Source organism: Monodon monoceros, unplaced genomic scaffold (genome assembly GCF_005190385.1).
Source record: "Monodon monoceros isolate NGI ecotype Baffin Bay Population unplaced genomic scaffold, NGI_Narwhal_1 Super_Scaffold_20, whole genome shotgun sequence".
Lineage (NCBI taxonomy): Eukaryota > Metazoa > Chordata > Mammalia > Artiodactyla > Monodontidae > Monodon > Monodon monoceros.
The window spans coordinates 113,039,640-113,111,728 of NW_021703777.1; the positions used below are offsets into that span (position 1 = coordinate 113,039,640).

The window sequence follows — 72,089 nt, forward strand, 5'->3', positions numbered from 1 at the left end:
AAATCTATATTTCAATTTATTGGAATTATAAGAATACATTTTATGAAAATTATGTTATATCTATAATACAAAGCAGAGAGATATTTGACATAATTGACCTCGTGTAGTAACTTTGGTTAGAAATGACATTGTGTCTCTTACTAGTGTAAGACAGTCAGTGAAAGTTCTTTTTTTATTTTTTCTCCAAAAGCTCAGTTTTATTCTTTATTCTGAAGGCATTTCTCCTTGAAGTTCTCTCCCATGGGGTTTGCTGGGTCAACAAAGTTCTGGTCACGATAGCTGCAAATAATATTTTCAAATTTCAAAGTACTGAACCAAACCCTATGGCAGCCTTTTTTTTTAAATTTTTTATTGAAGTATAGTTGATTTACAGTGTTGTGTTAGTTTCAGGTGTACAGCAAAGTGATTCAGTTATACATATATATATATATATATTCATTCCTTTTTAGATTCTTTTCTCATATAGGTTATCACAGAATATTGAATAGAGTTCCGTGTGCTATACAGTAGGTCCTTGTTGGTTATCTATCTTATATATAGTAGTGTGTACATGTTCATCCCAAGCTCCTGATTTATTCCTCCCCCACCTTTGTCCTTTGGTAACCATAAGTTTGTTTTCTTAGTCTGTGAGTCTGTTTCTGTTTTGTAAATAAGTTCATTTGTATATTTTTTTAAAATTAGATTCCACATATGAGTGGTATCACATATTTGTCTTTCTCTTTCTGACTTACTTCACTTAGTATGATAATCTCTAGGTCCATCCATGCTGCTGCAAATGGCATTATTTTATTCTTTTTTGATGGCTGAGTAATATTCAGTTTATATATGTACCACATCTTCTTTATCCATTCCTCTGTTGATGGACGTTTAGGTTGCTTCCGTGTCTTGGCTATCGTAAATAGTGCTGTAATGAGCACTGGGGTGCATGTATCCTTTCAGATTATGGTTTTCTCGGGATATATGCCCGGGAGTGGGATTGCTGAGTCATACGGAACTTCCATACTGTTCTCCATAGTGGTTGTACCAATTTACATTCCCACCAACAGGGTAGGAGGATTCCCCTTTCTTCCACACCATCTCCAGCATTTATTGTTTGTAGACTTTTTGATGATGGCCATTCTGACTGGTGTGAGGTGGTACCTCATTATAGTTTTGATTTGCATTTCTCTAATAATTAGTGATGTTGAGCATCTTTTCATGTGCTCTTTGGCTATCTGTATGTCTTCTTTAGACAAATATCTATCTATCTAGATCTTCTGCCCATTTTTTGATTGGGTTGTATTTTTTGACCTAGAGCTACATGAGATGTTTGTATATTTTGGAGATTAATCCTTTATAGGTCACTTTGCAAATATTTTCTCCCATTCTGTGTGTTGTTTTTTTGTTTTTGTTTTGTTGATGTTTTCCTTTGCTGTGCAGAGGCTTTTAAGTTTAATTATGTCCCATTTGTTTATTCTCGTTTTTGTTTTCATTATTTTAGGAGGTGGGTCAGAAAAGATATTACTGTGATATATGTCAAAGAGAGCAAACACAATTTAATATTTGACTTTAAATATTTAAGATTGGTTTGTTGATAGGCATGTACCAACAAAAATACACACATAGCTATAGCATGTTTGCAATGTTATAAATAAAGAGGTGTCATATTGTGTACAACCCCTATCCTAAAAGCCTTTAGCCTCTATAACACTTACCAAAAAATGCAGCCCAAGATGACTGTAGAGGCACTACAACTACACTGTTGTTCACTTCCATTAAAACATTTCTTACTGGGGCTTCCCTGGTGGCGAGTGGTTGAAAGTCCGCCTGCCGATGCAGGGGACACGGGTTCTTGCCACGGTCCGGGAAGATCCCACATGCCACGGAGCGGCTGGGCCTGTGAGCCATGGCCGCTGAACCTGTGCGTCCGGAGCCTGTGCTCCGCAACGGGAGAGACCACAACAGTGAGAGGCCCGCATACCACAAAAAAAAACAAAACAAAAAAACATTTCTCACTGAAGTGAAAATGACCAATTACATATAGAGTAAAGTGAAAGAAAATAGGCACTTATGTTTAGCCCTGAAAAGTGAAATTAATGTGGCTGAACCAGGTAAACTAACTCTGCTGAAGGAAAAAGTTAAGAAAGAGTGAAGAAAATATGAGATTTTTAAATTATACAATATTTAGCACACTGTATTTTTAAAATATCAGGTAGATTTCATTATTCTCTCTTAGAAGCTGTCCTAAAATATTGTAATAAATTATTCAGTTTTAGACAAAGAAAATGATATTTATTATAGTTTAAGTCATGTTTTATCTTATTTCCTGAGTGGAAGCCATTAACATTTAACTTTGTTCTATTTAGAATTAATTATTTCCTAAGCCAACATTCTACTGATTATACCCTAAACTTATAGCAAGCACCACATATGGCAAAAGACAAATATTCTTTTTATTTGTCCTAATTTTTAAACATAATTTGCCACCTATGCTGAAATAAGCACATTTGAGAAACTATAAACTACATCTGGAAAGATACTATTAAATAATGCCACTTATAACAAATGCTACTCTTCAGTTGAGACTTCTCAGCACCCCAAAGGAATCAGTCCCTAGTGGCAACACAGCCTCTTGAGGTTGCTTCCCTGCTCTTTTGTTACTGATTGTGTTGATTGCCGGTAGTTCCTACTTTGAGACAATTTATCTTCCTCTTGAATATTTATTCAATCATACCTTGTTGTAGTATGGACCTTACACCATGAGGAAGCAGTGAATAATGACAAACTCCCCTGGGTCCTGACAGATGGTATTTGGCTTTGCTACCAGCACTGAACCTCAGCATGTGCAAAACAAAGCAACAAAGTGCAGAGGAAATGTCACCTGCATTAAGAGGCTATGCGACCATTTGCAGACAAGAAGTGCACTAAATCCTGGATTTTAACAGGTATATATTTTCAGCTAAAAACTAAGTTTTCAACAGTAAACGTGAAAAGAAAAGCTAAATATGTGTATTTCTGATTTCAGCTGCTAGACTGACACATATTAAGGTAGAAGACACATAATTGCAGGCATGATTTTTAATATATAAAATATTACAAATAAGCCATAAATTTATTTTAATATATAATAAATAACCTATTAATATGTTTTTGAAGTATGCATCACAGGCACTATTTTTATCTTATCACACATTCAAAACTCAACAAAACAATGTACTGTTGACATACAGTCAATTGACAGTAAATTGTAAATACTTGAAATTAAATTCTAAAATATGACTTACAATAGAGCATACATTTATAAGCAACAGGTGGATAAATGTCTTTATATTGATGTGGTCATTTCAGTTACAAACTTGAATTAACTTTCAAACAAATAACATTGGATATTTTTCCTTTAATATTCTATTCTCACTTCAATTACTTCTCAATCATTTTATCCTATGGGAATTATTGCAATAGTATTTTCACTTAATTCCCAGGTCACTGTTTTTCTTTCTCCAGTTCATTCTTCATATTTTCATCAGAATTTTCCTCTCTAACACAGATCTGATTTTGTCATTTACCTTCTTAATTATCCCCTATGGTTCTCAACTCCTTAGAAAATAGACCTCAAATTCCTTAGCAAATAATTTGAGACCTTTCATAATTTGAATCTAATTAATTTTTTCTAGTATCACAGCCAATTCTTGCCTCAAATATTGTATTTAAACTGCCCTTAGTCCCCTGAAGATACTGTGCTTTTTCACGTCTCTACTATTGCTCATCCCATTATTTAATCCTTCCCACCTTGCTCAGCCTAAAGATGTCTTATTCCTGATTCAACTTTGCATTGAAATGTGACATCCAACACAAAGATTTCCCTGGCATTTAGAATCAAACTCCTGTCTGCTGTACTTTGATTGAAATGCCCTGCATTTTAGCCTCTGCTTTGGTTTGGTTTTTTAATTGTCCCCTCATCCATAGACATGTAGGTTTACACATAGGAACCCACAAACAAATAATAACACTAGATTATGATATTCTTTAGCAAAGAAACTTAGTTTTACTTTTCTTATTCTGTCCCCAGAACCAAGCATAGTTCTCAGCCATGTCTCTTGAGGTGCATATATTTGAATCACTTGAATAGAGAACAGAGGATGGAGGGACACAACAGTCATAGAAAAGCAGAAGCAACTTTGTGCTAATTTTTTACCATTCACTTCTATTGTTCTTTTAATAAAAATAATATGAAATTTAAAAAATAGAACTAATTATAAGTTAAGAATTTTGATTCAACTATGTAAATATTTTTGATCTTTGATTTAATAAAACTACATAGCCTCAGATATAAAATGAATGTTTTCTAAATTCAGAAATATAAACTTTACTTTCTGATATGGAAAAAAGTTATTTATTTCTGCATCTTTATTTGTCTATGACATCTTTGAAAAAATATCTCCATAATACTTTGGAAAATAGTATCTATACTATGTAGCCAACCAAATAGCATCATTTTATTTGAATAATAGACCCATGAAAAATCATATACATCTCATTCCAGAGAGGAGAGGTTACATTATAATCTTATTAAAGATTTTCATTAAGCCAGATATTTTAAAATTAAAAGAAGAGCTGGAAGCAAGGCATGGCCTTTTATATTTAAATGCCATCACAGACATATTACACTTTTAGTCTTGAAGTGCTTCATTGGGCTACTATATCTTTTCTTCTTTTTTCAATTGGTATTCAAAATATTTCATCTTTGCAATAAAATCATGTATATTGCATCATAAATGCTTTTAGCCGTATATCATGTTTGAATAGTCTTAAGGAAGCATCTGTTGCATTTATCAATTAGCATACCTTCTTATTAAAAAACTGAAAAAAATTAACTGCCTGATATAGAAGCATAATATTTACAATGGGCTCAGTCCTATGCTTAGTATTCAGAGCTTTTATTTCAAGTCTGGATTCCAACTACCATTATTATCTTTGTTTCTTCTCAGGCTTTCTTTATGCTTCAGAATATAACAAACAGATTTCAGAATCTGTGGTCATATTTTAGCAGAATAAATATTTTAGACTCTTTCTAAAACCCTTATTTTAAACTCTCTCTTAAGGAATTTAGGTTCACATTTATACTATAATTTTTTTCAGTGTAAATAGAGAAATCGAACAAACCTAATAGTATCTAACAGTCTCTGTAAAATTTCCCATTTCTAGCCAATAACTAAAATTCATCTTGTTATAAAAAAACAGATAGATAAATCATAAATATGCTTAAATTGTACAGAATCATTAGGAAAAACCATCTCCTTTTATAAATGAAAAAACTGAGTTACAGGCAACATAAATGACTCTCCCAGAATCCTGTATCTATAATCAAACTTTTAACCTTTTGCCTGTAACTCCCATAGTTGGACTCATATGGCAAACACCAACCCAGGATACTCCAAGAATCTATCTTTTTTTATTGTCCATAGGGACACTTATAAATTTCTGTAGATAATCTTACAAGTGTGACAACTGAATACACTCTAAAGCCATGACTGCACAACTCCAAGGGATACATTATAATTTTCCTGCAACAGTTCTTTAGTAGCTCCCTTCCCCATACATTATAAGGATAACACAGTCTCCTCTTCTGAACAATGGTCCTACCCCTTCCTCATCTTATTATCTTGTCTTTATATCTGACTGATGTAAGAGAAATAATTTAAGCATTCACACCATGAAATGGGGTATTGGACTTGGTTGAGCAATCATTTAAGTTCCTTGTGAATCAGGTGAATATTTGAGGCTTGTTTTCAATCCTTGTTAGTATAGGGCTCATTGAACTTTCACTAAAGGCTAGATTAACCCTACTACCAAGGTGGTGCCCCTGCTTGAGTCTCTACTGAATATCACAATCCTTCAGTGAGAACTCTCCATTTGTGCTAGATGGAATTTTAGAGCCTGCTAGGTATATATCAGCTGTTTCATATCCCTTGTCATTCTCTTCTTGCCCTCTGTAATTTCACCCTAGGCCTGTGTGACAATAGTCAATATTTTACTCTAGAGGTTTCCTGAGCTCCTTCTCTGCCTAGCTTCTTCCTCTCCAGTGCCCTTCCCCCCAGATTTCAGCTGACTCAGCATCCTGGAACTATCTCTTGTTCCTTAGCTCTACAAAATCACTTGGCTCTGTTTAGTTTCATCTGTGCAGCATGTTTTGGAAAGTCACAGTGATTGTAGGGTTAACCTTATTGTTTTCTGTTAATGTAGGAATCACTGTCCTGCTCTGCCTTTTGTCCTTTTTCTGAAAAGAGACATTTTGTATATTTTGTCTAGCTTTCCATGTGTTTACTCTGGGGTTTTAGTCCCTTACTCATGCCTGGAAGTAGAAGCCCTCACTTGAATTGTAGTTATTGTCAATTCCACAGACATACAGCTGACTGCAGAGTGGGAATATATTAAATAATGTGTTAAAACTTTCTAAACGAAAGTTCAGAAATCACACCAGTATTTTTAATACTTTGTGTATTCCAAACAATGACACTAACACAGTATCATTCTGTCTAGATGGTGCGATAAGTGATGGGTTCTCCATTTAAGATAGGCATTTACTTCCTTGAATAAACTCTAACAGCTCCAACAGGCACTGCTCCTCTAACTGGGGCTTTATACTTGGTTTCCCCTTGACTACTCTCAATAAGTTTGACTTTTCTCCTAGGTCTTGCTGCCCTAATTTTGTACCTCTATTTAAAATTCATCACTGATTTAATTAACCTCAAATACCGCTCATAATCCAGCTGTCAGAGCCGAGAACTGAGTAGCACCTGGGAATACAAAGCAAAGCAAAGCAGACAGTGCAGCAGAGCATTAAAAGGAGTGGAATGACGAATGGGGAATACCTCTGGGAATAGAGAATTACTGTAAGAGAACAATGGTTTGGTGTTTTACCTACTCAAAAGCACTTTGCATGATCAAATTCCACATGTACTTGTTCGGATACTCTGGGAAATGCAGGCAGCTCTGTCTGCTGTTCGTATCAAGTTGCTCAGTGTCTTAAAGGTAATTAGGCAAGTTGGAGTGCATTGTTTTTCAGCACATATTGTGCAGAAACACAGTGATAATGAGGCAATTTTATGTAAGCTCTAGCCTTTACACTGTGTTCAACTTTTTTTTCTGAAAGAATACCCTAAACTTCAAACCATGACTCTATCAGTAATTATTATGGTTTCATGAGACATAGAAGAATGAAAAAAATTGCCCCAGGTTCAAAGAGAAATTTGAAAATAGACATTGAATTTTAATTAACAAGGCCATTAGCATTTTTTAAAAACTGTATGTAATATTTGGAGTTTATAAAGTGCTAATATAAAACCATATTAATGCAGCATAAGTGCGTGGTTCTTATCTGCCAGAATGAAAAAATGCTGTTTGGCACCGCACAACAAAACTGCTTACCAGCCATCAGCCAATTATGGAAAATAAAAATATTGACTATACAATAGTATTTTAGTGAGGAATTAGTGTTCTAATAGGAGAAATTATTTTCTAAAATGCTGTGCTGCTCTTCACATAAAGCATATCCAGACATAATTGACTTCCAGTAGCAACCATATAGCACAATAGTTAAGGGCACTTACTCTGTCATTTACTTGGTGTGTGACTTTCAGCACATTATTTACATGTGTGACTCAGTTTCCTGTTCTGTAAAAAAAAAAAAAAAGTAAATTATTTATAATGCTATCTAATGCATAAGGTTGTCCAGAGAAGTTAAATTAGTTAATCTGTATAAAATGCTTAGAAAAACACTAGGTAAAGAGTAAGTACTGTTGAGTATTTACTATAATTATTATAGTTATTATTATTATCACTGCCATTGTTTTGTTACTATTATTGTCATTCCAATGAAGAATAAACCAATTTTCATTCTGTACATGTTAATTATTAATGGTCAGATTTTATTAATAATTTATTAATTATAAATGGTTAATAGAAGCAAGGATATTTTCACAGATGTTACTTTATTAACATCTTCCAGATTCCCTGTGAAGTAGTTACAGACTTGAATACAAATAGAAATGTACTAAATATTTACATACTTTAGAAATGTTTGCTTACTCTAATTCTCCTAATAACCCATGATGTGTGAAATATATTAATTTTTATTATCAAATGAGGACTCTGAGTTTAATAAAATTAAGGAAGCTGATAGAAAGCATAAATAATCATGACTGAACATCTGACTATTGCCTTTACTTAGAGGACAGTAAATTCTCAGGAATACGCAGAGATCCTGGTCTTCAAAAGGTAATGACACTATGACACCAGGTTGCCCTTTCTCTGCAATGGAAAAGGAGAAAGTGCTGAGAAACAAAACAGTGAAGAATGGAAATATAAAAAAAAATCTATAATTCAATGTATTTTTCTTAGTGCCAGATGTATTTCAGAAGCTTTTTTTTGGATTTCAAAAAGGTAAAATTTACATAAAATATGTACACTCTCAGAAGGGAATGGGAAGAAAAAGTGTAAAATAATGATTATATATAGGTTCACTAGAATTCAATTCAGATTGTATAGCCAAAGTTTGTCACTTCCAAAAAAACTGTTTACTTTCAGAGCTTTTTAGATTCTAAAATAATAGACAATAATAATTTACTTGATTTTACTCACCATATCCATTGAGTTGATTTTCTAATTAGGAGTGTTTGTTCTTTGCCTTAGTCATTCACTTTCAGAAAAATTCTTATAACTATATACTTCACCTATGATATAGAATGCATTTCATGGCCTTTATATATTCAGTCTCATTAAAAATATAAAAACCAACTTTTTTGTCCTCATTATCCCTAGATCTCTCTAACTGATTTACAAAGCCAGATTAGGATGTTAAAATACCATAAAGAGGGCTTCCCTGGTGGCAAAGTGATTGAGAGTCCGCCTGCCGATGCAGAGGACGTGGGTTCGTGCCCCGATCCGGGAGGATCCCACATGCCGCGGAGCGGCTGGGCCTGTGAGCCATGGCTGCTGAGCCTGAGCGTCCGGAGCCTGTGCTCCACAACGGGAGAGGCCACAACGGTGAGAGGCCCACGTACCGCAAAAAAAATAATAAATACCATAAAGAATGAAAATGACAGGCACTGACATCTATTAATCACCTATCATATTCTTATCTACGTATTTATTTATGTTTTTTCTTTGAATTATGACATTCCATATAGAAGTTCTAAAACTTAATTTCCCTTTGTTCTCCATTTGGATATAGGCACCCTGGGGAATTTGCAAACATCCTGAAAGAGCATGACAAACATGTGAAGTTTTACAAAGCAAGGTTTTCTTAGCTCAAATCAGATCCTCAAAATGACCCATAAACCAAATTATAAATTTAAAATTTCTAAAAGAAATTTCACAAATTAAATTTTCTGATAAGGATTTTTATTCCAGAAGTACATTATTAGTGCACTCTGCAGAGTATTTATAAGATTAAAATTATGGGAAGCGGGATATACTCTGTGCATCTGATCCCCATTCCCTTCTGGTGGCTTGTCCTGGATGCTTGCAATCTGTATCAGTACACTTGGAGAGGAACAGGGAACAATGTATAATCCATGCATGCCGCACAATGAACTCCTACTCATTTTACCTGAAGTTGAAGTTAGGTCCAGTTGTGGTCATTGTTCATTTGGTAAAAATTACTTGGTCCTACATTTTACAAAAATCACGCTAGGACTAAAGAAGTCTTTTTCTGCCAATTTGCTCTTTTTTTATGGTAGAGAAAGTAAATAGGGTTTCCCAGGTTAACATTCCTTATATGTTCCCAGATGTCATGTATATGAAAATAGAATATAAACATTCCTCCTCTGAGGGTTTTATTTTGGCAGCTTTCTTTCAAGTATTCTTATTGAATACTTGCCCTTACACAGGGTTCTTATTTAAATATGATCTAAGTAAATACTAGCGTCTTAACTTTGTCAATTCTCAGTGCATTCAACATTCTCCTGAGAGCAGCCAGGCACAAAGTGAGTTTTGAAGACAGGAGCTTTGGTCTCTGGTCAAGATCATTGAAAATGCAACATAAAATAAGAATGAGCTCCCAAGATTCTGTGTAAAGTAGTGATTTTCATTCACAGGAGAAAATACTGAATTTATATGCATTAAGTAAAACAGAACAATTAAGTAAAATGCTGGTTAGGAAGCACCAAATAAGGACTGGCATATATGATACATTGAAGATCAGTAATGGAAGCATTTAATATCATTCAGTATAAATTTCAAATTCCTCCCATACTCAAAAGATTTTTCAGTGTTCAGGGACCATGCCCTCCTCTATGCTCATATAGAGAGAAATTCATCCCTGGATACTCAGTAAATAACAATGAAAAATGTCTCTGTTGGGAGGATATGAAAACTATTTCTTTCTTATTTTTATGCCTATAATTCTAGCTTTAAGCTAGAATTTTAAAGCAACAGCATACTATTACTAAAAACACTGTGATAAGAAGCTCACACAAAATTATTTCTTAAATCTTTTTCAAAAATATACTCTAGGGTTTCCCTGGTGGCGCAGTGGTTGAGAGTCTGCCTGCCGATGCAGGGGACACAGGTTCGTGCCCTGGTCCGGGAAGATCCCACATGCCGCAGAGTGGCTGGGCCCGTGAGCCATGGCCGCTGAGCCTGCGCGTCCGGAGCCTGTGCTCCGCAACGGGAGAGGCCACAACAGGGAGAGGCCCGCATACCGCAAAAAAAAAAAAAATTAAAAAAAAATACTCTAAATACTTCAAGAAAACCGTGTTGTCTTAATGATTCCTTCTTTTCTGTTTGTAGTCTGGAGGCACTATGAAGAATGAATGCCTGAAAATAAATATGTTAAAATATAAAAAAGAGCTGTTTCTAGCTACCATTTGAATAATCATGGTCATTAAGTGTAGGTATAAAATATGAAGTAATAAAATCTTATTTTAATAGTGTCTATACAAGTTTTTAAAATATCTGAATAGCTGGCTCTAATTAAGCCATATATAGAAATATTTGCAAGAATTAAAGAGACAGAACCTAACATATACATGAAGCTTCCTAAAGTTTGCCCAGATCTGTGGATAAGAGCTTAGAAGCATGAGAAAAGCACAGAAGTGCTTTGTGATTTTCATCACATGAAAATCATGCACTATAAGCATGACTTATTGTTGATGTTGATCTTGATCATCTGACAAAGTAGTGCTTTACAGGTTTCTCCTGTAAATACTCTTTTCAAGGAGCTCTTTCTGCACAGACCGAACTTAAAGAGTGAGGAGTCTTGTTTCACTACCTTAAGAGTGGACTATCTACTTTCTATTTGGAATTATTCTGTATGAGAAATTTGTATCATTTCTCCTATTTATTTATATTTCATGTATTTATTTATATTAGTATGGACTCATAAATATTTATTTTATACTTTGGATTATAATGCAATACTACATACCGTGGGGTTTTTTTGTGATTTTTTGTTTGTTTGTTTTTTGATCAAATTGTTCCAGGTTTGGCCATTGGGAGCTGTTTCAATTGGCTCCCATATCCCTTTGACAGACATTCCATTGCGGGGTGGGCTATTTGTTTGTTGTTGTTGTTTTCCTAACAACAATTTATTAGAATACACCAGATTGTTAGTTTGCTGTTGGAAAAAAATTGAACCATACGGCACTGTTTGTTTTGCAGGGTTTTAAAATATAGTGATGTCATATATATCACTTGCTGGGTAAAAGGAAGTCATCTCTTATCCTTATAGAATGCCTCTCTGGGAACTGTATCGTTTAGAAAGAACTTCAGAAACTCATTAACCTTTGAGTTCAAAGTTAGGAAATGACCTGAGCTTCAAGCAATATCTTATGTGGACAATGGAAAATTGGGAACTTATTTGGGCTACCATTTTCAGTGGTGTTCTCTACACTTTCTCCTTTGTCTTTTTTTTTTTTTTTACATCTTTATTGGAGTATAATTGCTTTACAGTGGTGTTAGTTTCTGCTTTATAACAAAGTGAATCAGTTATACATATACATTTGTCCCCATATCTCTTCCCTCTTGAGCCTCCCTCCCTCCCACCCTCCCTATCCCACCCCTCTAGGTGGTCACAAAGCACCGAGTTGATCTCCCTGTGCAATGCGGCTGCTTCCCACTAGCTATCTATTTTACGTTTGGTAGTGTATATATGTTGTTTGTTGTTTTTACTTTTGAACACTTCCTTGTTTTCTGGTACCACAAGACGCTCCAAGTTCATTTTGAGTATTTTCTGCCCTTGTAATTGTGTATATATTAATCCCTTCAAAATAGTTTATGCCTTTCCATAAAACTAACTTAAAACCTATACTGCAGTATAAAATCTATATATACAAAACTGAGTAATTGCTGTTTGGCTTCTTGTGTCATTAAAACAACTACATCAAATGAAAGATTTTTATTTGTGATATCCCACTTGTTTTGTTTGTTTTTTTTTTTTGCGGGTACGCGGGCCTCTCACTGTTGGGGCCTCTCCCGTTGCGGAGCACAGGCTCCGGACGCGCAGGCTCAGCGGCCATGGCTCACGGGCCCAGCCGCTCCGCGGCATGTGGGATCCTCCCAGACCGGGGCACGAACCCGTGTCCCCTGCATTGGCAGGCGGACTGTCAACCACTGCGCCACCAGGGAAGCCCTATCCGACTTGTTTTTAACAGAGTACCACGGTGTTACCAAATCTGTAATATTTTTTTAAAGAAAAGTCATAAAAATATTTATGAAAATGCCAATAAGCTGAGTTTTAGCAGATAATGTATACAGTCATATCATCATCTGATATTTGAAACTAATTTTAAGATAATGCGCAATTACCTTTTATTGCTGCATTGTGCAGTTTGGCCTTATATATTTCCTCTTTCCTTACCTTAAAACAAAGTCAGATGATACAGCAAATTTCAAAGGCACTAAGTGTTCATTAGATACTCAGCCATCTTTAGATATCAGTTTTTTAAAAAAAACTTAAGTACTACTGTTCCATCTAAGTATCACTACTGTAAGCATTAAGCAAATCTAATGGCATCCACACACATATATGCATATATATACATGCGTATATAATATAATGCATTGACAAAATTAAAACTTTCAAAGGCCACTCGTCATGTCAATGATGGGTATGTTTGATAAACTTGTGTGAGTGGGGAAAGGAGTCTGAAAGAAGGCATAAGGAAACTTTGGTGCACTCTGGCTCTCTGACATGACAGGGAGACCTCATTAACAATGAACGACCATCATAGGGAACAGCGGCTCTAGGAATAATGTCACATCTATTAGCTAAACCTGGTCTCACCCATTTACCCTGGTGGAAACCGTTATAACCTGGCAATAATAAAGTCCTTTGTAAAGTTAAAGAACTGTTCTACTAACCTCTTTGGGCCTAAACACTTTGGCTCTAATATTTCTACAAGGGAGCATCCAGTGAAGGCTGAGGAGTATATTGCCCACCTTCAGAAGAAAAGTGAGTCTCAGCAGACAAAATTAATTAAGTGCAATTACTAAAATGTTTATTGGTTGCTTAATATATTCCAGACCTGGTAGCAAGCAGTGAGGATATAATGATATTGATAAAAAATATCCCCAGTGGTGGTTTATAGTTAATTGGTATCTACAGCTTGAGAATCAGCCCCAGTGCAATATCCAAAAACTGCCTAGAAGAGCAGAGAGTTAAATGATATTGGAAATACAAATACAGTGTGCATTGGTCTCTGTAAGAGGTACAGTGGCAATGCAGACGTGAGTGGCTCTTGAGCAAGTAACATACATCCTGATTCCAGCAGTCTTGACTAGTTCTTCAGAAGAACAAAGTGTATGTGCTCACCAATGTCACCTGGTGAGTCCCCAGCAGCACTATGGATTGGAGGCCCAGTGCTGAGGGCAGTGGGATAGCCAGAGTTCCCAGTCCTCCAGGGGAATCAGTGGTCTGGGTAGAGGTGGAAATGACACAAACCCTTGCTCAAGGGCAATATCACGTGGATTGGTAGCAAAGTGGGAATGGCAATGGAAAGAACTGCTCCGACTTCTTTGTGAGTACATGTAATACAAGCTACTAGAGAAAGGAGGGAAACAAAAAAGTTGGCTACTCCTCAAGTCACACTGGTGCGGAGTTAAACCATTTGTGAAATTTCTGTGAAAATTGTATATCCTTAAGCTGATAGCCCTGGGGAGAAAAATAAAGACAATTAACACACAAAGTTGTATCACATGGAAAATTTACACAGAAAATGTATAAAATCTACCAAAATTTAAGTAGACATGGTTTAATGTACAATTGCTTTGAAATAATTGTCAGTATGAAAATACTATTGTAAAGTGGAAATGGAATCACAGACATCCGTACACATTTTATATGAAATATCAAGAAAGCTGTCTGAATTAATCCTGGGTTCCCTTGATGGAAACATCTTTTTATTATATTATTTTATTAACTTGCTGCAGGATGATACTTACATAACTAAACCTTTCAATAGTTCCCTCATCTGAGTCACTCTTTGGAATTTAATATTATTAATGCCATGCAGTTGATCCCAGTATTTAGTCTTTAGAGAGAAGAAACTGTCCCTGAGTCAAGGAAAGGTGTTAAATAGTAATTCGTTTTGGCAGGGAAATCTGTATCTACATGCCCTCGCCTTTTCCACTGGGGCCCTGCTATCACGATGACCTCTATCTCCTTCAGCAGCATTTCAAATGTGCAGCACTGCTGGCTGGCAACATGTATCTTGTGAAGTTCCCATAAATTGCTTTTGCTTCCTGGGGAAAGACTACTTGTTCACATCAGTTTTCAAGGTTGTTAAGAAGGAAAATACTTTCTTTTCCAGGGCCTATATGAGGTACTCTGCATTGTGCCTTTCTTTAGCAGATGACATTACTCATTCTTTTTTTTTTTAAATAATTGACATGAACTGCCAAGTAATACTTTGTTCTTAATTATGCCCCAAAGAGGGATAATTGGCACAAATTTAAAATTGTTTTACATAAAATGGTAACCTCAATATTGACTGAAAACTAACTTAAACTAATTGCTCTAAGTTCAAAGCACTAAAGCAGCAGGGAAGAAACCTTGCCTTTTAAGTTGACGCCATGTATTTGTGCTTATAAAATTGACTTTAAAATATTGGAAAATTTTAAGATCTGTCTTACTATAATCACATTAATTTCATAACTAAAGGTTTTCTTTTACTACTAATTTTGTTTGTAAGCTAAAGATTTAACCATATCTGCGTAATTATTAGAAAATCTTAAAATCACTAAAATTATTACATTTTCCCCATTTCATATTTTTAAAATTAATTTTTATTGGAGTATAGTTGATTTACAATGTTCTATTAGTTTCTGCTGTACAGCAAAGTGACTCAGTTATACATATACATATATCTACTCTTTTTTAGATTCTTCTCCTATATAGGTCATCACAGAGTATTGAGTAGAGTTCCCTATGATATACAGTAGGTTCTTATTAGTTATCTATTTTATATACAGTAGTATGTATATGTCAATCCCAATATCCTAATTTATCCCTGCCCTACCCCTTTACCCCTTGGTAACCGTAAGTTTGTTTTCTACATCTGAGACTCTATTTCTGTTTTGTAGATAATTTCATTTGTACCATTTTTTTTTTTAGATTCCACATATAAGCGATATCATATAATATTTGTCTTTCTCTATCTGACTTACTTCACTCAGTATGACAATCTCTGGGTCCATCCATGTCACTGCAAATGGCATTATTTCGTTCTTTTTTATGGCTGAGTGATATTCCATTGTATATATGTACCCCATCTTCTTTATCCATTCATCTGTCGATTGATATTTAGGTTCCTTCCACCTTCTGGCTATTTGTAATTAGTGCAGCAGTGAACATTGGGGTGCAGGGATCTTTTCGAATTACGGTTTTCTCTGGATATATGCCCAAGAGTGGGATTGCTGGATCCTATGGTAGCTCTATTTTCAGTTTTTTAAGAAACCTCCATACTGTCCACCATAGTGACTGCACCAATTTACATTTCCACCCACCTGGTGGGAGGGACTGGTGCCTGCCCTCTGGTGGGTGGAGCTGAGTCTTATCCCTCTGATGGGCAGGGCCATGTCAAGGGCTGTGTTTTGTGGTGGCTGTGAGCTCAGTAATACTTTAGGCAGCCTGTCTTCTAATGGGTGGGGCTGTGTTCCTATCTTGTTGTTGTCTGGCCTGAGGCTTTCCAGCACTGGAGTCTGCAGGTTGTTAGTGGGGCCAGGTCTTGGTGCTGACATGTGGACGTCCGGGAGAGCTCATGCCGATCAGTATTCCCTGGGGCCTCTGCTACCAGTGGCCTTGCCCCCAGAGTGAGCTATAGTCTACCTCCACCTCCCCAGGAGACCCTCCAAGACCCCTAGATAAGTCTAGCCCAGGTTCCTATGGAGGTACTGCTGGGTCCCAGTGCACGTGAGACCTTGTATGCACCATCCAAGAGTGGAGTCTCTGTTTCCCTCAGCCCTGTGGAGCTCCTGCACTCAAGCCTCACTGGCCTTCAAGGCTAAATACTCTGGGGCTTGTTCTTCCCGATGCCAGACCCTCAGGATATCTTGGACAGCTATTTTTATGTGAGGACGTCCCTGTGTAGCCTGCTTGGGTTTACTATTTTTGGGTGCGTGGACTGTTTTAGTTTCGATGTCTACCATCTCTTTCCTCAGTGTATGCTGTCCATTATCCCCTTAATAGGAGGTGTGATTGATGTGGTGACCAGAGCCGGCACTGGATATTGAACAGGGCCTCCCCTTTGTTCTGTGGTTGTCACTGCCCTGTCAGAAGTAGTTTTGCTCCCTAGTTGTTGGGGCAGAGGCCCCCAGGTCTGTTTCTGAGCTGTGTTTCTGATCTGCAGTACAAGGTAGGCAGGATTGGAGCCCTCCCACTGGGAGAGAAGCCACTGAGTATTCCTCCTCTGGAGCTGTTCACCTGTGGGTGTGCTCTGTTGTGTCACCTTTCACCCACTGTGTGAGCTCTCAGATTACACTGTTGTTGGCGCTGCTCTCAACCGCACTTTAACCATGGGTAAGCGGGCAATTGGCCCTGGTGTCTCTCAGGCATTGTTTTCACCAGGTCACCAGCGTAGATCCACTGAAGTCAGGTCCTGGGATGGCAGTACTCATGGATCTGGACCCACTGTAGGCACTATGGGGGCAGCTCAGACTCTGGCCTGGCCCAACCCCCAAGTGTATGTGCCCACAAAGTCTACAGCTGCTACAGCTAGACTCACCTTGGCTGCAGGAGCACGCATCGTCCGTTCAGATGTCCTCTAGGTGATGGGTTTACAAAGCCAGTCGCGGTGGTGTCAGTTTGTGGTTTGCGCAGTTGCAAGGAGAGATTGCGGCTTTTCTTCCTTAGTTGCGTGGCCCCTGGGGCTCAGCTGTGGTTTCAGCCCCACCTCTGCGTGTAGGCCACCCACAGAGGTCTGCTCCCAAGGCTGTCCCAGAGCACATGAGTCCGCCTGGCCAGGAGGGGGCATGGAGGTGGCTGTGGCCAGGGTCGCCGAGATTGCCCGTGGAGGCTGGGACAGGGTGCAGGGGAGAGGTCAGCGGCCGCTGGGGTCGAGGGAGCCCCTTTGGGGATGGGTCGCATGGGGGAACCCTTCCTAATGTCCAGAGAGGCAAGGGCCAGCATGTGGGGAGATTCAGACACTAGTAAGAACAGGATTTGGTCTTTCTATGTATGTAAAGTTGGAGAAAAAGTATATACATATTCTTCCTTAGAGATTTCTTACTCTGTCTTCAGTTAGTTAGTTAGTTAGTATCTTCTAACTGTGTCTTCAGTTACCATCTCTCTGTACCTTGATGACTCCCCACAGAAATCTCCATCTGAGATCTTCCTTCCCATCTCAAGACCTGTATTTACCAGGTCTCAGTTACCTGTATTTTCATAGCTCAGAGACATCTCAAATTTAATATATTCAAGACTCAATTTATTTTACCCGACAAGCTTCTCCTTTGTTCCTGCCCCTTGCGCATCACTCAGCAATGATGCTTCGCTTCTGTGGTGGTCCAAGTTTCCTCCACGAGCATTCCTGGTTGTGGATTTCCTCACTCCCATCCCCTCAGGCTGTCTCCTCTCAGCCAACATCAGTCCTCTCCGCAGGTTTGCTCTCCAAAACCCACCTTCCAACACCCAACACCTGTCCACACCGGAGGACACATGTCTCAGGCTGGGGCCCACGGGGCTGTGGCATGGACCATCTGTATAGGTCTCACTCGGTCCTGCTGGCCACAGACTGGTTGCTGCGCCCTCCTCCAATAGCCCTTGAAGCTCCCCTTCTGTCCCAACTGATTTCCCCACCAGTGAGGGGGCTTCCCTTGATATGGGAATCTCTCCTCTCCTTCAGTTCCCCCCTTCAGGGGCAGAGGGCCCATCCTGTTTCCTCTCATCTTCCTTATACAAGGTCCTCTGTTAGTGTTCAGCAGGTGCTCTGTGAGAATTGTTCCATTTGTAAATGTATTCTTTTTTTTTTTTTTTTTTTTTTGCGGTACGTGGGCCTCTCACTGTTGTGGCCTCTCCACCTGCGGAGCACAGGCTCCGGACGTGCAGGCTCAGCGGCCATGGCTCACGGGCCCATCCGCTCCGCGGCATGTGGGATCTTCCCGGACCGGGGCACGAACCTGCGTCCCCTGCATCGGCAGGCAGACTCTCAACCACTGCGCCACCAGGGAAGCCCTGTAAATGTATTCTTGATGCATTCATGGGGAGAGGTGAACTCCACACCATCCCACTCCTCTGCCATCTAGGCTCCTAGCCCCATTCGATATTTAATTTCTGGTTAACATTCACTTAGCTTAAAAAAGATTGAGAAAGAAAAGAAAAAATATAAAATTCAAATGCCATATAAGGCATTGCTGAAGGAATAATCTACACCATAAATATTTATGAGATAAAAATATCCACAAAAAATTAAAAATAGTAATTCCTCTATTTTCACTGCAACTTTTGATATATGTATGTTTTACCAAGTCATAGAGATATAGTGTTATGACTTGGAAATTTTTATGCTTGAAAATATCAGAAAATATGCATTAAAAATATGGATTAAAATATGCATTATGCCATCAGTGATATTATTAAAATGATGAAATCTGGACATTTCATTCAGTTTAATCATTATAATACCACCCATTTCCCCTAATATATCAGAGATGCATGGAGATTCAAGCTAGTCCTGATTCTGACTTTTACCCTCTGCATATGGCTATCAGTAAAATCTCCATATTGTTTTAAATTATATATTAGCCTGTCTTTTTCTCTCATTACCTTGTAAACTATTCAAGCCTAGTGGCTATTTGTCTCCAACATTTAGCACAGTACAGAGCACATGAGAGAAATTCAACATGCATTATATAACCGAACGTAAATGAATGTCTTTATTCATAAAATGCTTTCTTGTTTTTCAAATTGGATGCCTGATTGTCATTTATCATGGAAATGACACTCTTGACAACCCAGAAAGGAGGCTTAATTGAGGTTTAGAGAGAAGCATTATAGAATTATTAGTTTGTGTTCCTATGACCTCATACAAAAATCATTCCCAATATACGTATTTGACAATAGGTGAACAGCTTATCTTTCATTATTTCCCATGAGTTTATACCTTGTGTGGCCAACATTAAACCATAAACAACGTGAGGGTGGCAACTTAACACTGCACTATATAGCCAACATTTCTATAGTACCTAGTGTGTTGCCTGATTCAAAATAGGACTCAAGTCATATATTTTTGTTAACTATGTCTGCTATAAAAGAGTAATTCACCTCAGCAAATATTAAGTATTTATTGAATCCAACACTATGCTCAGCCTTGCATATAAACGTTAAAAGGACAGTTCCTTCCCTTAGTGTTTATAACCTACTAGAGAATGAATAGTTATCAAGGAGTTAAAATGCATGGTGATAGGCAGTGTGTTTGGGAAAACTAAACCAGGCTTCTTTGGTTTAAGAAAGTCTTCAAAGAACTCATGTCTATGCTATGAATTAAAGAATAGTAAGAAACTAGATACTTTGAAGAGTTGCTGAGAGTTTTCTAGAAAAGAAGGCAGTGCATGACCAACTCTTTTAGCAAGAGAATTACATGATAACATCTGTATTTAAAAAAATATCATTGGGCTTCCCTGGTGGTGCAGTCATTGAGAGTCCGCCTGCTGATGCAGGGGACACGGGTTCATGCCCCAGTCCGGGAGGATCCCACATGCCCACATGCCGCGGAGCGGCTGGGCCCGTGAGCCATGGCCGCTGAGCCTGCGCATCCGGAGCCTGTGCTCCACAATGGGAGAGGCCACAACGGTGAGAGGCCTGCGCAAAAAAATAAATAAATAAAAATAAAATAAAATAAAAAAATATCATTGGCTGTATTTTGGAAAACAGTTTGGTGAGAGTCAGGTTAAAGTTGGTCAAATACCAGGTTGTTTCATTGAGCTCCACAAAAGAGTTATGGTCGTCTGTAATAATGTAATATCACTGAGAATGGAGAGAATAAGACAGATTCAGACACTAGTAAAAAATAGTCTTAACAGGACTTGACCTTTCTATGTATGTAAAGTCAGAGAAAAAGTATATACATATTCTTCCTTAGAGATTTCTTACCACTGTGTCTTTAATTATCATCTATCTGTATCTTGATGAGTCCCCACAAAAATCTCCCATCTGAGAACCTCCTTCCCATCTCTAAACCTATATTTACCTGCTCTCAGTTACCTATATTTTTATAGCTCAGGGGCATCTCAAATGTGATATATTCAAGACTAAATTTATTTTACCCAACAAACTTCTCCTGTGTTTTCTATCTCAGAGGATGGCACTAATATCTCCAAAGCTGCTGAAGCAGAAAGCTGAATGATGATAAACCCTCGACATACCTTCTCTCAAACTATACATATGTGGAAACACGAAGTCCTACTAAGACTATCTTGTTACTAATGCCTGAATCTGTCCTCTTCTCTCCATTCTTGGTTATACTTTAGTACAACCATAACTTTTGTGGAATTCTGTGAAACAGCCTGATATTTGATCAACTTTAATCTCGCCGTCATCAAACCACTCTAGGTAGAAGTTTCAGAAAAGCAGTAAAGCCAACCAGTCCTTGTCAAAGAAACTTTCTTCCCTGTGATAATAAGAAATACCATTTCAAGGTAGAATGGAAAACTTTAATTTAGCTAGTAGGTACCTTTCACCAACATTTCTATAAAACTTTATAAATCATGTGTTCAAAATACCTAAATCAAAACTGTGTGGTCAATACATTTTGGACTTATAGAATACTTCCCCCAGGAAAGTACTTGCAAATAATTTACAAGAAATTTAAGAATTAGCATCAACTTTATTAAAGAAGATTAAAAAAATAGAGAACAAGCTTATATATAGCCTTACAAGCTCATGGTACTGATTCTATACAGCTTCTGTAATAGACTGCATTGGATACACAAATTACCAAATTAAACTGAATTTCAAAATATATTGTAAATGTGTATCCAGAGTAAAGCAATAATCTTTTTAAAATATCTCCAAGATTTATATTTACTTGTGTTAAATACTCATGTATTTATGTATTTATATAAAGTATAATTGATTTACAATATTATATTAGTTTCAGGTGTACAACGAGTGATTCAGTATTTTTAGGATTATAATCTATTAAAAGTTATTTCAAGATAATGGCTATAATTCCCAGTACTGTATAATATATCCTTGTTGTTTATCTATTTTACATAGTAGTTTGTATCTCTTAATCACATACCCCAATCTTGCCCCTCCCCCTTCCCTCTCCTCACTGGTAGCCAATAGCTTGTTTTCTATATCTCTGAGTCTGTTTATGTTTTGCTATATACATTCATTGTTTTTACTTTTTATATTCCACATATAAGTGATATCATACAGTATTTGTCTTTCTCTGTCTGACTTATTTCACTAAGCATAATATTCTCTAGGTCCATCCATGTTGCTGCAAATGGCAGAATTTCATTTTTTTGTATGGCTGAGTAACATTCCATTCTCTCTCTATATATATGTGTGTGTGTGTGTGTGTGTGTGTGTGTGTGTATACACACACATACATACATACCACATCTTCTTTATCTGTTTGTCTATTGATGAATACTTGGGTGCTTCCACACCTTGGCTTTTGTAAATAGGAATGCTGTGAACGTTGAGGTGTATGTATCTTTTTGAATTATTATTATTTTGTTTGTTTGTTTTTTCTGGGTATATACTCAGGAGTGGAATTATTAGATCATATGTTATTTCTATTTTTAGTATTTTGAGGAACCTCCATACTGTTTTTCATATTGGCTGCAGCAATTTACATTCCTGTCATCAGTGTACAAGGGTTCCCTTTTCTCCATATCCTCATCAATAATTGTAATTTGTAGACATTTTGATGGTAGCTATTCTGACAGGTGTGAGGTGATATCTAATTGTTATTTTGATTTGCATTTCCCTAATAATTAATGATGTTGAACACCTTTTAACGTGAGTATTACCCACCTATATAACTTCTTTTGAAAAATATCTATTCAGGCCTTTGCCCACTTTTTGATTGGGTTATTTGGGTTTTTTTGAGATTGACTTATATGAGCTGTTTGTGTATTTTGGATATTAACTCTTTGTCAGTCTCATTGTTTGTAAATATTTTCTCCCATTCCCTAGGTTGACTTTTTGTTTTGTCAATGGTTTCCTTTGCTGTACAAAAGCTTTCAATTTTAATTAGGTTCCATTTCTTTATTTTTGCTTTTGTTCCTTTTACCTTAGGAGACAAATCCAAAAATATATACTGCTACGATTTATGCCAAAGGGTGTTCTGCCTATGTTCTCTTCTAGGAGTTTTATGGTTTCTGGTCTTACATTTAGGTTTTTAATCTATTTTGAGTTTATTTTTATATATGGTGTGAGGAAAAGTTCTAATCTCATTCTTTAACATGTGGCTATCCAGTTTTCCAAGCACCACTTATTGACAAGACTGTCTTTACCCCGTTGTATATCTTGTCTCCTTTGTCATATTAATTGACCTTATTTATGTGGGTTTATTTCTGGGCTCTGTATTCTGTTCCATTGATCTATATGTTTGTCTTGTGCCAGTACATGCTGTTTTGATTACTGTAGCTTTGTAGTATAGTCTGAAGTCTGGGGAGGTTGTATCTCCATATTTGTTCTTTTTTCCCAAGATTGCTTTTGCAATTCAGTGTCTTTTCTGTTTCCATATAAATTTTAGGATTATTTGTTCTAGTTCTGTGAAAAATGTCATGGGTATTTTGATAGGGATTGCATTAAATCATACATTGCTTTGGGTAGTATGGACATGTTAACAGTGTTACATCTTCCAATTCAAGAGCACAGGGTAAATTTCCATTTCTTTTTATCAACTTCAGTTTCTTTCATTAGTGTTTTATAGTGCTCAGATTATGGGTCTTTTACCTCTTTTGTTAAGTTTATTCCTAGGTATTTTATTTTTTGATGCAATTTTAAACGCATTTTTTACTTTCTTTTTCTAATATTTCATTATTAGAATATAGAGAAGCAAGAGATTCTGCATATTAATCTTGTATCCTGCAATTTTACTGAATTCATTAATTAATTTCTAATACATTTTTCAGTGGAGACTTTACGGTTTTCTATATAAAGTGTCATCTGCAAATAGTGACAGTTTTACTTCTTCCTTTCCCATTTGGATGTCTTTTATTTCTTTATCGTGTCTGATTGCTGTGGCTAAGATTCCAATATTATGTTAAATAGACATGTCAAAAGTAATCAATCCTGTCTTGTTCCTGAATTTAGAGGAAAGGCTTTCAGCTTTTCACCGTTGAGTATTATATTGGTTGTAGGTTTGTTTTAAATGCCCTGTGTTATGTTGAGGTATGTTCCCTCTATACCCACTTTGGTGAGAGGTTTTTTTTTTTTTTTATCATGAATGGATGTTGAATTTTGTCAAATGATTTTTCTTCATCTACTGAGATGATCATGTGTTTTTTCTCTGTCCTTTTGTTAATGTGGTGTATCACATTGATTAATTTGCAAATATTGAACTATCCTTGCATCCCTGGAATAAATCTAACTTGATCATGGTGTATGATCCTTTTAATTTATCATTGGATTCTGTTTGCTAATATTTTTGAGGATTTTTTGCATGTATATTCATCAAAAATATTGGCCTGGGATGAATTGGGAGTTGGGATTGACATATATACACTAATATGTATAAAATAGATAACTAATAAGAACCTGCTGTATAAAAAATAAATAAAATTCAAAAAAAAATTTTTAAATATTGGCCTATAATTTTCTCTCTTTGTACTTTTTGTCTGGTTTTGGTGAAGGGTAATGGTGGCCTTGCAGAATGAATTTGGGAATGTTACGTCCTTTTCAATTTTTTGGCATAGTTTGATAAGGATAGGTATTAACTTTTCTTTATGTGTTTGGTAGAATTCCCCTGTGAAGCCATACAGTCCTGGATTTTGTTGACTGGAAGTTTTTTTAATTACAAATTCAATTTCACTACTAGTGTATGATCTGTTCAAATTGTCTTTTTCTTCTTGATTCATTCTTGGCAGGTTGTATGTTTCTAGAAATTTGTCCATTTCTTTTGGGTGTTCACTTTGTTGGTGTATAACTGTTCATAGTATTCTCTTTTGACTTTTTGTATCTCTGTGGTAATGGTTGTTATTCCTCTTCTTTTGTTTCTTATATTTTTTTTATTTTGGTACTCTCTTTCCATCTTGGTTAGCCTGCTAATGGTTTATTAATTTTGTTTATCTTTTCAAAAAATCAGCTCTTGTGTTCATTTACCTTTTCTATTATTTTTTGATCTCTATTTTATTTATTTTCTCTCTGTTCTATATTATTTCCTTCCTTCTGCTTACTATGGGCTTTGTTTGTTCTTCTTTTCCTAATTCTTTTAAGTGGTAGGCTAGGTTGCTTATTTGAGTTTTTACTTGTTTCTTGAGGGAGACCTATATTATTATGAACTCCCTTCCTAGAATTGCTTTTGCCACATCCCATACATGTTGGAAAGTTGTGTTTCCATTTTCATTTTTCTCAAGGTATTTTCTGATTTCCTCTTTGATATCATCATTAACCCATTGTTTTTTTTTTTTTTTAGTAACATGTTGTTTAGTATCCATGTATCTGTTTTTTCCTGTTTTTCTTCCTAGAAATGATTTCTAGTTACATACCATTTTGGCTGGGAAAAGTCCTTGATAAAATTTCTATCCTCTTAAATGTGTTGAGACTTGTCCTGTGGCCTAACGTGTGTTCTGTCTTGGAGAACATTTCATGTGCACTTGAAAAGAATGTGTATTTTTCTCTTTTTGGATGTAATGTTCTGTAGATAACTATTGAGTTCAACTGGGCTATTGTGTCATTTAAGACCACTGTTTTCTTGTTTAATTTCTGTCTGGATGGTCTCTCCATTGATGTAAGTGTGGTGTTAAAGTCTCCTACTATTATTGTATTGTCGTGTTGTCAGTTTCTCTCTTTATGTCTGTTTGTATTTGCTTTATATATTTTGGTGCTCCTAATATTTGGTGCATATATGTTAACAATTTTTGTCTCCTCCTCTTGTATTGATTATCTCTTGTATCCTTTATCATTATATAACACCCTTCATTGTCTCTTGTTACAGCCTTTTTTTTAAAGGCTATCTTGTCTGATATGAGTATTGTTACCCCCTCTTTCTTATCATTTCCATTTACATGAAATATCTTTTTTCATTCCCTTAGTTTTAGTCTGTGTGTCTTTAGCTCCAAAGTGATTCCCTTGAAGTAGCATGTAGAAAGTATTGGGTATTTAAAATCCAATCATCCACTCTCTGTCTTTTGATTGGATCATTTAGTTAATTGACATTTAAAGTAATTATTGATAGGTATGTTTTTATTGCCATTTTATTTCTTGTTTTCTGGTTATTTTTGTAGCTTTTCTCTGTTTATTTTTTCTTCTTTTTGTTTCCTCCCTTGTGGTTTGATGATTTTCTTTAGTAGTATGCTTGTGTTCCTTTCTTTTTAGTTTTTGTTTATCTAGTATAGGTTTTTGGTTTTTGGTTATTGTGGTGTTCATATATGATGTTATCTCTCCTTTGATTCTAAATAATAATCTTACTAGGTAGAGTATCCTAGATTGTAGGTTTTTCCCTTTCAGCACTTTGAATATGTCATTCCACTCCCTTCCAGCCTAAAATGCTTCTTCAGATAAATCAGTTGACAGCCTAATGGAGATTTCTTTTGTATATGACTCTTTATTGTTCTCTTACTGCCTTTAGAATTTTCTTTTTAACTTTTGAAATTTTATGATATTTCTTGGTGTGGTTTTTAGAGGTTTATCTTATTTGGGATGCTCTGTGCTTTCTGTACCTTGCTATATGTTTCCTTTTTCAGGTTTGTGACGTTTTCAGCCATACTTTCCTCAAATATATTTTCAATCCCTTCTCTCTCTCTTCTCCTTCTGGGACCCCTATATTGCAAATGTTTGCATGCTTAATGTTATCACAGAAATCTCTTAAACTGTTTTCATTTTTTAATTTATTTTTCTTTTTGCTGTTATTATTTGGTGATTTAAATGTATATTATATGACAAGAAAAATAGATGTTATGGAAAGAAATAACTATATTTGAAAAATGTGCAAAATAAGTGTAATATGAATGGCTGGAAAAAATGTAAAAAATAATGTATTTTGTGTCTATTTAAGCAATCAGCTTTTGTGAGAAATCCCAGTTAACTGACACACCTAAAATATTCATCACGTTTCATTTTTAAAAACCCATATTTATATATAATAGCATTAAGGAACTTGTGTCTTAAGTATTCTTATTTTTAAAAGAATGAAAATGCTCATTATTCTTTACGTCCATGATATCGACAATTTACTATTCTTGGAAAGAGAGAAAAGATGCACATACTTCCTCTGCATATGACTGATCAATTTTCCTAATACCCGTGAAAACATGAGGCACCTGCCCACATTAGGAATGTTGCCTTGGGAGTGCCTCTGCCTGGAATTCTCCCTCCAAATACATGGACATTTATCCCTTACCTCTTTATGTTGATTTTCTAATGTTACGTTCTCTTTCCCTGATTACCTCAAACTTAAAATTTCAACTCCACTGCCATCCTTTAGTACCATCTACACTGCTTACTTTATTTGGCTTCATAGTAGCAACCATCCAATATATGATATATATTGTATTCTTTATTTGTTCACAGTCTCTGTGCCCATTCTAGTATGCAGTCCCTTTAGATTACAGATTTTATTGATTGTTTTGGTCACTGCTATATCCCTAGAGTTCAGAACAATTACATGTTGAATGGTAAATGCCCAGTGCATTCATATTTGTGGAAAAATGATATTGTTTTTATTTCTAATATTCAAAATTATTGATTACAAAAGGGAGGTAAAGGATTCCTGTTAGCTATAGGTTTAAACATGGTGTCTTGAGATAAGACATGTTAACTAGCTTAATCATATTTCATAAATAGTGTGCTATCTTTAGTCTAATAAGTATATTATTAGAACATATAGACTAGAAAAATAAAGACTTAGGGAGTTTAATATAAATCAGTCTTTGTTTCTTTAGGGATGCTTTGGAAACCAGTTTTGTTCTCCCAAATCATTAATCTATTTTTCAAAACAAATATCTTACAAAAACACTTTCTATTCAAAATCCCCTGTGAGATAAAAAGCCATTCAGAGTAGTGGTTAAAGGCACAGACTTTGAAGAAGCAAGCCTCAGGTTAAAACCCAGCTCTTCCACTTATTAGCTATAAAGCCTTGGAAGAGACCCTTAATCTCTCTGCCTCAGTTCCCACACCTACAAAATAAGAATAATACAAATCACTGCTGTATTACTACTTCATATGGTTGCTATGGGGATTTAATGAATCAATGCATGTAAAAACCTATAGAACAAAGTCCGGCGAATAGTATGCAAATACACACACATACACACACGCACACGCACACACACACACATTTTAGTGCACAGAATACTGGGGTTTTTTTTAGGGATATTCTTTAAAATGTCACCTCCCTGTATCTCCCCTCCCTTCAAATTTAAGCATTTGCTTCCCAGACAAAATGTGCTAATTGGAATCATATATCAAAGGGCATATGAAGATAGAAGTGTGAAAAAGTAAATGCATGATTCAAAAGAGACTGCATGAAGCCGGACAATTAATATAATCTCAATCTATGCATGAAAATGATATAATACTTTTAAAAAAGGATGCATCGTAAAATCACAAGCTATGAATTTGAACTCTTGTTTTTCTTCTTGTGTCTCCTTGGGAAATTGATTTACCGGTACTCAAAAATAAAATGGAGACAATTATGCATGCATTAAATAATTTAAGTAATGTTGCTGCAAGGATCACATATATTGCTACTAGTGAAAAGCAGTTTATGATGATGGCAGCTGACATGATTTTCTCTCCAGGGCTTGCTATTGGATTTCAAATATAAAGAGGTTCATGATCTACAGCATTGCCCACTTCACCAGGAATGAATGTGGATCTATTGTAAGGTTGGAACCTGCATCATTAACTAACTCTATGTGGTTTACAAGAGACACATCTAAAACGGAAGGACGCAGGCATGAAGAATGTTAAGAATGGAAAAAGTTATACGATGCAAATTCTAAATTAAACAAAAGTAAAAAGTGGTTGTAGCTGTGTTACTATCAAACAAAATAGACTTTAAGGATAAAACAGTGAAACTGACTAAAATTATAGTCATTTTATAAAGACCATAATTATTTCAGGAGGAAAATATAGCAACTTAATTTAGCTTGCACCTGAGAATGCAGTTACAAATTTTTTAAGTGCAGGCTTTGTCATTTCAAGCATGAGAAATAAGCTCTAACTCAAATAAAAAGAAAATGTTGGAAAGCTACTGATTAGCTCATAAGGCTGACAGGAAGGTTAGAAAATTAGGTAAACAGAAAGAAAGACAGTGATACTAAGCTTTCACTACTGCACCAAGATTATAATGCAAGGAGCAGTCAGGCTACAGTGTCGCCGTGGACACAGCTGGAGCAACTAGATGCTGCCACTACTGCTGGATGCAGCTGCTGACCACCCGACGTCCTCAACAATCCTGGAGGATATGCTTTGGTGAATGAATCTTAGACCTTTCTCATCACCTGAAAATCGAGTCCAAGAATCCTAATCATCAAATCCTTTCTGGCTAGAAATAGATAGATGCTAGATACATACAAACATACATAAAATTTTATCTAAATGGATAGTCAATGAGAAAATTCCAAAACAAGAAATACATGAGAATAAAAATTTGCTTTTGCAAATAACAGAACAAACACTTCCAGTACAACTATAGCGCAAGGCTAAAATATACAGCTTTGTATGGAAATGACTACCCTGATGGATTTCAATTTCTCTTTTCAAGCCTAACCCTGAATGGATTTCTGATTTATTGATTCATCAGTAAGGAAAGTGGCAAAAATATCCTTAAATAATTCAAAGTGTAAAATCCAATCACCAAAAAAATTAATAGATTGTCTCACATTTTCTTCCACTTTTATGGAGCCACTTTTGATATGGAGTTCTGTGACCCTTTGGCCTAAAATAGTCACTACACAGAAGCTGGCAAATGGACAGGACAAGAGACAAGCAGACAGCCACTCCTCAAACAAGCATAGACTGCACTTCCAGTGCTAAGCTGAATTTGACATTTAAGTTAAAAGGTATTTTAACATAGATTCACACACATACACACACACACACATACACACACGAACACACACACTGCTATTACAAAATCAGTGTTATCTTACCTGAACCAAAAAAATCTCCTGATATCCAAAAGGCAGAATTTTTGTGAGAAATATATTATGGCTCTATATCCATGAATCTTGACAGGTTTAAAAATAATGTATTGTGACTGGTTTACTATTGCTTTGTCTCATCACTACAGAAAATAATAACTAGTTAAAATCAAGAAGGAAATTGCTGTAAATACAGAATTCCTATTGGTATAATTATTTACCAACGTAGATGAAAGTATGTGTGAGTGTGTGCATGTGCACGACTGTTGTAACACATTAGTGAACAGGAATCATAAATATATCACCAAAGCATTGTATTAGTTTTCTTCTTAAGAAGGAAAACCTTATTTTGCTCATGAAGATTTTTTAGAGAAATAGAAGTAGCACTATATTTGATTTTACAGAACAACAAGCACATAAATAAATTCTTAATTAAACATATTTAATAAGTAAAAGTAAATATAGTGTCACTATGTTATCTACTCAATCAAATAAGGCATAATCTAGAAGTGTCAAATTGAATAAAATAGCAATTTTCAATATACAGTGGATGCTCTGGCCCTCCAAATCAGCCATTTGGCAACCAGAGATTCAGCCAACTGCAGATCTTGTCACAGTTGGTTGAATCACGAACACAGAACTGACTAAGAAAGGCACACATTCCGGGGTTTGGTATGGAGGCCTTGGGGGGAAATTTGAGGGGGGAGTGTAACCAGTCCCCCATGGATGCCAAGGAATTACTGTTCTGTTTTTCAGTATATACTGTTTTTCAATATTACATTTTGTTAGGAAATTAAAAAGAAAAATTCCATTAATTCCAAATTAGTTATGTTTTCAGAAAATGTGCTAAAATTAGAGTTGTAGAAGGAGAAAAACAACCAAAGCCATTAACTGTAATTTTTATTATATCTTTGCAATGTGAGAACAGCTATAAAAGGCTCCTCTGTGAGAGCAGGAAGGTTAAAAATTTATAGGATAGATTGGAGAAGGACACTAGAGTTTGGTATGGCTTAGTTCTGAAAAGTGTTCACTGTTGAAATTCTTGGACGGTATGTAGAAACTGAGGTTGTGTTAATCACAAGACTGGATGCAGCATAATTAAGACTGGGGCTGTAAAAGCCATGATGAATAATTGAATATTTGTTGAATAAGTGAGTGAATAGCCATTGGTTGGCCAATTTGGGTTTAGCAAGGGGTCAGGGAGGAAAAGTTGAGAGCTGAGACCTTGGTAGTGTCACTGGAAATTTTTCCATCTATCAGCATCTTTTACCAAATGCAGTTCTATTATTTTCTTTCCTTCCGTAATATTAATTTCAGTGAAGTTTCAGGATACAAAAGCAACATTCAAGTATCAGTTGCATTTCTATACACTAACAATAAACTATCCAGAAAAAAATTAAGAAAACAATCATTTTTACAGTAACATCAAAAAGAATAAAATGCTTAGGAATTAATTTAACCAAGGAGGTAAAAGACTTGTACACTGATAACTACAAGGCATTAAGGAAAGAAATTGAAGAAGACACAAGTGAATGGAAAAATAGTGTGTGTTCATGGATTGGAGGAATTAATATTGTTAAAATGCCCATAGTATCCAAAGTGCTATACAGATTTAATAAAATCCCTGTCAAAATTCCAATAGCATTTTTCACAAAGGTAGGAAAAATAATCCTAAAAATCATATGGAACCACAATGACTCAAAACAGCCAAAGCAATCTTGTGAAAGAAGAAAAAAGCTGGAGGCATCACATTTTCTGATTTCTATTTGTATTACAAACCTATAGTAATCAAAGCAGTATAGTACTGGCATATAAACAAACACATAGACCAATGGAACAGAATGAATAACCCCCAAATAAACCCACACACGTACAGTCAACTGATCTTTAACAAAGGCGCCAAGGATACAAAATGCAGAAAAGATAGCTTCTTCAGTAAATACTGGATATCCATATTCAAAAGAATGAAATTGGACCCTTATCTTATACCATATACAAAAATCAACTTAAAATAAATTAAAGACCTAAATATAAGGCCTTAAATTGTAAAACTCCTAGAAGAAAAAATAAGGAAAAATACCTTTTACATTGGTCTTGGCAATGAATTTTTTTATAGGACACCAAAAGCACAGGCAACAGAAACAAAAATAAACTAAGGAAATAACACATTTCCTAAGGAATGGGAGAAAATATTTGCAAATCATATGTCCAATAATGAGTTAATATCCAAAATATTTAAGAAACTCCTATAACTCAATAAGAAAAAAATAACCACATTAAAAAATGAGCAATTGAATAGACATTTCTTTAAAGAAGAGATACAAATGGCCATAGGTTTATGAAAATGTGGTCACTATTACTAATCATCAGAGAAATGCAAACCAAAACAACAGTGAGATATCACCTCAGACCTCTTAGAATTGCTATTATTAAAAATTTAAAAAGATAAATGTTGGTGAGGATGTGGACCGTAGGGAACTCTGGTGCACTGTTGGAGGGGATACAAATTGGCACAGCCATTTTGGAACACAGTATGGAGGGTCCTCAAAAAATTAAAAATAGCACTGCTGTGTGATTCAGCAATCCCATTTCTGGGCCTATATCCAAGGGAATTATCATCAGGATCTCAAAGAGATACCTGCACTCTTATGTTCATTGCACCATTAGTTACTCACAATAGCCAAGATACGGAAACAAGCTAAATATCTATCAATGGATGAATGAATAAAGAAAATCTGGTATATATATACAATGGAATATCATTCAAACTTAAAAAAAAAAGAAGGAAATCAGCAATTTGCAACAATGTGAATGAACTCGGCGGATGATATACTAGGTGGAAAATAAACCAGACACAGAAAGACAAATACTGCATCATCTCACTTGTATGTGGAATCTAAAATAGTAATACTCATAGAAGCAGAGAGTAGAATGTTTGTTGTTAGGGGGCTTGGAGAGAGAGAAATGACATGATGGTCAAAGGGTGCAAAGTTTCAGTTAGGCAAGATAAATAAGTTCTCGAGATCTGCTCTACAGCATAGTGCCTGTAGCTAACAATACTGTATTGTATACTTAAAACTTGCTAGGAGGCAATCTTTTGTTAAGTGTCTTACCACACACAAAAATATAATGATAATAATAAAAGAAGGGCAGGAGGAAACTTTGTGAGGTGCTGGATATATTTATGGCCTTGATTGTAGCGAAGGGTAGCAGAATGTACCACCCCAAAATATGACTGTAGGAGTTTAGGACATGCCAACCCAAAATATGCTGCTTTAGGAGATTGATTATTTTGAGCTGTAGGTACTTGAAAGACATCAAATGCAGGGAGAGCTTTCACTGAACCCTCCTTATCAGCCTAAAGACAGATCCTCTAAAAGAACTCAGTTGTCATAAATCTCCTCCCTGGGAGTTTCGTCAACCAGGGAAGATTTACTCTTATCACAGGAGAGGAGACTAGAAGTGGACACCACAGCCAGACAAACTTTGTCACAAACAATCATACCTCCCATTTATTCTTCTGAGGGTCCATTCATCTTTCCTAAAAACTCTTTTACTCTCCTCTAAGATGCCTCATCTTCTCTCCCCTTTCCCTGTGAAAATGTTATTTAATCCTGATTCTAAGCTGCCTCTTTGAATTACTCATTTTCCCCTGGATATCTCCCACACATATATGCACATACATGAGGCATACATGTTAATAAACTGCTTTTTGTTTTTCTCTTGTTAATCTCTTTTATTACAGAGGTCTCAGCTAAGAACTCAGAGGGTAGAGGGAAAATTATTTTTCATCCCCTGTGATGGTGATGGTTTCATTCCTCAAACTCAGCAATTTGTATACATTAAATTTGTATAGCTTTTTCATGTCAGTCATACTTCAATAATTTTTTTTAAAAAAGTTCATACCGGTGTAATGGGTTTTAAGAGATTTCACCTGTATGTGACCTTAAATACACTCCCCAAACAAGAAAAAATTATTACCTTTCAACTGAGATATAACTTTTAAAATGTGTATTTAAGAGTAAAAGAAAAAAAATAGGAAGCTATACACATTCATGCTCCATATCTGAAAACAGAGGATGATCTGTATCATATTCAGTATTTCCTTATTCTCTGAGGAAACTAGTTTGAGGGCCAAGATCAAACCTTAATCATCAATATAATCCCCTTTGGCGTGCTCACCCATAATCTACAGCATAGTATTTTCACACAAATAATCGCTCTGTAAATATTTGCAAGTAAAGTAATTATTAAAATTTAAAGTCAAGAAGAGGAAGAGAATCAGACCTTGGATAGAATGTCAAAATAGGTATATAGCAAAACTTAAATAAAAGATAGCCACTCACAGATTTGCTTCGATAATCCATAGTAGTGAGAACAGATGGACCCAATTTTTTTTTTCAGTGAAAATGAGGCCAAGAACAAACGTCTTATTATGGTAACACATAAACTCACATATACACATCTGTATGTTAAAAATGTATATTTACTGTTTCTCACGTGACAAAATCATTCTACATGTATTATTTTGATGCTTCCAATAACCCTTTAGAGGAGAGATAGTCACTCCTTATATAGTCACATCCTAGTAACATCATTTCTTTGAAGAAGTCTTTGTTTTACATTCCAAATCAAATTGCTCCCTCCCTCCATGTGACATTACAATATATTACGGAGACTTTTATTACAGCAATTTTAACATTTTGTTTAAATTAGTTTTTAACTACATATTTTTTAACTATTTATTCCTTGGATACAAAAGATGAGCTTTGAAAGTATTTATTTCGACATAATGTTTCATTACATGTCGAATGAATGATGAAGTGTTTGTTGAATAAATGAATGGAGGAATTATTTTTCTCTTGTGAGATTAAAGGCAATAATTTTAGCCTATAGTTAGCAGAATAGGTGTGGGCATCAAAAATTAAGAAGGCTTAGATGGAGTGTTCTACATTCATAAACTAAATTAAGAGGAAAGTAGAGAGTGATTAATGTAGACAAGTATAACAGAGCATATGCTATCACTCCTAGTGTGGATTAGACAGCATGCTCCCTCTATTAATACTTGTTTACAGACCCATATAATCTTTGCCTTCAGTAAAATTCAAGAAATTGTCTGCTTTATACCCGGTAATAGAAAAAAGATTTTGGTTGAAGAAAGCATTTGGGGAAAAAGGAGAAAAAAGATGGTTGATGTGTCTGTTTCCTTTGTCTCACCATGGATTAAATTTGAGCATCTTAGATTGAGAAATGAGGGCCCCAAACTCTAAGTTTTATGGGAAGACTGTATGAGTCTCTAGACAGGGTGTTCAGGTAACTCCATATGGCAACAGATTGGCAAGAAGCCCTTCTCCTCCACTGAAAACTCAGCATCATTCTGACCCTCCAAGGAGGAGAAGTCCTCAGAAAATTGGGAGATAGCTCCCCTGGTGGCATTTCAGGATGACAAGTAGTTGTATGGTGAAACTTTATAAACCAGGGAAGCAGGTGTGGGCAGGTGGAAGCTGAAATAAGAGAGTAATACCAGAGTAACACAACTTGAGGACTACAGTTGTTTCTTTTCTTTTGGGTTTTTTTTTTTTTTTGGCCACATCCCGTGGCATGTGGGATCTTAGTTCTCTGATCAGGGATTGAACCCGCACCTTCTGCATTGGAAGGCAGAGTCTTAACCACTGGACCACCAGGGAAGTCCCAGGACTGCAGTTTATAAATTGACAAATGCGTATATGTGAAGAACACATCTTAGAGGACACTGAAGGAGAGAGCTTACTCACACCATCATATAGGACAGAGCCATCAAATCAAGAGCCATTTGAGTGGACAAGAGATGGAATTGCCAAGCAATTTTGAGGACCCAACAGAAACTGGAAACCATAAATCTGCCCCATCTGGCAGAGTTATATAGTTTTCTACAGCAAAGCTCAGGATGGGGAAAAAGCTTTTGATTATAGAGATCCAGTTTGGGAGTGTATTTATATGAAAGCAGCAAAGAGCAGGAGAAGGGAATTGAAGAGAGTGTGACCTGAAAGTCCAGTCATGATGACGAATTTAGTTTAGAAAATAAAGCCAAGAAGCAAATGATAATCTAAAAATATATGGAGGGATTTAAAAGCTGAAGTGAATGAAAAAATATATTTAGCAGAGATAAGTTTGTTATCAGATAGATTTCAAATTAATGGCTTAGAATGTAGTTCAGTTCAGGGAGATAATAAATCCTGACTGTGTCCTCAGGTGTTGTTTGCTGAAGAAAAATAAAGTGAAAGTTACTGCTATAGAAAAGATTAAGAAATTGTGAGGAAACAAGTTATTCAGGATAAGGCAAGAGTGGGAATAGAATAAAACAAAGTGAGTCAGATGTATATTCTTCCCAGAGGGCAGGAATATGTCTGCATTTTAAAAATGTATTGAGGAAAAGAAATTAACCCTGACTATTTTAAACAATTCCAAAATCCCATTCATTAAACATATAGGACTTTCTTTTTCATTCACAGCATGGTACTATTGGGTATGTAGTGGGCCACCTCCAGGGCAACACTGATATCTGGGATCCTTTCTTGCCCTTGGGCTATTAGGATTTTGCTGCATCTGGCTGGGAGATGGTGAGGGGAGGAAAAGAGCGAAGAGGATGGGGTGAGATGGAGGTGGTACATTTTAGGTCTGTTCACTTCACTGGCTAGACCTCAGTTGGTTCTACATAACTGCAAGAGAGCTGGGAAACTTAACATGGTTGTGTCCTGGAAAGAAAAGTCTTATGTGTCTCCTTTACTCTCAGTACATCATTTCTGGTGGTCAAATATATAGGGGCTTTTCCTCACAGCAAGCAATTCTGAGACACAAGTTGGGTGTCCTGCAGTTCAATTCAGTTATGACACTATCTACCTGGAGTTAGCATCAGATCCTAAAGGTTAAGGGCTCAATCACCCCATTCCCCCCACTTCAGAAGCCAGTTGCAAGACCAGGTTGTTATCTGTGCTTCTGAGCAGCTGACTCTAAATCAGAGGTTCCCACCACTCTCCCCTTGGTTCAATTAATTTGCTAGAGTGTCTCACAGAACCCAGTACTTACGAGAAAGAGTTTACTTACTAGGTTACTGGTTTATGATAAAAGTATAAAACTCAAGAACAGCCAGATAGAAGAGATGCATGGGGTAACATATGTGGAAAGGGGCTTGGAGGTCCCAAGACCTCCCCCTGCACCTTCACGTGTTCAGCAACCCAGGAGCTCTCCAACCTGTCCTGCTGGGTTTTTATGGAGACTACAATATATAGCCACAGTTGATTAAATTATTGGTTATTAGTGATTGGACTCAATATCCAGCTCTTTTGCACTCTCCAGAGATGGGGGGAGGGGTGGGACTGAAAGTTTTACCCCTCTAATCACGTGGTTGGTTGTGCTTGCAAACCCCTCATCCTTAGGGGCTTTCCAGAAGTCATTTCATTAACATAAACTCAGATATGGTTAAAAGGGGCTTGTTATGTATAACAAAACATGCTTATTGTAATTATCAAGTTATTAAAGATCATTAAATAAAATCAATTCATTTGAAATTTTGGCCCTGCTCATTTTATTTTTAATGTCTGTAAACCAGGCACAATTATTGTTCTTATTTTTTAACACCTTTGGTTTTGGGGGTGTTTGTTTATTTTTAATTGAAGTAGTTTATTTACAATGTTGTGTTAGTTTCTGCTATACAGCAAAGAGATTCATTTATATATACACTCTTTTTTATATTCTTTTCCATTATGGTTTATCATAGGATACTGAATATAGTTCCCTGTGCTATATAGTAGGACCTTGATGTTTATCCATTCCATATATAACAGCTTACATCTGCTAACTCCAACCTCCCACTCCATCTCTCCCCAACCCCTTACCCCTTGACAACCACAAGTCTGTTTATGTCCCTGAGTCTGTTTCTGTTTTATAGACAGGCTCATTTGTGTCATATTTTAGATTCCACATATAAGTGATATCATATGGTATTTGTCTTTCTCTTTCTGACTTACTTCACTTAGTATGATAATCTCTATTTGCATCCATGTTGCTGCACATGACATTCTTTCTTTCTTTTTTATGGCTGAATAGTATTCCATTGTGTATATGTACCACATCTTTTTTATCCATTCATCTGTCAATGGACATTTAGACTGTTTCCATGTCTTGACTATTGTGAATAGTGCTGCTGTGAACATAGGGGTGCATGTATCTTTTTGGATTAGAGTTTTCTCTGGATATATGCCCAGGAGTGGGATTGCTGGATCATATGTTAATTCTATTTTTAGTTTTCTGAGGAACCTCTATACCCATTTTCCATAGTGGCTGTATCAACTTGCATTCCCACCAACAATGTAGGAAGCTTCCCTTTTCTCCACATCCTCTCCAGCATTTATTTGTAGAGTTTTTAATGATTGCCATTCTGACCCATGTGAAATGGTACCTCATTGTAGTTTTGAATTGCATTTCTCTATTAGCAATGTTGAGTATCTTTTCATGTGCCTATTGGCCATTTGTATTTCTTCTTTGAAGAAATGTCTATTTAGGTCTTCTGCCCATTTTTGATTGAGTTGTTTGCTTTTTTGTTGTTGAGTTGTATGAGCTGTTTGTATATTTTGGAAATTAAGCCCTTGTCAGATGCATAGTTTGCAAATATTTTCTCCCATTCTGTAGGTTTTCTTTTTGTTTTATTTATGGTTTCCTTTGCTCTTCAAAAGCTTGTAAGTCTGATTAGGTCCCATTTGTAGATTTTTGTTTTTATTTCTATTGTCTTGGGTGACTGACCTAAGATATATGTTTCTGATTTATGTCAGAGAATGTTTTGCCTATGATCTCTTCTAAGAGTTTTAAGGTGTCATGTCTTATGTTTAAGTCTTTAAGCCATTTTGAGTTTATTTTTGCATGTGGTGAGAGGGTGTGTTCTAACCTCATTGATTTACATGCAGCTGTCCAACTTTCCCAAAACCACTTGCTGAAGAGACTGTCTTTTTCCCATTGTATATTCTTGCCTCTTTGTCAAAGATTAATTGACCATAGGTATGTGGGTTTACTTCTGGGCTCTCTGTTCTGTTCCATTGATCCGTATGTCTGTTTTGTGTCAAAACCACTCTGTTTTGATTACTATAACTTTATAGTGTTGTCTGAAGTCTGGGAGGGTTATGCCTTCTGCTTTATTCTTTTCTTCAGGATTTCTTTGGCAATCCTCGGTCTTTTATGGTTCCATATGAATTTTAGAATTATTTGTTCTAGTTCTCTGAAAAATGTCATGGGTAATTTGATAGGGATCACATTAAATCTGCAGATTGCTTTGGGTAGTGTGGCCATTTTAACAATATTAATTCTTCCAATCCAAGAGCACTGGATGCCTTTCCATTTCTTTGAATCATCTTCCATTTCCTTTATTAATGTTTTATAGTTCTCAGCGTATAAGTCTTTCACCTCAGGCACAATTATTTTTTTCCTTCTAGTTCAACAGACTATTAGGAATTCCTCACGAGTTCATAGGTATTCATGGTTAAGCATTCAACTTCTACCTGAATCTAAGAGCAAACCAGAAGCTGTTGCTTGAAAATCAAACAATTATCTGAAGAAGAGAGCATGTTTTTTTCTCCCAAATCTGAGATCTGCACTGTGATATTTGTATTAGGATTTTCCTGAAGCTTCATAAAAATTTTATATTTTCTACAGACAATTTGAGTGAATCTGGATTAGCTTGATCAAAAGCCCATGTGTAATGCTGCTTATGGCATCGTGGTATTGCTGCAGAGACTTTTCCTGCTGTGGGCTACACTCACAAGTGGAAGTGTTATGGCTTACTTAGTAAATGGGTCAGAGTAGTACACTCAAATGTAGTGTATTTTTGCCATCAACATCTAAACATTTTCACCAAAATTTTGCACCAGCTTATTGTGTCTCATCATGCTCTAGACTCCTGGAACCCCAGAAGCTTCACTGAGGTAACAGTCCTCTGAATTTTCTGGCATTTATCTTCTACTTTCTAGTCATGATAAGGCATTTAAAATATTTGCAAGGTTTTACTCGTCAAGTCCAATTATCTTAATGTCATCAGTATTATAGGCAAGACTGATGCTCTGTGAAGTGCTAGTGTGATGTTCTGTGGAACATCAGGATGGTTGAGATCTTTGTAGGCCTTTACTTGGCATAGATCAAAACCAACTGTGGAGATGTTCTGCTGTTTGCCAAGTAAAAGTAAATGACTTCTGGTAGGGCTTCATATAAAGAGAAACCACTTACCAGTTCCATAGTTGAATACCAGTATGTGAGGGTCTTTGTTGAATTGCTTTCTAGAACTGTAGCTGTAACTGGAGTCACTATATGAATAAATTGTAATAGCTCGTAGCCATCTCTCAAGACCAGTCTTCTTTCTACACAAGCCAAATATACATTAAATGCGGATGTGATAGTCATGACCACCCCTGAATCTTTAAAGTCCTTGATGGTAGCATGAATCTCTGTAATGCCCTGAGGAAGACTTATTGTACTAATAGAGTGATAGAATCAAGACAAAACTCCATTTAATTCCTTGACCATATAAAATGCCTATGGGAGTGGTTAACTATTGTGGCATTTCAATTCTGTAGAATTAATGTCATGTCAGGGCTAGTGTGAAGTAATAAAAATTTTCATTATTTTACCATCTTCATTGCTAAGACACCCTGGTAAATAACTTCAAGTTCCTTTAGAAAAGGCTAGGAGAAAGACTTACAGTATAAATTTTGACTGGGTAGCAGAACATTTTCTCAAGCAGAAAGGGGTTCCTCTTTTATTCAGAAGGCTTTGTGTTTGTGAACTGTCTCATATCTAGGAATTTTTTGAGGAGCAATCTTTATTACGATTAAAAAATTCAAACTTTTGTTCAAGAGAGCTAGAACTTTTCCACTTATACAAGCCAAGTAACATTTTAGTATAATACCCATCTATTTCAGTTCTTTACATACTATAATATATAAGCTAATGACAAAGATCTCCGAGGATAAAAACATTCCGATCATGACTGAATATTTTTCAATTATGATAAATATGCTCACCTGACTCTGTCATTTAAGTGCCATCACTTGACCCACACAATCCCAGGATCCTGCACTCAGTGAATTCAGGAAGCCCAGTTTAATGACAGCAATTCTCACAGTCATTTTGTCATTATGATGATATTCTCACAGAGCTCTCACGGGTGTTAGTATTCCCCTCACTAATGTATTTTTTGCAGTTTTGCTAGTATGCCAGTATCCATAGTAAGTGTATATGTGAGAAGCTCTTACATAAGAAATCAATTCTGATATTTCCATCTATCTATATCTTTAGTTATCTTCCTTTGCAGATTTTATTTAAAAATAATTTCTGCTATTTCATTTTTATTGTGTCAGCTATTTTTACATCCAGATTTCAGTCAACCAAACAAACGGAAAGGGACCCTCTCAACTTGCTTAAGCTGACACACTGAATAGGGAGTTTCTGCTTAGTGTATCATGGATACATAGCAAACAAGCTTTTCCCACTTCAACATTTCTATTCCACCCTGATCCAGCTCCTAGGGGCCTTTTCCACACATGCTGTCTAGGCTTTGCTATGTAAACTGCCAACATCTTGGAATTATTTAGGTCTGTATGGTACCTCTCCACAGGCCAGACTTTGCACTTGACCTCTTAGAGTACACAGGGCCTTTCTTTGAGTTTAGAAGCAATGAGTAGAGGTGGAGGTGGGTTCTTAAGAGCAGTCTCATGCATGAAAACTACTCCAGAAGAGCAAAGTCAGCTAAGAGGAAACTACCCACCTGACAGAGGAAGAAGGGCTATTTCTACAGACAGAGAAAGCTCTTAGAATTTGAACATTCAAGGTCTAAGCTTCATTTGCATTTTCCAATAAATGTGTGATCGTGAAGTGCCTCTGATGCTATAGGGATGGCTTAAGGAGCTGTTGACTGTGTAGCAGGAATGTACTGGGAGTTGAAACATCTGGTCATGTAACTTGCTTGTGCTGTTAGTACCTGCTTGAGTTCAAAATTATGTGCACATCTCCCTTAGTGATTAAGTATTTTAACCTTATTTTTTCTTGGCTTAGTGATATCAGAGACTCTTAGTGTGCCAAGGGAGTATAACATGACTTTGCCCTAAGTAAAGTATAATTCCCTAATCCAGGATTGCCTCAGGCTCCATGCAGTATTTTCGCCAGACATACTTTGAGTGCCATATCCTTGGTTCTAAGTCCAAGTAGCATAGCAACTCCTTTCCAACTTAAATACACTGGAAATCAGTTTTCTTTCTCTGGGCCACACTCATAGATATCAATAAATGCATTATCGCAGCACTACGTAAAATATATTTCTTATTCTCTTCCTTAACCTTGCACCATCAGAATCTTTTCAAATGTTACCATTCTGATTGGTGGCATTCCTCTCCTTCCCAATTAATGCTCCTGCTTTCATATAACATAATTAGCATGACCACAAATCACCCCATATTGACTGAAATATAAACAAAGTTATACCAGTCATCAAGGATCAAGGTTGAGTATGTGTATTTGTATTCTTAACACCAAAGCTTGCCCTACAATATCAGAAAATCATGATTTAAGGGGAATTGATATTTTTAAATGATCCCAAAATTAAGTTATCTAAACCCATGCTTTTACAATATTATTTTTAAATTGCAATGTATATTGTTTTCTTCAAGAAATAGGTAATCCTAGTGATAGTTCTAACAAATTTATTTAGTTGGTGGGAATGTCAATAAATTACTTGTACTTAAGCTGCAAGATGCATTTTAGTGTGGAAGGAAGTCTTTTTGAGAGAAACTCAAACAGTTGAGCCTTCTCTGTCAATATCACTGTGTTAGAAGTTGTGAACAAAGTTTCTTCCTTACAGAAAGGTGGCATTAACAAGAGCCTTAATTGGTATTTTGAGAAATAGTTGGTCAAAAGTGTCTTAGGAGTGGGTGAAATTATTATTCCAGTTCACAGCCCTTGGGAAATTCATCTTTATCCATGTAGGAGGAAAGAAACAGCTGGGAAACAACAAAGAAACAACTTCTCAAGTTCCAGAGAAGTTGAGGAAGATGGTGCTAACAGTGGAAATTTTTCAGTCCTTTAAAGACTCTTATACCCTAGTCTTTAAAGTACAGTCATAGTTTGGGTTTTTAACAAGGAAGAGAATCAGGAACTTATGTCATTCCTTTAAAAGGTAACTATTCCTGCCAAGATGATAACCCCACTTATTGGATCTAATATTGGTAGGTCTCTTTGTGATGTGAAATAGGTTTATTCTATGACCTGAATGCTTGTGTCTCCCTACAAATTAATTTATGTTGAAATACTAACCACCAAAGTGATGGTATTAGGAGATGGAGACTTTGTTATGTTAATTAGGTCATGAGGGCAGAACCTTCATGATTGGGATTAGTGCCCTTATGAATGAGATTTCAGAGAGCTAGCTCACCCCTTCTGCCATGTGAGGACACAAGAAGGTGCCAACCAGGAAGTGGGCTCTCACCTGACATTGAATGTGCTGGCGCTTTGATCTTGAACTTCCCAGCCTCCAGAACAGTGAAAAATAAATTATTGTTGGTTATAAGCCATCCAGTTTGTAATACTAGCCCAAACAGACTAAGACAGTTCATACTTTAAAATAGTAATTTATATAATTTTTCTTTTCACTTTTTTTTTGGGGGGGTGGGGTAAGTTCTGCTTCCTTAGAGCCCTGCATCTGAGGCTCAATGAGGGTAGACGTCAACAAAGAGAAAGGAGAGATCATTGAGCTTTGTATTTCCAGACAGAGTTTTTCAAAATAGACTCTTACAAAAACCCAAAGACAATAGTAACAAATTGATTGCAAGAGGGATCTACTTAAGAAAGAAGAGTTTTCTGATCTCCATAAATTTACATATAATTTTCATGAGCAAAATTTGAAGGAAAAGGAGGAATTAGCTAGACTCTAAGGAGGTAAAAACATTCTCTCTATAAAATATAGGAACATTATGCCAGGACTCACTGACCAGATACATTCCCATTTCCCTTAAGGTTCCTTAGACTAGTTATAGGTTGTTGTTGTTTTGGCTTATCAGAGTAAATCAAAAGGAAAACACACACACGCGCACATATGCACACACACACACACACAAAAGAAATCTGCCTTTCTGTGTGTCATGTATCCTGAGTGGATATTTTGGAATGACTTGGATGAGTTATACAAAAGTAGATTATTGTTACAAAAATAAAGGAGGTTCATGTCTGTATTCCAAGTAATATTTTTTTTATGAATAGGAGATAAGTCTCATTAATCAACAGTTAATTTCTGAACCTCATTTAAATAGAGATATTTAAAAATGATTCTAATATTTAAAAGGAAGCCCATTTTTCCATAAAACTTTCTAATATCAACTAATCACTTCAGTGTCTATAAAACAGAGAAATTTAATAACATTTAATAAATGAGCATTCTTTGAAAATGTTAGTGGGTCTTTTGTTTATTTTGAGCATGCTCTATCATGTGTTGTCAACAACCAAAAACTATAAAGAATGAAATACACAAAGATATATAATGGGAGCTTCTGATATTTTGCTACCAGGCAAAATAATTGAAGAATCAATGTGAGATAAGCTTAATCATTGGGATCAGAAGACATGATGTATTTTCAAGGATTTAATTTTATCAGATCAAGATGTCTTAAAATGTATACAATAACTCGTAAGTCATAAATAAAGGATATGTTTTGCTTTATGTTCACATATCAAAATTTGGCAACTTTCTTTTTTATGGATAATAATAGGATCCTGATATTTCCAAAGAAGCAGCAAAGTTCATTTGAGTCTAGTCAATACAAGGTCAAAGACAAACTGCGTGAAATTATAAATATATTTCCTGTCACTGATTATTTTCACATATTAATTTTATCTACCTTATGTGTGGTTTTGCAATGGTTAAGCATTTTGTCTCCTTTTCTTACTGATTCTGTTTAATAGTCAGTGAATTATATTTCCTCTACTGTTTTTATGTAGATTTTTAATATTTTATTTCTCTCGCTTAGAGAACTGCCTGAAAACAAATTAACTGACAAAAATTGTTTGGAAATTATTCTTCAAATATTATTTTCCATGCATTAGTTCCCAGGGTCATTTAAAATATAAAAACTATTTAAGAAAAAAATTACATTTTCTTAAGTCTCTTTATTTTTAAGATAAAATTTATATTCCATTAACTATGATAATATTACCTATTTAAAAATTTAGCATTTCTATGCATTTTTGTCCTACAATTAAGGAGCTTTTTCGAGTACCATTTTAAGTATAATTTCTTACACTATTTCATTATATTGCTACAATTTAAAACAATTTTTGCTTTCAAGATTGAAGCTATAGAAAGAAGCATGTTCAATCTCAGTGACAAGTTTAGATATAGAAAAATGAACCAAATGCTAAGAAACATACAGAGTTTAAAAGCCCCTCTCCCAGAGTTTACAAAAAAAATTCTGATAAAAGGATGAAAAATTCTTCAAGTTGCATGAAATTTGCAAAATTACCCCTGTGATACAAAAATTATAAATAATTGGAAGCCTGTACCTAGAAGTGTTTACTTTTGATCAAATTGTCATTTTGAGTAATTTGTCATTATGATCAATTTATCAAATCAACTAGTTCTTTTACAATTTTTCACCTATGTTTAAATAAAATGGTTCTACATTTGCTGGTGTCAGCCCTTAACTGCAAAGTCACTAGAAATTAAAATACTGTTCAAGGTAACTATTTATAAAATTCCTTTTTTCCCCCTTATCCACTGAACTCGTGGCACAGCAGTATCTTGGAACATATATCAATATAATTTTTACAATATACACTTTAATCATTTTCAAAAATTTAATTTCTTGTGACTAGGGAAGATAGAAAAAACTAATATTTCCCTGTACTAGCAGAAGAAATAGTTGAATACATGTTTACTGAAATGCTTATTTTAAAATATCTTCTCCTTTCTTTTTTAATATTATACTTTAGAAAAATCCCTAAAACATGAATTAACTTTCTGGTAATTGTTCACCCCATCATATAAAGCATAATTTATTGTGACACATATAAAACCCAGTATCAGGTAGTAATTTTAAAAAGACAATATTTCCAATGGAACAGTCTGCTAAATTTTCTTGCTAAGTTATCTCACTCGGACATACAGAGCCTCAATTTGAGGGAACTTTGCAATTACATAATACTGAGTGAAGACCAACTTATCTTTCTTCTACTGCAGTCTCTCCCCTCCTTCTCTTCCTTTCTCATCCTGCCTTCCCTTTCCATTCCCTCATCCTCCTCACTCTCCTTCTTTATTCTTCTTTCTCCTTTATAATGTGAGTTGTAGTACTTAAATAATAAAAATACATTTAGAAATATTATATACCCTAAAAACATATCTGCACAACAAAGCAAACTCTTAGTATGAAAAGTTTTCACTTCTAAGAGCTCACATTGACACTTTGCCCAAACAGTATGGAATAAAGGAATGTTCTTCAAAATCATTCTGCTATTATCATTTGGTGATGAAGACTATAAGTAGCATCATGAAGCGGTAATATAAACGTTATTAAAATGGATAAATTGAAACCATATTTAGAAGCCAAGAAACAAAATTCAGAAAGGGAGAAAGACTATAAACTATTCTTACAGATGAAGAAAGCAAGACAAAAAACAAAGACAACTACAACTTGTGAATACCAGGTCGTGCTAACTCAGTGCTTGATTCATAGGCTGAGATTCATGGTTTGGTTGAATGGTCAGGGACTTGAACGGGACATGATTGGACAATTGGTGAAAAGGAATATGGAGAAGTATGTTTATAGACCTCTCTCTGAATGGGAAAAAAATGTGAACATGTTTGTATCCCATGTGAATGGTCACCAAAGGTTGACCTCAGCAGAGGAGGATTTTAATAATCAAGTAGATAGGATGACCTCTTTGGTGGATATCAGTCAGCTTCTTTCCCTAGCCACCCCTGTCATTGCCCAAAGGGCTCATGAACAAAGGGCCATAGTGGCAGGGGTGGAGGTTATATGTGGACTCAGCAATATGGACTTCCAAGGCTAATCTCATCAAGGCTAATCTGGCTACAGCTAATGCTGAATGTCCAATCTGTCAGAAACAGAGACCACTACTGAGTTTCTGGCACTGTTCTGAGTACGGAGTATATGGCATTCTTCCCCAGGGTGATCAGCCAGGTACCTGATAGCAGGTTGATTAAATTTGACCAATTCCATCATGGAAGTGGTAGAATTTTGTTCTTACTGGAATAAATACACTCTGGATATGGATTTGGCTTCCCTGCATGCAATGCTGCTGCCAAAACTGTCATCCATGGACCTAGAGAATGCCTTATCCATCATTACGGTATTCTACATAGCATTGTTTCTGATTAAGGAACTCACTTCACAGCAAAAGAATTGCATCGGTGGGCCCATACACATGGAATTCACTAGTCTTACTATGTTCTCCACTATCCTGAAATGACTGGCTTGATAGAGCAGTGGAATAGCCTTTTGAAGATTCAGTTACAATACCAGCTAGGTGGCAATAACTTGCAGGGCTTGAGCAAGCTTCTCAAGAAGGCTGTGTATACTCTGAAACAGCATCCAATATATGGTCCTGTTTCTCCCATAGCCAAGATGCACAGGTCCAGGAATCAAGGAGTGGAAGGATTGTCACCACTCACTATTACTCCTAATTAACAACGAGCAAGATTTTTGCTTCTCATTCCCATCTCCTTATGCTTTGCTGGACTGAGGTCTTAGTTCAAGAGGGAGGGATACTTCCATCTGGAGACAATGATTCCATAGAACTGGAAGTTAAGACTGCCACCCAGCTAATTTGGGGTCCTCATGTCTCTGACTCAACAGGCAAAGAAGGGAGTTTTTATGCTGGTTGAGTGATTAATCCTGTCTACCAAGGGGAAATTGAACTACTACTCCACAATGAAGGTAAGATAATAGTCTGGACTACAGGAGATTCCTTAGAGCGACTTTTAGTATTATCATGCCCTATAATTAAGGTCAGTACAAAACTACATCAACCTAATCTAGGCAAGACTACTAATGTCACAGACCTCTCAAAAATGAAGTTTGGAGTCACCCTGTCAGGTAAAAAACCATGACCAGCTGAGGTGCCTGCTGAAGGTAAAGGGAACACAGAATGGGTAGTGGAATAAAGTAGTCATAAATACCCACTATAATCACATGACCAGTTACAGAAATGAGGACTGTAAGTGTCATGAGTATTTTCTCCTTATTTTCTATGAATATGTGTATGAGCAAATATCTTTGTTTTCTTTCCTCCTTTATTCTCTTATGTAAAATAAGATGTATTGAATTTATATTATAGTATTAAAAGTATTGTTAATTTTATATTATATTATTTGAGGTATGGGATATCAAGGAAAAGAGTAAACATCACTCAAGGACTTTACCTCCTCTTCTGGGGAAGGGGTTTGTTTGTACACAATTGTATCATGTGAGGCAGAGTTATGACTGTGTTATTGTCTTTATTTGGAGATTAATTACGGTTTAAGGAGACGCATATGAGTACCAAGTTTACAAGGAGTGAACTTATGATGGCAACTTTATGTGTCAGCTTGACCAAGACACAGGGTGCCCAGATATTTGGCTAAACAATTTTTTCTGGGTTTGTCTGTGAGGATGTTTCTGGATGAGATTAGCATTTGAATCAGCAGACTGAGTAATGCAAATTGCCCTCTCCAATGTGAATTGGCTTCACCCAATACCTTGAGGATCTGAATGTATCCTATTTGTTCTATTTTTCTGGAGAACTCTGACTAATACATTGGCCTAAATTTATAGTTAAAGCTTTCTAACAGCTCTAAAATAGCATAATTTTGAGATTATATTAATATAACAAAATTTAAATATATTAACAGCTAGATAAAAGGGAGTGACCAAAGTTGAGGAAGGCCAGTGAGGGATGAACTCTGGTTCTTTTGTCAAATTTTTTCTACATTGTAGAATCCACACTCTAACTCTTAGTGTAATATTGATACTTCACATACAATTCTTATATTCTTCCAGTTTTTACTTCTCCAAAATGGAAAGTATAATGTTACATCACATTCTATCTCTAAAGTATCTTTCTAGTGCTTTCTGTTGCTACCAAATATTTGTATATGTTGTCCTTGTCTGCTGTTTCTAACAATTTGAATAATAATTATAGTTTAATCACTTATTATTCAAAGAATGTCAAACCCATTTTCAATTTGAGCAAGTCACTTTCCACTGTGGACTTCAATTTTCTTATCCCTGAAATGGATAAGGTTACCACTGCTGTCTTTGTTTAACCCTCAGTTTGTGCTGATGGGCCTCAAAATGTGCCTCTATTGTCTTCCACCAATATTTCACTGTTACTTTATTCTCAATATTTATTAGCTTTGTGGTGACTGTGGAAAGTGTTCTCATGTTGTGATTCAGCCTCTGTCTTAGGCAGTTACTGTGTTCTTGTAGGGGATTCTTAGAAGTCTTTCTCCTTCCCAGCTTAGTTATGGGCCAAGCACGTATTCCTGCCCTGTCTAGTAGTAGACAGTTTTTTTTCTTCTCCTTTTCCTTAACTGCAATGGATTTTCACCATTGCCTAAAGGCAGCAATGTTTCCTGTCCTCTCCTAGTAGTTTAAGGTTTTTGTTCAATAAGAGAGATTGAAGGAATGGATCTGGGCAGATTCTGTTTCCCAGGCCTTCACAACAAGGGAATCTTTCTCACGTTTCACAGTGCTGTTTTAATAAAGGCTTTGTCTGATTTGTGGAGAGAGGCCTGCAAACTATATGAAAGATCCCCTTGTATCTACAACCCCCAGAGCTTCTACATTTTCTTGTTAGCCCATATTTGTCCTTTATCTGTTCCTTAACAATTTCTGTTCAATTCTTCTTGTCTCCAGAGGCATCTACACCAGATAAGCAAGTATTCATAGTCTCTTTACCCTGTAAGCACTTGTTTTTCCTTAAATTTCAGGTTAGTTTGTTGCTCTGTGACATCAGCTCTCTGATGGGTTTAAAGTTTGTGATTTTACATTCCAGGCAGAAACCAGAAGTCTTTTGCTTTTTAAAGACCCTTTTATACTTGCAATTTGATCAAGCTGTGAACGTGGGCAGGCAAGTTTCGGAGAGCTTCATTTCAGCTTCTCTATTAAGTTCAGAAATGCCTTTTACAAAATTATTTGATTCACTATATCCTATATTATCAGTAATTGAAGAGAGAACACATAGAACCTTAGTGAGATAACCTTAAATTTAAATTGCCAATATTTCTGTTAACAAGCCCCTAATATCATCAGGAAGGTGAAAGTAGTGTGTCTTGAATTTGAAGTTTCCTAAACAGAACTGTCCCTCCAAACTAGGTAACATAGAAGGAAGTCTAAGAAAAGTTATTTTTAAAGACCTTTCAACTCAACAATTTATGGAAAGAATAGGAATTTAGCTCAAAGAAACTGATTACTGTTAACAATTCTATCACATCACAATAAAAAGAGTACCTTCTTTGATACTTTTGCTCTTCTTTCTGCTTCCAAAGTATCATATCCACAGATTTAATATGTATTTTGTTGCAGCATAATATGTGGCATGCTTTATATAATAGTATATATAATTATACTATTATTATATAATTATTATATAATAATTATACTATTATTATATATAATAGTATATATAATTATACATATAATATATAAAACAGGATTATCTCTTCCCAAAATTATAGCTTAGAAGAATGGACTTTCATTCTAATAAGCATTCATGATTCTTCGCATTTACACTATATATATTATAGGCACAAATTACATTTGAATAATTCCTTTCACTGGAAAGCTGGCAGTTCTATGATTTGGTAGTATCAAGGTTAGATATCACACAGTACTTAGCAACATTTTGCTGTTTGTATTACTTCATAACTCCAAGACCATGAAAAACTCCAAAGACTCTTCTAAATACTTTAGCCCATATATTAAATTATGTATTAGAAATTTTACTCTATAATATTTGTATTGAAATTTTAATTTTCAGTGGATAGTCTGCATACTAAATCAATTACTATATTGCCTAAACAGAAAATTCTGTTCCTTAACCAAACCACTGACTACGGTTGCCTTAGTACTGCCCTCAGTTTGACTAAATATAAGACAAATTTCTTCCTGATACTAGTCTCCTGACCTCCCTTTTCTTAGAGCATTTATTGATACTTTGGAAAACTTGTAACTATAAACTTTTTCCCTGTCCTCTTGAGATGTAAGTTTTTAAGAAGTCTTGGGCTTCCCTGGTGGCGCAGTGGTTGAGAGTCCGCCTGCCGATGCAGGGGACGTGGGTTCGTGTCCCGGTCTGGGAAGATCCCACATGCCACGGAGCAGCTGGGCCCGTGAGCCTTGGCCGCTGAGCCTGCGCGTCCGGAGCCTGTGCTCCGCAACGGGAGAGGCCACAACAGTGAGAGGCCCGCGTACCGCAAAAAAAAAAAAAGAAGTCTCTTGTTAGTTTTACATCCCAGCACTGTCTTTCTCAAGGACCCAGAAGCCATTCCTTTGAAATATAATCATCAAGAATGGTAGTGCCCCCTCTGTCCCAGTTTCTGTGGGAAAGTAGGAGCTTAACTTCAGTGGACACCTTGCTCCAAATTGTAAACTTACCTGCTGTCATGAAGGTAATAGAAATTTTGTTTTTCCTTTGGAAAAAGTCAGTCAGCAAGCACTGGTCTGAGGTCTCCTCCTCCCTCCAGCCCCCAAAAAACTACTGTCTTTTGTTTCAGTGGAGTAGAGCTCAGGCTGAGTTCTGACATCTCTCCTCTGTTTCAATAGCCTTGAATAACGTTTTTCATGTCTGTTTATCTCTGTCTAATGCAATTTTGCTTTGACATCCCAAAATAAATAATTACTTTATAAATAATCCCAGCCTTACTAAGTCAATAATATTAATATAAAAAATCCAGTTCCTGAATCTAGCAACCCAGCAGGTAGTATTTTATATCTTTTGCAATATTTACAGCATTTTATTTTCCAGTGACTAAATTATTTGAATATATATTTGAATCTATATATTTATATACCTTTATATAATTATATGTAATATAATTATATATTTATGTATTCATAATTATATAATAAATATCATATATAATTACATATATTTATGCATTCAAATTCTACCCAAAATTTGAGTTAGCATTCCCTGATAAAAGTCAACATATTTCCATGCCCATTTAACTTTTGACTTACGTGAGGCAGACATTTTTGTCAATTGTCTTGTATCTTTATATCTCTTTGGGTCTTCACAAAATGTTCTTTAGCTTTCTGCTGTCTGTCACTAGGAACAGGGTAAATATCACCAATTAATTTCTTACTAGGTATTCCCCCAAGATAACAAGTTTTATTCACTATCAACCTGACTAGATTTGGAGTAGTAAGTTAATGTTGAAATTGCCATATCCATGGTCTGTGCTTAATGGTCTTTGACGTTTTGAATAAAACACTTCATACAATAATTTCATGATCTACATAACTTTTCACTGAGATCAATAGGGTACCCCAAACTATAAAATAAGTCTGTGAAGAGAGATCCAGAAATGTGACAGAAATAAACAAACATGGAAAAGAAAAATATACTACCTTACAGGTAACTTGGTTCAAATATAATCACTTGGAATCATGAATGGTAAGGAGAAGGACCTTCATTATCTCTGCTTTTGATTGCCACTCCAAATTGCTACAATTGGATTTGTTGTTGTTGTTCAGATATAAAATTTTTAAATATACTATGAGGATCATTAATGTGTAGTGAAAGTAAAAGAGAGAGAGAGAGGAAGGAAGGAAGGAAGGAAGGAAGGGAGGGAGGGAGGAAGGAAGAAAGGAAGGAAGAGAGAGAGGGAGGAAAGGAAGGAAGAATGAAGAAAAGAAGAAAGGGAAGGAAGAAAAAAAAAAAAGATGATTTAGCTAGTTACCTATTTATCTGTGCCTGCCCTCCACCAGAAAGAAAACATGCTTTCTGTGTACTTATGTTACAATTTCTTAACTCTAGGGTTATAGTATTGTTAATGAACATTGAAGGTATAATAAATATTAAACAGGTGATTCACTCACGACATAATTTTCTACACAGTGGGCAGCTTCATTTTTCCTTTGATTATCATTTATTAACACACAAACTGCTGATTTACTTTTTTGTATTACATGTTAAGTTAACCAATGTGTCTTCTACCAATTTATTTTGCCTATGTACCACAACACTATCTTTTCTCACAAACACTTATTTTTACATGATGACTTGATCTAGATCTCATGATTTAAACACTGGAAGTAGCAACAGGAGAGAAAGTGTCTTAAAGAACAGATAATTAGGGAAGGGACTTCAAGAGTTATCATATGCTACACTCTTAAGAGTCATGTTACTAACCCCCACTTAGAGCAGAGGGCAGAATAAAACTCATTAAGCTCTCACATCATACCATGAAGTGAGCACCACTTTTACCCACTTACATTAAGCTTTTATTTTTTCTTTTATTTACAACAAAATAATTCTGTTTTATGAGAAGTTTTTTAATTGATGAAAAACTATTTATGTTTCAGGTTGTCACAATGGTAAACATAAAATTATTTTAGCTGATCAATTTTTAGGAGTCAAAAACTTATTTTGGAATTGAAATAGAGAATTGATAGTTTTATGTGCAGTCATGAAGAAAATTTTCCATCAACAAACATAGATACATTTGAAACAATCTCAAAATCTATAAAAGTTGTTTAAAGCAACCAATAAGCAGCTTTTCAAAGGAAAGGTCATAGCACACTTTTCTAACTGCATTGAAATAATATGTCATAAATATTTATTGATGTTTTAAGAACTGTCACATTTACTACTGCTAGATTTTAAACCAGTCAGCACATGCCCATTATTAGACTCAGCTGGGAGTCTCAAAGGACACAACCCTAGAACTGTTTATAATAGAATTGCAAGAGCTGAAACAACAAACTAAAAAACAAAGTTGATCAGCAAAAATTCTTTGAAGGAAACTCTTTGCACACTATGTTATAAAATAAAGCTTCCAAAAAGACCTTGATTATTCTTTAATAACATCAGCAATCTAGCCACCCCATGTCTAAATGGAGGGAAAGCCTTGGACTGCCCCAGGCAAGTCATGTATTGATCTCTGCATCAGGTCCTTAACAGATCGTTGTGGGCTATTGTACAACACACCAGAATCAATGCCATTTGGCTCTATCACTTTCCAGACTATGAACACGTATGTCTTTTGCAACTGATGTTGCTAATCTGGAATATTTTTCAATTATCAATGGAATGCAGTCCTATTAAATACTTACTATACAATTCCCAAAATAGGGTGGTTGAACACACTAAACTAAACCAAACAAATAACAAAAACTGGTCTGCTGGCACCAATGTATTCCTATTACATATTTGTTTATTCAGAAATAATTTAAAAAATCATTCTCAGTTCCTTAAAGAATTCTATCCACAGAATTCTACAATAAAGACTCATGAATTTTCTGGGCAATGACAGCTGGCAGTGTTCCAGACAAAACCATACTTAATACACAATCCATATGGCACTAGCCTGGAAGCAGAGCTTCAGAGAGAATGAGAATGTAGCCCAGCTGCTCTTCCACAGAGCACTCAAGGAATCATGTGCAAACTCCGCTGCTCTACCTGTGCTTGAGGGACAGTTTTACTCAGCTTCATATCTATTACCTGAATGGAATTCCTTTCTTTTTATCTTTCTTTTATTGGTGATTCTCTGTTCATGGCGTGTGAACCTGTAACCTCAGCTCTTAATCTGCTAAATTTAGAATCTTATATGATTTCTTTGTATAGCAACACTAGGGAGAAAAATATTGGAAGAATGGGATGCTTGAGTCCTGTTTTATTGCTTCCATCTTCTGAAACCCCAGACTTTATTGATATATATATTTATTTATTTATTTATATATTTATTTATATATATTTTTATATATATATATATATAAAATCATAGAAAGGTTGTATATTTTGGAAACTTAGACCTGAAGGTGATATATGGCAATAACCACTGAAATTCAACACAAGGAGTCACACCATATGAGATTTTGCCAATTACCAATTGAAAAATTTTAACATATAAACTATTCCACTGTAATTATTATGGGTAATATATTTTGATTTATAATAACTCAAATTTATTGAGTATTTATATAACACGTACTTTCTAAATTCCTTATAATGGATTATCTCATTCAATTTTGTTCAAATAATTTGAGGCTAGCATGGTTATACCCAATCTATGGGTAATGAAATTGAAGCACTAGCAATTATGTAATCTTCCCATATTCATCCAAAAAATAAGTAGTGAACTACAAATACAATAATACTATGCATAGTCTTTCTGAAAATGAATTAAATAGGCAGGAATGCTATCTTCTAGGTTTAAAATATCCATCTCAAAATTATCCATATTCATTTGAATTTATAGACCAGACAATTATTATCTGAGATTGAAAGAGACTCTACAAAGCATATAGTTTACTAGTATGCTATTTATTTCTACTAACAAATCAACTTCATACACTCTTAGTCAACATATCTCCATTTATCTTAAATATTACAAGAGGATTTCATTTTAGTTTGTAACTACTTGATCTTTACTTCTTTTCACTGAGATTTGTTTGAGACAGAACATTTCAGCCTCTGCTTTGCAGCACCTACTTTTGAAATCACTAGATTCCCATGATGACAGATGACACTATGTACCCAAGAAGAAAATGTCAAGATATTCTTTATTGTTAAAAGTGTCTGACACTGTTGAGATTGAACCTGGAAGCTTGACTTAAAATAAATATGCTCTCTAAAATATCCTTATCATAGTCTTTGTATTATGACCACACTAAGGGCTTGCTGCACTTTCCCTCTTCTTCGAGTCTCTTCAGTTAACTGAAGAAGTCACAGCTGCCATAGACACTGCATATGAAGACCCCAGGACAGGGAGTGGGGGAAACTTATGCCATTTATCTGCATAAGGAGAAAAGTTGGAGCAGCAATAAATAATCCTGCAGAAAGTAAGGTTGCATGTATGGAATGATGGACAGTGTTAAAAAGAAAATTAAATTAGTGTTCAAAAGTTTTTCTTAGACTAATAAGAAAAGTCCCACCATAGGTTAAAGAGAGAAATTTTTTTCTACCTAAGGTTTTACGTTAGAGAGCTATATATGAACACACACACACACACACACACACAACACGTACACACACACATAGAATTCCTCCTTGTCCTGTAGAGAAAATATAAACCACATTTCTAAATACAAAAATAAAGTGTCTAAAAGAAGTACTATGATTGAAAAAGTCTAAGATGGCTAATTTTCTGTCCAGTAGAAAAAAAATGATTATGTTAAGGTTTTTTGTTGTGGTTCTGTTAATGTCACCTTTATTGGGGGAAATTGACATCTTTACTATGTTGTATCTTCTGGTCCAAGAACGTGGTATGTTTTTCCACTTATTTAAATTTTATTTGATTTCTTTCATTGAGTTTTATAGTTTTCTGCATTATACATCTTTTTGGGATTTTTGGTTTTGGTTTGGTTTGCTTTGGTTCTATTGTAAATGGTATGATGTTTTTAATTTTAAATTTAAAATTGTTGATTGCTGGTATATAGGAAAGCAATAGACACAGGCACAATGCCCCTGTATCCTGTCACCTTTCTGTAATCACTTATTAGTTACTAAAAAAAATTTTTTTGATTGCTCTTGTTGATTCTTTGGAATTTTACACATAGATAATCATGCCACCTGAGAACAAAGACAATTTTATTTCTTCCTTCTTGAAGTATATACTTTGTATTTCCTTTTATTGTCTTATGTTTCTGTTTTCAGAAGGATTGTTTTTTCAGTTTTTCAGTGAAGTGAAAAACCAAACCATTTAGAGGAACTCGTGATAACACACTTCATTGCATACCATTATGGGCTGGTGAGGAACAAGTGGATGGGGGTGAAAAAAAATGGGAGGATGGGGAATATAAGATTCTACTTTATTACCAAAAGGAATTTCTTATTGACCATAATTAGGTCATATTTACATTTTTTTATGTGCACATATATGTTTTACCACACTTTTTTTGTTATGAAAGGACCCACAAAATGCCAGGAAAAGAACCTATTGAATATATTCTTAGTGTTCAGAAATCCCAATAAATAAATGTTCGTGGCTGACATTTTATTGGAAACAGCACAAAATTCTTAATAAACTTTCTAAGCATGCTCCAGAAAGATAGACTTCTACACATACTGACATATTTATTTGTGGTATTCCAACATCCAGTCATTTGGGATATGAGTAAATTACACAATAGCAGGATAAATTTTAGATGCTGGCAGTAATATGTTACACTATCTGAGTATGCCAACTTACCATTGAACATGGATATTAAGAGTATCTTGTTTATTCTTGGTGATTTCCTAAGAAACATAAATGTTTTGTTGTGATTGAAATTAATCTGTCATTTGACAAGTATCAATGAAATGTGAATATTTGTTTTGAACAAGACCTGAAAGGAAATTCAATTTGAAGATTATACATTTATTTTGTTAGAAGAAATTGTGCTAGTTAATAATGCCAACTATTTAAGCAGGTATATATTCAAATTGTTCAAGTAGCTGCACTAATTAATTTCGAATGGAATTTTATTTTGAAAATACTACTTCTAAAGTATTTTAAAAATTTAATCCAAATAATAGGCTCTTCTATAAATTATCTATTTCATTGCTTAAAGGTCTGAGGTAGAAAACAAAATGAACACTATATAACCCATTATATATATTTTATGGCATGTATTTCTATGTTAAAAAGGTTTTTATTCTATGTTAGCATGAACATTGGACCATTGTTTATCATTTGGCATCTTTAGGATTCCATTGCAGAAAAAGGTTTTCTTGATATTTTAAACAGAAAATTATTTAAGTTTGGGAATTAATTGCTGAAGAGAGAAGTTAGCTCTAAGTGAGATCTCCAAGAATGACTCCAAGATGTCATGACAGTGCCTGATGGAGGAGCTGCTGCTTCTGACTCTGCTATGGGGGAGGGGACTAAAGAGACTTACAAGGCTCTCATTACAACTGCCTCTTGGCCTGTCCCCCTCCTGCTAGCGTCTAGCCCCTGGAATGTTGTTCCCTAAGATCCTAGGTCTCCACCAGTGTATTTGTGGACAGAAAACAGCTAAGGAGAAGGCTACTAGACCATCAAAATCTCACATGAGTGCCTCTCATTGGTTTAAAGCAATTTGCCAATAAGAACTCTGAGATATGTGATTTTTAATATTATAGCCTCTTCAGAACAAGTAGGCACACTGGGAGAAACAATGGAAAATGAGAGCACTAATCCCACTGTTTACATAATTGAAAATTACTTTTTAAAATTTCAAATGCATTTCTTGGTCTTTTTAATAATAAAAGAACAAATTGAAAATACAAGTAGGCTAATATCTTGATGAGTAATAGGATGTTCCTTATGCATTTTATGCATGGAATCAGATAAATAATGGTACTTAACTTGAAATACAATTTCTGGTTTTATATTATGAAATCACAACTAATCCTTATTTGCAATCCTAAAACTTCTAATATATTATCCTCAATTTTGTTTAAATGGTAAGTTTAATCCTAAACTAGTCATCGAAAAAGTGTAAAGGTGAATTGCACTCTCCACGTTTATTTTATTAAACTATAATCACATATAAAGTAAGAGTCTTTCCAGTATCTGTGGAGTTTTGAAAATAGCAGAAAATGGAAGGAGTCTGAGGGAAGGAAAAAGTAGAAGAAAGAAACACAGTTCTGGAAATGGTTTTCAGCCTGCAGTGACGCAGGCCACAGGGGTCTGTGAGCTAATATCATATTGTTTCACCTTTGCTAGCAGTTTACATGTTCATGACTTTTGTAGTTCTCAGGATGTAGTGAGGTGGGTTAGGATATCACAAGGCAGAATATCATGAGATAGATCATAAACACTGGGGTCAGAATGGTCAGGTTTGCATCTTGGATTTGACTACTTACTGGCTGTGGTTTCTTGGGCAAATTGCTTATAATCTTCTGTGCTTCAGTTTCTTTATCTGTAAAATAAGACAGCTAATAGAACCTAAAACAGGATTGTTGTGAGTGTTAAATGTTGCAATCCATATAAAATTCTTATAATAGTGAGTATTCAATAAATCATTTAAATTTATCATGTAAATAGCGATGCTAAAGCATTCAGCAGAGTAATAGTGATTCAATATATTTGTCTTCATTTCTGGTTAAGAATGATAAAAATAATTCTGTGATAGACCTCGAGTAGATACAAAACAGATGGTCATATATTTGTTTATTTTGTAAGCAATTGGATTCAGAAAAATTACAAAAATTACATCAGATAACAAGCACATATTCACACCCATATGTGTGTGTGTGTGTGTGTGTGTGTGTATCATAAAATAGATGGTAAAATAAATTATTATAAGTGATTAAACAAATTATTTGACACTAGTTTGGATTGAATGTTTGTGTCCCTGCAAAATTCACATGTAGAAACTCTAATCCCCAAGGTGATATTTGGAGGTGGAGACTTTGGAAGGTAATTAGGATTAGATTAGGTCATGAAGGTGGAACCCCCATGATGGGATTCATGCCCTCATAAAAAGAGGAAGAGGCACAAGAATCCTCCCTCTTTTTGAAAGGTTGAGTGAGGACAGAATCAGGAATAGGGCTCTCACTGGAAGCTGACCATGCTGGCACCCTGATCTAGCACTCCCAGTCTCCAAAACTGTGAGAAATAAATTTCTGCTGTTCAGACCATGTAGTCTGTGGTAATTCGTTATAGAAGCTGAAGCTAAGACAAATCCTAAATTAATCTTAGTAATTATAATTATAGTCAAGAGAAACAGTTGAGTGATTAGTCATGAATATCTACAAAGGTGGTAGGTTAATTTAGGTATTAATTTTCATGAGATACATTGAGGGTTAAAATCGACATTTTTCTAAAGGATATATGTAGTTTTCCTTAGGTTTAAAAATGGAAATTTATAAAACTGTAGTAATTCCATAACATTGATATGTATAAAAGTTGAATTCCACATTGCTTTTGTTATATAAATTATAAAATAGTGAGAACACAGTGAGAAAGCTTTCATGCAATCAAAAATCTGTATATACATATATTCAAACGACAACATAAATAAAGATACTACATTCTTTTAACACTGGTGAAAGAAGATTAAATTTTTAAAAAGCTTAAATGAATTAAGAAATTTTTAAGACATTGCTCGTAAATATGTATGTGACAGATTCTTGAAATTCTAGTGGGAATCAAAATTTAATTCCAAAGTCAGAACTTTGTCCATTCTTTTATTTTAAAAAAATCTAGACATCAGATTTCATAATAAGTAAAGGATTAATACCTTTAAGAAATACATCTAATAGGTATCATTATTCTTCTGTATTTTCCCAATTTTTGTAATTGATTCATCTCTCTCTTTAAAATCTATCACTATAGAATGTTGTTATTATCTTGAATTTGCACATATATATGTTTCTTGATCTTTTTTATAACTGAATTTTGATGTAATTCTGTTAAGGTTTTGAAGCATGTTTTGGTCTGAGTACATACTGTTAAAATATGACCTTTTACTTTGATTGTTTAGCTGACTTTAATGCTGAGATGGGGATGACATCTAATGAATTTTTTGTGTGGAAATAATGACAAATGGTTTACTTGGGATTTTATAGACATAGCACTGCCAAACCTGCTGAGGAGTCTTTGGAACCTAACTAATTTTAGAGAGGTTTTATTGATTACACAAAGGCAGGGCACATTCTAGTCATTTTCACAGCATTGTTTTGCCTGAGGTACCAAAATCCATTAAACAAGAATTATAAACTTTGCTGTAAACTGGATGCTTAATTGTTCCTTGATGTATAGTAAACAGAAGCTCTAATAATAAGAGTTACTAAAGCATATTTAAATCATCCACTTTAATTTTAATCCCTCATATGCCTGAATCTCTGAGGTGCAGCTGTTCATGAAGCTAAATTACTTTTTTTCCTGATAGGAGTTTCATTTTAGGTTTGGTCCTTCCTCCCCCTAAGGCATCTTAATGGCTTCATTTTTATTTATTTTAACAGTAGTATCTTTTTTTCTGAACAAAACATAATTTACTAGCACCTAGAAATGTTTATTCAAGGTTTCCTATAATTTCACAAGGGGATAAGATTTTTCCAAAAAACATTATTTGGAGTTTGAATTTATTGTGAGTGTACACAGACATAGACACTCATTTTTCACATGGGTGTATCCTTGCAGAATCCTGACTGGTTTAAGCATGCTGAAGTGCACTTGATAAAATAATACTTAGTATGTTTTAATAGAACGTATATCTCATTCTTATGAACGGGTAATTGATTTGTTTGATTCCATGAAAAACTGATTTACATATTTAATTTAACTTAGTTTTATTTTTTTATTGGAGTATAGTTGATTTACAATCTTGTGTTAGTTTCTGCTGTATAGCAAAGTGATACATATATATATATATCCATTCTTTTTTAGATTCTTTTCTCATATAGGTCATTACAGAGTATTGAATAGAGTTCTTTGTGCTATATAGTAGATCCTTATTAGTTATCTATTTTACATGTAGTAGTTTGTATATGTCAATTCCAGTCTCCCAATTTATCCCTCCCTCCCTTTTCCCACCCTGGTAACTGTAAGTTTGTTTCTACATCTGTGACTCTATTTCTGTTTTGTAAATAAGTTCATTTGTACCATTTTTTTTAGATTCCATATAGAAGGGATATCATATGATATTTGTCTTACTCTGTCTGATTTACTTCACTCAGTGTGACAATCTCTAGGTCCATCCACGTTGCTGCAAATGGCATTATTTCCTTCCTTTTAATGACTAAGTAATATTCCACTGTATATATGTACCACATCTTCGTTATTCATTCCTTTGTTGATGGACATTTAGGTTGTTTCCATGTCCTGGCTATTGTAAATAGTGCTGCGATGAACGTTGGGGTGCATGTATCTCTTTGAATTATGGTTTTCTTCAGATATATATCCAGGAGTAGGATTGCTGGATTATATGGTAGCTCTATTTTTAGTTTTTTAAAGCACCCCCATACTGTTCTCCATAGTGGCTATACCAATTTACATACCCACCAACAGTGTAGGAGGGTTCCCTTTTCTCCACACCCTCTCCAGCATTTATTGTTTGTAGATTTTTGATGAAGGCCATTCTGACTGGTGTGAGGTGATACCTCATTGTAGTTTTGATTTGCATTTCTCTAATAATTAGTGATGTTGGGCATCTTTTCATGTGTTTTTGGCCATCTGTATGTCTTCTTGGAGAAATGTTTATTTAGATCTTCCACCCATTTTTTGATTGGGTTGTTTGCTTTTTTGATATTGAGCTGTATGAGCTGTTTGTGTATTTTCAAGATTAATCCCTTGTCAGTTGCTTTATTGCAAATATTTTCTGCCATTCTGAGGGTTGTCTTTTCTCTTTGTTTATGGTTTCCTTTGCTGTGCCAAAGCTTTTAAGTTTAATTAGGTCCAATTCGTTTGTTTTTATTTTCATTACTCCAAGTGGTATATCGAAAAAGATCTTGCTGTGATTTATGTTAAACAGTGTTCTGCCTATGTTTTCCTCTAAGAGTTTTATAGTATCCGGCCTTACATTTAGGTCTTTAATCCATTTTGAGTTTATTTTTGTGTATGGCATTAGGGAGTGTTCCAATTTCATTCTTTTACAAGTAGCTGTCCAGTTTTCCCAGCACCACTTATTGAAGAGACTGTGTTTTCTCCATTGTATATTCTTGCCTCCTTTGCTATAGACTAGGTGGCCATAGGTGCATGGATTTATCTCTGGACTTTCTATCCTATTCCATTGATGTATATTTCTGTTTTTGTGGCAGTGACATACTGTTTTGATGACTGCAGCTTTGTAGTATAGTCTGAAACCAGGGCACCTGATTCCTCCAGCTCTGATCTTCTTTCTCAAGATTGCTTTGGCTATTCAGAGTCTTTTGTGTTTCTATACAAATTGTAAAGCTGTTTGTTCTAGTTCTGTGAAAAATGCCATTGGTAGCTTGATAGGGATTACATTGAATCTGTACATTGCTTTGGGTAATATAGTCATTTTCACAATATTGATTTTTTCAATCCAAGACCATGGTATATCTTTCCATCTGTTTGTGTCATCTTTGATTTCTTTCATCAGCATCTTATAGTTTTCTGAGTACAGATATTTTTCTTCCTTAAGTAGGTTTATTCCTAGGTATTTTATTCTCTTTGATATGATGGTAAATGGAATTGTTTCCTTAATTTCTCTTTCTGATCTTTTGTTGTTAGTGTATAGAAATGCAAGAGATTTCTGTGCGTTAATTTTGAATCCTGCAACTTTACCAGATTCATTGATGAGCTCTAGTAGTTTTCTGGTAGCATCTTTGGATTTTCTATGTATAATATCATGTCATCTGCAAACAGTGACAGTTTTACTTCTTCTTTTCCAATTTGGATTCCTTTTATTTCTTTTTCTTCTCATTGCCATGGATAGGACTTCCAAAGCTATGTTGAATAAAAGTGGTGAGAGTGGACATCCTTGTCTTGTTCCTGATCTTAGAGGAAACGCTTTCAGTTTTTCATCATTGAGAATGATGTTTGCTGTGGGTTTGTCGTATATGGTCTTTATTATGTTGAGGTAGGTTCCCTCTATGCCCACTATCTGGAGAGTTTTTATCATAAATGGGTGTTGAATTTTGTCAAAAGCTTTTTCTGCGTCTATTGAGATGATCGTATGGTTTTTATTCCTTAATTTGTTGATACGGTGTATCACATTGATTGATTTGCATATACTGAAGAATCCTAGCATCCCTGGGATAAATCCCACTTGATCAATCATGGTGTATGATCCTTTTAATGTGTTGTTGAATTTGGTTTACTAATATTTTGTTGAGGATTTTTGCATCTGTTCATCAGTGATATTGGCTTCTAATTTTCTTTTTTGGTGATATCTTTGTTGTTTTTGGTATTAGGGTGATGGTGGCCTCATAGAATGAGCTTGGGAATGTTCCTTCCAATATTTTGGAAGATTTTCAGAAGAATAGGTGTTAACTCTCCTCAAAATGTTTGATAGAATTTGCCTGTGAAGCAGTCTGGTCCTGGACTTTTGTTTGTCGGAATTTTTTAAATCACAGTTTCTATTTCAGTACTTGTGATTTTTCTATTCACATTTTCTACTTCTTCCTGCTTCAGTCTTAGAAAGTTGTACCTTTCTAAGAATTTGTCCATTTCTTCTAGGTTGTTCATTTTATTGGCGTATAGTTTCTTGTAGTAGCCTCTTACGATCCTTTGTATTTCTGTGGTGTCAGTTGCAACTTCTCCTTTTTAATTTCTAATTTTATTGATCTGAGCCCTCTTCCTTTTTTCTTGATGAGTCTGGCTGAAGGTTTATCAATTTTGTTTATCTTTTCAAAGAACCAGCTTTTACTTTAATTGATCTTTGCTATTGTTTTCTTCATCTAACTAAACATAATTAAAATAAATATCCTTATTTTACTTTGGGACAGTGGGGAGATAAAAGTGGAGCATAGTGGACTTTTAGGTCAGTGAAGATACTCTGTATGATACTTTAATGATTGATTGATACACATCATACCTTTGTTGTATGTATGACATACATTCTATGACAAACCCGTAGAATATACGGCACCAAGAGTGAAACCTAATGTAAACTATAGACTTTGGGTGATTATGATGTGTCAATGTAGGTTCATCAATTATAAAAAAATTACCACTCTGGTGTGGGTTACAGGTAATAGGTGAGGCTCTGCATGTGTGGGAAGAGGTATATGGACAATCTCTGTACCTTCTCCTTAATTTTGCTGTTAACCTAAAAGTTCTCTAAAAATAAAGTCTTAATTTAAAAAATTAAATGGAAGAAAAGTAATTACTCTAAACAAAATAATGAAAACTCTTTTGAGGGTGGTCATAACATAATGATTAGCTTGAGCAAAAATGACCATAGGAGATTAACCTGAATCAGAAGAACAAATCCAAGTACAACAAAACAGATGTACCTGAAGAGATGAACCTTGTCAGGTTCCAGTGATAAATAAGCTGAGGTAAAGAAATTGCTGGATAGCACAATTATGGGTATGGTTTTCTTGAGGTTTTAAGAAATTCATCTTGTGGAGTAAAAATAAACTATCTCTTTCTGTAAATTAAGGGCAATATCAGAAGTTTAACCAAGGAGTGTGGTAATGTGCATAGGACTGTGTAATACCATCATTCTTTATAGCCATTTCTAATACTTACTGCATTATAATTCTCAATTCATACCCAGAGTTCTCATCTGAGACATTGATTGCACTTTTGTCAGGGAATATGTTTTATTCTTAATGCCTCCAGAACCCAGCATAATTCCTGGCAAATAATAGAATTAAATACATAGATTGAATAATACATGGATAAATAACATGCATATTTGGGAAAGCTTAAACTGGTATGTTGAAATAATTTAAAAGAAAAAACCGTTGATGAACTTTTGAAAGAGGAGACTGAGGCAAATATCCGATATACATTGAAAAAGGCCAACAAAAAGATAGTCTAAGTAGCAACAGGACTCAAGATAGGTAAAGGGAAAAATTATTGAGATAAATAAAAAGTCCTTTTTGGGGGACTTTCTTTATGCTGGTTTCTAAATCTAGACAAGACAAAGTCTTTTCCTTGTCGTTCCTAAATTCTTCCTGTCCTAAAAAGAGAAACCAAAAGCTCACTTGGTTCCATCAGTTTTCTTAGCATACTATTACCAATCTATTGAAATCTTGATATTATTATTGGATATACTTTCAATGCTGGAAAGAAATGTTAAAATTCTATTCCTTATAGGCTATTTTAATGTGTCTAACTGGATATACATTAATTATAGACCTCAGTTAATTATTTTTCTGATTTTTTTCACATAAATTGAAATGAAATGTTAAAAAGGATCACTAAATACTAGCATCCTTCAGTTCTGGCATATACAGTTTTCCCTCGGTATCCCCAGCGGATTGGTTCCAGGACATCCTGTGGATACCAAAATCCACAGATGCTCAAGTCCCTTATATAAAATGGTGTAGTATTTGCATATAACCTACTCATATCTCCACATACTTTAAATCATCACTAGATTACTTATATAGTAAAATGTAAATGCTATATAAATAGTGGTAAGTACAATGTAAATGCTATATAAGTACTCTCCAGGACAAGTTTTTCTTTATGAGACTTTCTGGAATGTTCTTTATTTTCTAACATTTTTTTATCTGAAGTTGGTTAAATCCAAGGATGGGGAAACCTAGGATAAGGAGGGTAGACTATACTTCTTTACAACTATTATTTTTAGTAGCTGATCCAAATAGCTCAACCAAAAAATATTTAAATTCCAAATCAAATGCTATGCACAGTGACTAACTTGGTGATAATAGTATCACATATATGTTTTCAAATTTCTATGAATTTAGTACACTTTATAAAATAATACGACCTCTTGTACTTACAGTATTTCATACAAGATCAGAAATGCAAAAACTTATAAAGTACATTTATTTTTCTGCGCTTCAGATTTTGAACTGTTTTCAGAAATCTAAGTTTCTAGGTTTTCCTAGAGGCATGTACAAAACATTTTAATCCCTACTGATGCTAAGGAAAGTTATATCACCTAAGGTTAAACAAAGGAAACTGAATGACTCACAATCCATAAGAAATAAACATTGAATTTACTTCAGTTATCCTACATGCTTGCATGCTTGGTTTAGATCCCGCCATTCAATGTATTATTCTTCGTGGAAAACACACACACACGCACACACATTAGAGCAGTAATGGTTTGGAATCTCATGTTTCCACCAACATTTGTTCAAGTTGTTGCCTACTATGCATGTGTGAGGAATTTTATATTGACAGAGAGTCTTTCAAAGTTAAGCAAATTAAAAATAAATATGAGAATTAGAATTCAGCTACTGTAGTCACATTTTCTTAGAATTACCAGGTTTTTATTCTATTCTACTCTTACTATTGGATACTTTTTTAAGTAAGGAAATTAAAAAACATTTTGAGGTGAGCTGTATGTTCCAAGTAATTAAATATTTAGAACTTGTTGGAGTCACTCAAGTGAAAAATTGACCTGACTTGTTACTGTCACATAACTTACTTTTAGCTATTCACCCTCATCCCCTTTTGTTGAATATAACACTTCTATATATTTAAGATCACATTTTTCCTTTGCCTAAGCATTACATGATATTTGTTAAAAGACAGCCTCTTAAAGAACCATGGAGACCTTTGACCAACATAAAAACTTAGCAGAAGGTCACATACTCCATGATGGGCTGGGGACAGACTGATTGATCAATGCCGACAGAATCCAAAACTCAGTCATCTTAAATGTTAAAGGACAGACAGTCAGACTCAAGCATTGGGTATCAGATACATAGGAAAAACATTGCATGAATCATAAAATTCTTGAGCTCCATTTTATAAAAATTTAAACTGTCAGTGAAAATAGAAAATATTTATTTTCATTGATGTATAGGAAAAAAATTACTAGAAGTACCAAATACTAAAATGACATATTTTAATACTCCCTCAATATATCCACAGTCATATAGGGAAATAATATTTGTATTAAATATTTGCAACTATTTTAGATGCTATTAAATATCACAAAACTGCCTTTTTGAATTTTTTTTAAGTATTTACTCAGCCTTTGTTGTCTTAAAGGCACTGTGATATATTTTGGGTAGTAGATAAGGTAGACCCTCTCTCCGCCTTCATGGAACTTACATTAAAAATATAATAGACATTTAAAAATTACTACAGAAGGGAGGCTTGAGTGTGATATGAGTAGGAAAAAAAAAAAGTGGCCTAACAAACGTATTATTGCTTTGATTTTATGAAATTGGCAACAAGAGCATGGTTTTACTTGTAAGCTCAGAAAGGGCACACATCTTTCAGTGAGCAGAAAGAAACACCAGACTGTTTGCACAAATCATCCAAATAAACCTAGTTACCAAATGTTGGAAGTTGTTTGGGGCACTATATTGAGATATACAGAAAACCAACAGATGAAATTAGTTTGGCAAGCAAGAATAAATGTTCAGTTTCATTAGGTTCCATTTGTTTATTTTTGTTTTTATTTTTGTTACTCTAGGAGGTGGGTCAAAATAGCATTATCTCACTTTGTTCTTCCTATCAGAGATCTCAAAATAAAGTAAAATGTATCCTTGTTATTGTGGATAAAGATAGTTTTATTTTTTAGAGTAAAAGCTTAAGACAATTCTTAGGGATTTTTGGCATTAGCAATTCCAAGCAGATTTTGATAGAGAGTTGCTAATATAATTCTCCATTTTTATTTAATGTTCTGTACATTGTAATATTTTCTGAATAATACTGTGTTAATACTATCTGGATGAGCTACTATTTTTTAACTGTTACATATGACCATGCTTTTCTCATTTCTCTAAAGATAATTTCATTGGAAATATTTTGTGTAAATATTTTGTATCATTGTTAATGATGCAGCCTCCCCCAAATTAATTTATATTCATCTGAAATCTTAAGCACCAGTGAATGCTTCTGGGGTAAAGTTAAGAGCTGAAGTCAGGTGGCCAGGAATTTTATTTTGACTGTACTTCTTACTAGCTATACAACTTTAGAAAGTTAATTTAACTCTGAGACTCTGTTCTATTATATGTAAAAAAGGTTAATAATATCTATCTCTTTAGGGTCAACTCCCATTTGGGCTTTAATGGAGTGCCAAAATACAGATGGTTGTTGAATATTATCTGGATTACTCATTCATTAATTTTTTAAATCATTCATTCATTTAAAAAAATATTTTCTGAAATCCTACTTCTATATGGAGATCGTTTTATACATTTTGGATACATTAATGAACAGATGAAAATCTCTGCCCTCCATGAACTTATATACTAGTGATTGCCAGACCAAAATATAAAAGCAGCTAAACACGTTAAGAATCTCATAGAAAAAGCACAAAAATCACATTTGTAAACTTTAACTATGCTATTTGATTGTGCAGAATTATGACATTTCTTTAATAATCAAATTTGGAAATCTGCCCTCGTTTAAAAAGTGAAGGTTCAGTGTAATTATTTATTTATTTTTAATTTTTAAATTAAAAATTTGAATATTAAAGTTTAATTATTAAATTACTCATTTAGAATATTATGAGCATTTCTATTGTTTCTTGTTCCTTTTTTCATCTTTTTTGATTCTTAGCTTTCAAGCTCTTGTACTAGGTAAATGATGAACAAGTTGAGTAATTCATAGGACAGCTATTGTTCTACAGTACTTTTAGCAATCTACACTGACGGACTACTACTTTTTACCAACCATTGATATTTTTCCTCAAACTTACTATCTCTTCAACAGAAAGGAAAGGAGAGGGGGAAGTAATTAAATATGTTAAGTAAATATGTTAAGCCCCTACTATCTGTATAATGATTTAATGCATTGAAATGTCCATAGCAACCATGGGCACTATGCTCCCATATTAGCATTATTTAAAGATAAAAAACAAAGACTAAATTGGTAATTGGCAGTAAACGATTGATCCCTGGTTGATCTGATACCACAGTTTATTAACTTTATTACACAGAGTTGAATATGGAGTTATTAGAGAAAGGCAGCATCTTTTCTGCATACTATTAGTCACACAAAGAAAGGGAAGTTTATGCAAGAATATGACTGATGCATTTCTAGGAGTAACTGAGATTTATATGAATTTAAACCTACCTTTACAGTCAGTTATAAAGCACATGATGGTAGAGTTAAAGCACATGATGGGTGCTTTGATGCCCAGAACTTTTACTGTGTGATCATTAGATATCAGTGGACTGAGTATGTCAAAGTGATTCAACTATAACTCACTGTGAAATAGTCAAGGTATCACCAATTCAGATATGAATGTTTTCTGCTTGTATTTTCCAATACATGCTTCTAGACCCATCAGGATATTGACCAATAACTTTTACAAAACTTTGCACTGCTCTTTTGTCCAAATACCCAGGGACCCAAACTCTTAAACATTCCTAAGCATCAGCCTCATCAGTCATTTTGACAGCCATTGCGCTGGATCAGAGACCCGTATAAAGTCACATTATGGATGAAAAAACAACTCAATAGACAACTGTTGAAAATGAAAGCTTTCCCTCATTCTTACATAGTTTACCTACTTGAATTTTCATGCTTCAACAGAAAAGAGGGAAATCAACAAGTACAAAGGCAGGTAAAAAGTGAATATCTGGGGAGTTGAGGAAGATGGCAGAAGAGTAAGATGCAGAGATCACCTTCCTCCCCACAGATACACCAGAAATACATCTACACGTGGAACAACTCCTACAGAACACCTACTGAACGCTGGCAGAAGACCTCAGACCTCCCAAAAGGCAAGAAACTCCCCACGTACCTGGGTAGGGCAAAAGAAAAAAGAATAAACAGAGACAAAAGAACAGGGACGGGACCTGCACCAGTGGGAGGGAGCCGTGAAGGAGGAAAGGTTTCCACACACTAGGAAGCCCCTTCGCGGGCGGAGACTGCGGGTGGTGGAGCGGGGAAGTTTCGGAGGCGCGGAGGAGAGCACAGCAACAGGGGTGCAGGGGGCAAAGCTGAGAGATTTCCACAAAGAGGATCGATGCCGACCAGCACTCACCAGCCTGAGAGGCTTGCCTTCACACCCGCTGGGGCAGGCGGGGCTGGGAGCTGAGGCTCGGGCTTCGTCGGAGCACCAGGAGAGGACTGGGGTTGGCGGCGTGAACACAGCCTGAAGGGGTTAGTGCACCACGGCTAGCCGGGAGGGAATACGGGCAAAGGTCTGTAGCTGCCGAAGCAAGAGACTTTTTCTTCCCTCTATGTTTCCTGGTGCGTGAGGAGAGGGGATTAAGAGCGCTGCTTAAAGGAGCTCCAGAGACGGGCGCGATCCGCGGCTATCAGCGCGGACCCCAGAGACAGGCATGAAACGCTAAGGCTGCTGCTGCCGCCACCAAGAAGCCTGTAGGCGAGCACAGGTCACTATCCACACGCCCCGTCCCGGGAGCCTGTGCAGCCCGCCACTGCCAGGGTCCCGGGATCCAGGGACAACTTCCCCGGGAGAATGCACGGTGCGCCTCAGGCTGGTGCAACGTCATGCCGGCCTCTGCCGCTACAGGCTCACCCCGCACTCTGGGCCCCTCCCTCTCCCCCGGCCTGAGTGAGCCAGAGCCCCCGAATCAGCGGCTCCTTTAACCCCGTCCTGGAGCGAAGAACAGAGGCCCTCAGGTGACCTACACGCAGAGGCGGGTCCAAATCAAAACCTGAACCCCGGGAGCTGTGCGAACAAAGGAAGAGAAAGGGAAACCACTCCCAGCAGCCTCAGGAGCCGCAGATTAAATCTCCACAGTCAACTTGATGTACCCTGCATCTGTGGAATACCTGAATAGACAACGAATCATCCCAAATTGAGGAAGTGGACTTTGAGAGCAAGATATATTATTTTTTCCCCTTTTCCTCTTTTTGTGAGTATGTATGTATATGCTTCTGTGTGAGATTTTGTCTGTATAGCTTTGCTTTCAACATTTGTCCTAGGGTTCTGTACGTCCGTTTTTTTTGTTTTGTTTCTTTACTGTTTAAAATTTTTTTTTTCTTAATAATTATTTTCTTTTTAATAACTATTTTATTTTATGTTACTTTATTTTATTTTATCCTCTTTCTTTCTTTCTACTTTTTCTCCCTTTTATTCAGAGCCGTGTGGATGACAGGCTCTTGGTGCTCCAGCCAGGCGTCAGGGCTGTGCCTCTGATGTGGGAGAGCCAAGTTCAGGCCACTGCTCCACAACAGACCTCCCAGCTCCACGTAATATCAAACGGCGAAAATCTCCCAGAGATCTCCATCTCAACACCAAGACCCAGCTTCACTCAACGACCAGCAAGCTACAGTGCTAAACACCCTATGCCAAACAACTAACAAGACAGGAACACAATCCCACCCATTAGCAGAGAGGCTGCCTAAAATCATAATAAGGCCACAGACAACCCAAAACACACCACCAGACGTGGACCTGCCCACCAGAAAGACAAGATCCAGCCTCATCCACCAGAACACAGGCACTTGTCCCCTCCACCAGGAAGCCTCTACACAACCCACTGAACCAAGCTTAGCCACTGGGGGCAGACACCAAAAACAACGGGAACTACGAACCTGCAGCCTGCAAAAAGGAGACCCCAAACACAGTAAAGTAAGCAAAATGAAAAGACAGAAAAACACACAGCAGATG

At 35.5% G+C, this 72,089-nt stretch overlaps 1 pseudogene; it reads left to right on the forward strand.

Annotated features, from left to right (window-relative positions):
- The first annotated feature begins 17,448 nt into the window (after positions 1 to 17,448).
- LOC114902456 lies at positions 17,449 to 47,983 on the forward strand (annotated as a pseudogene).
- Positions 47,984 to 72,089: the final 24,106 nt, after the last annotated feature.